This window comes from Rattus norvegicus, chromosome 4 (genome assembly GCF_021556685.1).
Source record: "Rattus norvegicus strain SHRSP/BbbUtx chromosome 4, alternate assembly SHRSP_T2T, whole genome shotgun sequence".
Classification (NCBI taxonomy): domain Eukaryota; kingdom Metazoa; phylum Chordata; class Mammalia; order Rodentia; family Muridae; genus Rattus; species Rattus norvegicus.
Window position 1 is genome coordinate 84,848,505 of NC_141537.1, and position 52,811 is coordinate 84,901,315.

Sequence of the window (52,811 nt, forward strand, 5' to 3'; positions counted from 1 at the left end):
ATCCTATGGCTAGCTGAGCAGCCAGCCTAGCCTCGGTGTCGAGTACCTAGACAGTGAGAGACTGTCTCAGATTAGAGGGTAGAGAGCATCTGAGGACGGATGCCCAAGGCTGTCCTTGGGCCTCTATGTGCTTGTGTATTCTTGTGGGTCTGCACATGCATACATATAGACACACACACACACACACACACACACACACACACACATACACACACACACACACACACATAGTGGTAAGAGGGGCCAGAGACAGCTCGCCAGTCGAGAGCGAGTGCTGCTCTTGCAGAGGACCCGGGTTCAGTTCCCAGCACTCAGGGTGAGGCCAGCTCCAACTCTGACTTCTGACCTCAGCGCACATACTCAGACACACTTTTACTCAGACACACTTTTACTCAGAGCACGTACTCAGACACACTTTTACAGGCACAGTTTAAATAAAAATCTTAAAATTGGTAACAGTAAGAGGTATGATTAGGGGCTGGAGAGATGGCTCAGTGGTTAAGAGCACTGACTGCTCTTCCAGAGGTCCTGAGTTCAAATCCCAGCAACCATGTGGTGGCTCACAACCATCTGAAATGAGACCTGATGCCCTCTTCTGGTGTGTCTGAAGACAGCTACAGTGTATATAATACATACATACATACATACATACATACATACATACATACATACATACAGCTTTTAAAAAAAGAGTATAATAAGAGAAAAAAAAGAAGGGAAGACACAAGGACAAAAGAGAGAAACAAGGAGAGCAAACTGTTGGAGCCACCGCCTTCTGAATCCTGCAGTTTTGGAGTCTGCCTGGTCGACAGTGCGATCCCTTGAAGTGGGGTTGGAGTGAGACTTCTGTTTAGTTTTGTTCAAATTAGTGCGGAGCTCAGAGTGGTCAAAGGTTACTTGCCCAACAGTGGTGTAATCTCTTTAGGGACTTGTTCTTTATGTACCAGAAGTCACTCTGAGGGCTGGACAGGTCTCTCTCCCTCCCAGTTTGTATACTAATGTCCAGACTAAAGGGTGTCCCCCAACTGTGGAGAAGGTAGGTGGAGCACCGTGATGTCTCACTGCTTTCTGATCCTGACGGGTAGTAAATGCTTTCGAGGGAAGAGGCCTTAGGGAAAACACACCTGTCCTCAGTTTAGAGTTCTCCCAGAGGCAAAGTGCAGGGCAGAGGAAGACATGGACTTTGAGCTGCCTCCTGGCCTCTGAGCTAGGGCTTTCTTACTCTGCCATTATCCCACTCCTTGCTGAAGTGTACAGAGGACCAACAGCCTTGTACAGCACAGCCGCAGCCTCCTACTACCAGTTTCATGACGTGTCCCTGCCAAGCCCATCACCAATCTATGACTGTCACCTTCCCCTCAGAGACTGGGGAAGGCAGTTGACCTGTGATGGCTTGTCGTCAGGTCCCCGGAGTACCTCAGTCTTGAATAATGGCCGCTCTAAGACACAGTGGATCTCTTTTCCAGGGATAACTCATCAGAATGCCTCACCACAACAATGCAAAAGCTGCCAGGCTTGTGGTACTAAGGTTGAGTTTTTTGGGTTTTTTTTTTTGTTTGTTTTTTGTTTTTTGTTTTTTTGTTTTGTTCTTTGTTCTTAGTTTGTTTGTTTGTTTGTTTGTTTGTTGTTGCTTGGTTTTTTTTAATCAGTACCACATGGATTATCTTTGGGATGCAGATCCTGTCTCTGCTAGCTGGTGGGCACACAGATGGAGTCTTTGCGGCTTGCTCATTTCTGCTGAGTCATCATTCCATTTACCCACACTCTTCAGCTGTCACCTTTCTTGTGACTTCAGTTACTTCCACTCTTTCTTCTGTGGGAATAGAGTCTGTTCTTTGTTATCTAGGCTCCTCACATTCACGTCACAGCCAATCCATCACCTGACCCCAGATTCTGATAATGGTCTTCAGAGCTCCCGTCTCCCCCTCCTTTAATGTCCTCACTCGGGTCCAAGTTCCCTGCTGCAGAGAAGCACTCTAGCTTGAGTAATCAATCACTGATCCTCACTCAAGCCCTCCCTACTCCTGCACAGGGACTGCTGGTATTCTGTCTAAGCTCTACCCCCACAGCTACCTGGCAGCAGCCAGGTATGCTCCGCCCCACAGTTGCCTGGCAACAGCCAGCTGTGCCTGACTGTAAAGGGGGCTGCTCGCCCCCTCCTCTCTCTCGCTCTTTGGTCCTCTCTTCTCTGCTCTTGCCCACTTCCCTGTCCCTTCTCTCCACTCCCCCTTCCCTCCAAGTGCCCATGGCCGGCCTCCTTTACTTCTATCCTCTTCTACTCTTCTCTGATTAAACCTCTCCACGTGGAACCATGTTGGCTTGGTGTGTTCTGTCCGGGTGCGAGCCAAGATTTAAACAACACCCACCCTCGCTTAAACCCTTCGTACTCCTGCACCGGCAGAGTCCAGTCCCCCTCCTGTTAGGTGACAACATCGCAGACATGTTGCTGTAGCATGTATTGCTCTTTTTATGACCTCTGGTTTCTCCAGAGATTAAGAAAGCAAGGAATGTCAAATGTGCCTCACCTTATATTCGATGCAGTGTAGCAAATCACCATGAACTCGACAACCTACAGCGCACACTTACGACCTCACAGCTCCTGGGCATCAGCGAACTGGGGGTGTCTTGATCCTCCGCATCAGGTTTTCCCTGAAGCTTCATGAGGGGATCAGCCAAGCCAGGGTCTGACGTGAGGTTCGTCTGGGCAAGGATCAGTTTCCAAATTACTCAGTGCTGTTGAGGAACTCGGTTTCCTATGGGCTCTTGGGCTGGAGTTCCATTATGCTCCGAGCTGTGTGGTTTCCTCCTGCTTCACCAGTGCCTGTGAGCAGAGCCAGCAGCTTAAAACCCACAAGTGAAATTGAGGCTAGACGCTCTTTTAACAAATCCAAGAGTGACTCCATCTCCCTCACCCTGTCACATCATCGGTGGGGTGGAAGCATGTTGCTACACCCACCACATTCAAGGGAATGTATGGGGCTTGAATACCTGGAAGAGAGGCCTCAGGCTATTGGAATTAGCCCACCGCAGGAAGTCTTGGACCCTTACTGATTGTGTCCTGCTCTGGTCTACCGGGAATGGTAACAATGGTATTGTTTACCTCACTTAACTCCATTTAGTAAAAAATGTTTTTATCCTGAGATGCTGACTAAAATCTTCCTTTGGGGAAGGGAAAAAAAAAATCAAGAAAAGATTGCAAGGGGAAAAAAACAAAACAAAACAAAAAACCCCAAAAAACAGCATGCTTTCGGAAACAGCTATCCAAAACCCAGTAGCAGAGGCGAGACATAAACATGTGGTGATGCTGCTTATAAAGGCAGCTGACGGCACCTTTGAACCCAACCCTATAACTCAGACACTGGGCACAGTCCTGCAGACTGCCACTCTGGGGAAGGTAAGGAGCAGGAGACAGCCAGCATCCGTCCACCTTCTTAGCTGGACACAACTGAGCCCAGACAAAAGGAAGTTCCCCTTCAGTGACAGCTCTTCTGTTAGTCATGGCTAATATTCCTCTAGTCTTGACCGATTCTGACAGGGATGGTTACCTGCCAGGTGGCTCCTAGTCAGCTCTAATACTTACATCCCAGGTTGCCCACCGTCCATTTCTCAGAAGGTCGCTTCTATGTCTCCAACCCTAGCTATCCCTTCATCTGGTGCATTCTGTCCTGAACTTGACTTGAGAGCTAATAAGTTATTTATGGAGCACTCATTAGAGAGCAGATACCTCTCCAAGCACTGACAGGAATCCACGTAGATATACAGTCATATAGATGCCAAGAATTTAGAGGAGCACAGCCCCAAAGTCAGAGAGATGCGTTTTGGAAGCGGCCTTTACTTTGGCACGATGCTGCCACTTTCTGAACTTTCTCCTCCTCTATAATGTGGAAATGGCTTCTCTACTTTGCAAGACAGTTGCAAAGATTAAATGATTTAATTCCAGGGGAGCTCTTAGCACCATGCCCATATTAGCAAATACCTAACACCTCACCACCCCCAGTGTACGGAGAGAGCTGTGAAGGCTGGCTATGTCTGTGGTGTTCACCTTTGCCTCCTCAGTACCCTATACAAGGCCTGGCAGGTGGTAGGTACTTAATAGACAATTGTCAGACGGGTTAATAAGTGAGGCAGTACTACTGTGGTTAATGACTGAAGTAGTTATCTGGTGTAACTTTCCCAGGAGGTCAAAGATCTCACAGTGCCACCTAACTCAGTTTCAAAGTCCCCCTTGTCTGATAAGTGACAAGTCTGACCATTTAGCTGGGCATTTGGCTGCATCTTGAAGGGTTAAATTTGATTTGCCTGAGACCATAGAATAAATCTGGTTGCAAGGTTGGCATGGTTACATGGCTCAAAGTCTTGGACTCGTAGCTCTTTATTCCTACGTGTTCAGCATATCAAGACTGCCCCATCTTGATTTAGCAAGCAAGGGAAAGTCCCGGTGGACTCCAGATTTGGGATAGGGAGGACCTTTTATCTTATATTATTTTTAACTTTTAGTCTTCTCTCTTACATTATATCCCTACAGTGTTTCCTGTCCCTCCATCCCTCCCAGTGGCTGTGTGTCCATCTGTCTCCCTCTAGTCCCCTTCCCTGTTCCCCCAGGTCCACCTCCTCTGTTTCCTTAAAAAAAAAAAAAAAAAAAAAGCAGGCTTCCGAGGGATGTCCACCAAACATGGCCTAATAAGACGCGATAAGACTGTGCACAAACCTTCATATCAAGGCTAAATGAGATGACCCAGTAGGAGGAAAAGGGTCCCAAGCACAGGCAGAAGAGTCAGAGATACCCCCACTCCCACTGCTAGGAGTCCCACACGAACACCAAACCACACAACCATAATGTATATGCAGAGAACCGAGCTCAGACCCATACAGGGTCCATGTTTGTCACTTCAAGTCTCCATGAGACCCTATGAGCCCTGCTTAGTCGACTCTGGGGGTTGTGTTTTCATGGTGTTCTCAATCCCTCTGGTTCCTGTAGTCCTGTAGGACGGTTGTTTAATTCCTCATGACCATGTTGGTGCTAACAGTAGGAAATAAGACATCTGCCTAATACTCGTTGTTCTCATATGATCAGACATCATTGCAGAGTTTGCAGAGTATTCCAGGAGTGATTTCCTCTATCAGCCACTTGGCATGGCCAGAGCCATTCCCAGGACAGAAGAACAAATCTCAATCAAAAAGTAATAAACTAACGCTTCGTAAGGACTTAATAATCATATCTGTATGACAAAGGGCACCTTGCACACCTAGCACATTTCCCAAAGGATATGGGGCGCTTCAAGGTCTCTCACTTTCTGCACACTGTCTAGTCGGGGGTCTCTATGTTAATTACTATTTATTATAAGACAGTGCATCCATTGCAGTGATGCACTCTGGCAGCATATAGCACTTTCCAGCACTAAGAATGCTAGTCAATAGAGGTAAAACTTCCAGCTGAATACATCTCGATTTTGCCATGTTCTATAGCATAAGTATGTGGTATCTATGGCAAAAGGGTCTTACCATCAAGTTCCGAAGGGGCAGCAATAGCATAGGCAATAATCTGTAATGTTTGGGAGGGGTTTGGTACCCCTTTGTTGAATAGCTCAAAAGATGTAACCCATTTCTGGTATTGGGGATTTTATTTGGTAGTATGTGATGTCCAATTCAGTTATTGTCTTCCCCATTTTATGGTAACTCCATTTAAGTACCTTTTATATAAGTATATATTTCAATGTCCTCATTCTTAATCATGCTGTAAAAACGATAAGAAGAAAGTGTCTGAAACAGGTACACATTTTTCAATCACTGAGACAATACAAATAAGTTTATGAAATGAACTGACTGAGTATAAATGTTCTGAGATAGTTGAGGATTGATGGGGTTAGGAGCTCCAAAGCAGGGTCACCCGAATAGCACAGAGTCTTCGTGGTGTCCCCAGCTGCCCTGAAGGTCCAGAGAACGTGTCCTGGGACAAAGGGCAGAAAAGTTCAAGTGGACAAACCTCACTTTACTCATTTACCCATTACTTTATTACTTAAAATACGTGCTAAAGGCCTGCTCTAAGCTGGGTGCTGTTTGATGTCAGAGATGTAAGTGGAGCACACACAGGCACTGTCTTTGCCCCTCGAAGCTCACAGTAGACTAAACACTATTACATCAAGTAATAATTTGAAAGTCACAAGCTCTTGAGCTCCAGCTCCAACCAGGATTATTTTCTGTGCCAACACCTTTGGCTCCAAATCTTAGTCTTATAATCTTGTGCTATTCACTCTGTCTGTTGACCTGATGAATTTCCACTCTGACTCATCTGGTTTAACCAGATTCTGATAGCATGATATCAAAAGCTGTCAACAAATGGTGTTTGGTGGGGTTTTTTGTTTGATTGGCTTGTTGGTTTTTTGTTTTTTGTTTTTTGTTTTTCTTCCTTAACACTGAACAGGATTTGGGCTGGATTTCATCATTGCTAACTTGTACGTGTGACTAACTGATGGAGGCTTTTTAATTGGTCTATTCCAGTATTCTTACTCATTATTGCTAGTTACCCAATGTGCCTGGGAGGCCAGGCAAATGCCTAATGGATGACCTAATGCCTAGGCTGAATCACATTCAGGTTCAAGAAAACCTGTCCTGGGAGGTGGGCAGATCCTGCATTCTCTATTCTGCTGTGCCGGACTTAGGCCTTTAGAGGACTGAGGAAACAGAATCAGGTCCTGACGGCTGTAGAGCTGTCTCTGGTTCTAAGGAATCTCTCAATCTCTGATGTTTGGTTTGGGCGCTGTGGCTGGGGGTTGAATGGGTAGCCTTGCGCCTACTGGGCAGAAGCTGGACAGCTGAGCCACAAAGCCTCAAACTCTCATTCGAACTTGTCTCTAGTTAGGCGCACTGATTCTGGCAAGCCATTTCAAGGAGCTATGACTCTCGTGAAAGAAAGGAGAAAGGAGAAGGGAAGGTAAACGGTAAGACCTTAGCAACAACCCTGGGACTGTCGGGAGACACGCAGTTTGCAGCATGCATGAAGGGAAAGCTAGTCGCGCTCTCCCCGGAATGCTCGTTCCTGTTCTGCTCTCGCGTGCGCACGTACACTGAAGTCCAAGCTGACTTTACACCCGAAAGCCCAGCATTTGGGAAGACACATGGACTGTTTGCTTTGAGCTAGTGGCAACAACTACTGTTCCCCCAGAGTTGGCTCAGAGAACATTTTTGAAACACAGACTGTCATGATTGCTGAAACACAGGATGTGTGGAATGAAAAAGTGCTTTCAGAAGAAGAAGAAGAAGAAGAAGAAGAAGAAGAAGAAGAAGAAGAAGAAGAAGAAGAAGAAGAAGAAGAAGAAGAAGAAGAAGAAGAAGAAGAAAAGAGTCTATCACACAACAATAAGGCCCACAGTTGGTTCTTTTGGTAAATGTCAAGTTTCACTCACCAACCTCACACAGCCAGCATCAATTCCTCTGGCTCAGGTATTCCCTGTGGAAAAGCATGCTATTTATAGAGTCTCAGCCATTTGTGAGGGAAGACACACATTAGGCGGGGCTGAATTACCCCATCAACATAGCCCATGCTGCCTCCTCAGGCCCAGCTTTGCCTTTCCTCTTGGCAGGGATCCTCCTGCACTGCGACATTCAGCTTTGGCCTCGTCCCCAGGTTGCCTGGCCTGGCTCACATTAGAATGGGAGGTGGTGGAGGAGGGGATTTGGAATACCTGAATGTGTGATGGCCTTGGATCTGGCCCCAGAAAGCCTTGACTTCAAATTTCAAATCTACTTTGTACTAGGGGAGGCTTGGCCTCCAGATCTATGGAAGTCTTGATAGGAATATGGACTTATGATTGCTGGTTGCTATTGTTTCTGTGCTTGGGGTTGAACTCGGGCTCTTACAATGACAAGTACTCTATCACTGAGAGCTACGCCCCCGGCCTCACATGAGCTATTAAAAATCATGATGAGGGGTTAAAGAGATGGCTCAGTGGTTAAGAGAACTGGCTGCTCTCCTAGAGCACCTGGGTTCCATTCCCAACACCCACAGGGCAGCTCACAGCCATCTGCAACTCTAGTCCCAGGGAAATTAACTTCTTCTGGCTTCCTTAGGTACTGCATGCCTGTGGTCTGCAAATATGCACTGCAACAACGCACATGCAAGAAAATATATATCTAAAGACAAACGTGCAGTGGATTAATACACACTGCGCATACCATGTAACCAGAAGACATTCTTGGTCATTGTTGACTGTGGTAGTCATAGGCTTCTTGCTAGTAAGAGTGGTTTAAAATAGCAACGCTTTCATGGATTTGTACCAGGTTATGACGTTTGTCAGAATCAGTTCCCCAGTGCATTATGCAATGACATCCAATGGAACCATTGAGCACTGATGGAACCTGTCACGATAAAGCTAAATACTGCATGTAACAATTGAGGACTTCTAATTTGGCTATAAGAAGTGACATTCAAGTTTAATTAATTTGAATAGCCATCCATGTATAATCTGTGGCTGTGCATGTTAGACTGCAAATTTTTATGATATTAAAACAGCTAAATCTGTGTGCAAGGGGGCCAACATAGTGATAGAATCAAATGCCTAGAGTAAGTCAGAAAGAGTCAAATTTTGAATGGCCCCTGTTCTTATTTCTTTTTCATATAAATAAGCAAAATACAAAATAACTAGCCTTAGAAGCCACACGGTCTGTTTTTAGGAGCTGTTTGATTGACTGTAAATTTTACTGACATGAAAAGAATTGAACTTTGATTTGAAACTTGCAAAATAAAACAAAAAAAAATTACCCAGCATCAAAAATGATCACTGGACCCCAACATGTACAGAAGAGCTTCTGGAATGTTCTCTCAGAAGGCACTGAACCTGCGTAGCTGAGAGAAGCCATATCAATGCCGTGAGCTCCCCCATCGAGAGACTGGTAGAAAAGCTCAGGTGAGGAAAAACTGATAAAGGTGTCGTCTGTTTTGTTCCTGTTGGCACCACCTAAGACGTTAGAACAAATGGTGCTTGTTCAGTAATAACTTAAATGAGCCACGCATGCTATGAGAGAGCGTCTGCTGCCTATGGTGTGTTGAAGTGATGTAAGGTGATGGTACAGATGGGCAAGTGTCAAACATTGCTCAACGTCGAGCACAGAGTTGAACATGGCTGAAGTTAAATCCGTCCTTCACTGGAATCCAAGACCTGGTTCTGAGCCTTGGTTCCACCAGCTACCAATTGACAACCCTTCAGCAAGCTACTACTCCCTTTGTCGTCCCCATTCCTGTGTATATAAATGGAGTGATAAGGCCCAGCTCACAGATTCTCTTAGGGGATGCAGGGAAAACTGTGATGCAACCTGCAAAGGACAGCTGTCATCATCATCATGTCCTTTGCTTTCTCAAAGATCATCTACGGGATGTGGCAGAGCAAGCCGTCTGGACTACAGATGAGGAGATCAAGGCTGTCAGGAAGAGCAGTAGGCTTATCACAGCCACGGAACACCAGATAACTCTGCTCCAGAGAACTCAATAGTTTCACTCATCTTCAGATACCTCGCTCTGGAAAGGTCTAAAACGATAAGGTTGTAAGGAAAGCAGCCTTAGCTACCTTCTACATGGGAAGGGGAAGCTCTACCTGGGACCTTAGTTATAATAACCAAGGGCCAATTGGGTCAGATCCAGTGCAGTTTGATTGCGCCACAGAGTACTCGCCGACTTGGGAAGTGCCTTGGTTGCTGCGCTACAACAACAAAGTTGAGCAATTGCAGTAGAGACCATGTGATGTGCAGAATCAGATATCAGCACTGTCTGCTACTTACCGAATACATTAAAGAATACGGTTCTTCCATATCTCAGGAACTGGCTATTAGAAGGGTGTGGCTCAAGATACTAGGCAGCTACTGTTGTGACCAGCACCCCTTAAGTCTTTGAGCCCTAGATTTCTACATATGCTGTATGTCCTAATGTGATAGCACTCTGTCCTCTGGACTGGCATGGCTGTTGCTGTCATGCCCACGAAACCCTTATAAGATTGGTTCCACAACATTCCCTCAGAGAAGGGGGCATCATCTGACCCTTGGCTGAGATTGTAGCTGTTCCTGCTTTCCAGCCTCCAGTTGCACATGATCCTGCTCCAGCTGCTAAGGCCCTTGGTGGGTGGGTGTTAAAAGGTTAACCGAGGGTGAGACTCCCGTAATGTAGCTCTATTGAACTGGCTCCCTTGCTCAGGTAGGGCTTTTGGTCCAGCTGCTTAGTGCCCCATGCTCCTGTAGGTTACCTCAGAAAGCTCACTGGTTCATCTAGCTGGACCTGGATAGGATCGTTTGTTTGGTTTGTTGGTGCTGTATCTGCAGAAAATAGAGGTTTCTGTGCATCTCCCCAGGGAAAGTCCTGTAATACCTAGAGGCAAAAGGGATGGCTTGGGGACACTAGGAAGGCTTGGGACTTCAGCCACTGCTCACTTAGGCAGGCACAGTTCTAGGGGTGGAAGGAAGATTTGAACAGCAAAAGTACTCAGAAAACAGGAAGTGACAAGCTTTGTCATATCTTTCTTAAGTAGCAGAGATGCAGATCCTCAAACAACAGTGTCTGTCCCTGTGGAGGGGGCGTCTTAACTTCTCCTTTGTGTTTCAGTTCCTGGTGTTGAGTCTGGGGTGGTCACAGATTGACACGGAATTTACATAGATGCAAGTGACAACCGGGAAACTTCTGCAATGCTAACGCAAAATATTTTTCTGCAACTCTACACAGCGAAGCCACATTTCTTGACTTGGCAACTCAATGGACACGAAATGGTAGAATAGTTTTGTTTTTAATTATTTATGTAGTTTTCACTTGAACATTCCACAGGCATGGATTGTAATTTGTATTTTTTCAAATTACAGATTGACTTTTTAGGACTGCCCAATCCAGTTTAGTGCTACACCCCAGGTAGGACCAGGCCTCTTTCAACAGCCCCATTACTAAGGAGGGTGCCTCTCCTGAGGTGGCCCTCAGGTTGCCAGTGCAGTTCCTGGAAGCCCACCTATGGCTCTTCTTCCCAGTAGGAGAAAGAAGAGCTGCTAGGCTGGCCTGGAAACAAGGCAGCCTTTGTCACCTTTGTCCCCTAGACTACTGCTTCTCCTGGGTTCCATTAACAAAGACATCACAGGCACTAACGACATTCGTAAACCCATCCAAGAAACCAATGGGAACTGGTACAAACCTTTACAGTTACCCACATGGATACCATAGCTCAGCTGGTGGGGAACACCTCCTGAGTTTGAAGGAAATGATGGATTTGTTTGCTCATTCATTCATGGGGCAAAATATATACTGCATGCCTATTGTGTGCCAAGCCTTGTACTGGGTATGTGCAGCTGTTACAGGGACCAATGTGCCCCATTTGTTCTGAAGTCCTCATGACGTCCTTAGGATTTCATGATAGATATGTTCATTATTCATAACAAGCTCCTTTGAGTCTCCATCAGGTTTACACTAATGAGATGACTTGGCGTGAGATCCCTAGATAGACTCAAGATGGGGTCTGGTGACTAAAGAGACCTTGGAACTTTCCATGCCACCCACCAAACCTTCTACCAGTCCCCATGGAGAAGGTCAGAGCTGAAGACTGAGAGCTTTAGAGATGTCAACAAGGACGTGTGGTGAGATTGTGGGCACCCTAACCACAGAGGCAAAGCTCTGGCACCTGAGACCTTGTAGACTATACTTATGTGACTCTTCACTTGCTATTCCTTTATGTCATTGACACTAAACCACACAATGGAAGTTAAATTTCTCTAAGCCCTGTGAGATGTTCCAGGAGGAGTGACTAGTGGGAATCTCTGATTTTATACCATCGGTCAGACGATGGGTGTTCTGGGCTTGTGATTGTCATCTCAAGAGAGGGTACACTTGTGGAACATCAACCTATCAAGGCTACACACTCTCTCTTTCTGGCTAGCATTAGAATTGAAGTGAATTGCATGATAATTTGGATGTCAGAGAACTGGGTGGTGTCATAAAACAAGACTTTCTCCATTCTTATTCCAATAATGGTACACGAGGGAGGGAGGATGGATAATGAGACATAATTGCATTAGGGTGACGTGTTCATTAAAGGGAAGGATGGAGCCCTCTGAGAGCCTGTAGCAGGAAGAACCTGTCCTAACTTTCGAGGAAGAAAAGGCTATATGGGAGTTATCCATGCAAAACAAAGAAGAGAAAGCATTCCAGGGAGAGAAAGAAGCAGGGCCTGGAGGGAGGGTTAGCAGGAACTAAGGCTGGACCTAAAGCAGGCATGAATGCGAAGGCTACTTGTGTTAGGTGAGGAAAGAAAAAAAAAAAAAAAAAAGCAAGAATTCTCACTTCAGCAAGCTTTGGGCTACCTTGCGAAGTTTCCTCTTCAGACACTACTGAGCCTCAGTAACTTAACTCAGTCTCAGGAAGCAGCATCTATGCAGGTCCAAGGAGCTGCAATGTCAGATATAAGCCCTGAGGGAGAGTGCCACTGGTCCATGAAGAGAAACACAGTGAATGCATGCTTCTTGCTCTTCGTCAACTCTTTGTGAGGACTACCTTGTAACAGTTGATTTCATTTAGTGATGGCATCTTGGCTCTAAGGATTGGCACATAAGCAGACATAGACACAGTGATTGGTTCAGAAATGGACATGGGACTTGAGCTGGGCCTTTAAGTCTTCCCTTGGGACTTCTGGTAGAACTAAAGAGGAAGGCAAACTACTGAGATAGTAAGTAAAGAAAATGGTCAAGATTGGACCAAATATCAACCTCCCAAAAGGAAGTTGTCCTCAGAGTGACAGCACCCCCCTCCCAACCACCACCCTCTACTCCCTACCCTCACTCCCTCATTCCTTCATGGAACAAACTTGAGATTTGCTTTCCTTAGCATTTCAGAAAATCCCTGGTTGTCCAGCTGGCCACAATTCAGTGGCTCTTATCCTTCCAATCCCTTCTTTCCTGACTCTGCACCAAATCCTCACCTTGAGGTTTCTTTATGAAGAAATCAAACTTACAAGGGCTCTCTGGTCACTTTTCTTTTTCCTGCTGATTATCTGTGTAAGGTCTCAGGGATGGAGGTGGAGTTACTCTTTCCCGAAGTTCAACATCTGGAGTTTATCCTCACCCCAAGAGATGGCTGACTATTTCCTCTCTGTTTGTCCCTGAGACTGTGACTATAAGACAAGTTTTTACCAGACCTTGCTCCAAAATGATGGCCTAATAGTAAAACCTTTATAGGAGATAGCAGATGGACTCTTAATAGAATGCAGACAATTCTAGAAATCAGGGAATAATACTGTTAGATTATAAGGAGAAGATAGCTGAACTAACAGACTTTCCTATTAGACCGTCCTAACACTATGTAATGGCTGTATCAACTCCCAATCTTAGTCACCACAGAAGGTCCCACATGGCTGCATATAAACTTATAGCTCCAGTTTCAAATCCCCTAGCTAATCAAATTCCTCACATATCCCTCCACAGAAGTACAAGGTAGAATAATTGGTATACTGTATTAGTAAGGCAGAATGGCACACAGAGCAATGGATTCATGGAGCTGATCAATGGAAACTCATCAAACACTTATACAAGCCCATCTGGCATGGGAAGTACATTCTGTGAGTTGTAGTAAGAGCTAGTCTTACTGGCAGGGATTTTACAAGGCAGTCAACAGGTTGGTCAAAGCTGTAAAGTTTACATAAATAATTCTCGGACCTATTCAATGACCCCCTTTTAGCCTTTTCAGTAATGGGGTGCCTGTCTAGGGGAGAGTGGCGATTAGACTTTACCTATATACCACCTAAATCTGGGCCTAAGTATCCGTTAGTGCTTTCAGATACTTTCATAGGATGAGTAGACGTGTTCCTACTAGAACAGAAAAGGTTATACAAACTATGTAAATAACTCTTCAATTATTCATCAACTTGGGTTCCTGACATCCTTCCAAAGTGACCATAGGTCTTTTGTTGCAAAGGTAACTCAAAACTTTCCACAGCTCTTGCAATTAATTATGTTACATTCAGCTTGGCATCACCAATTCTTAAGAAAAGTAGAAAACAACAATCAGACCCTTAAGCAAAGTAGCTATTTTGTGCCAAGGAGACCCCTATACCAAAGTCCTCCCAAGGCCCTCTCACTGCCTGTTGGATTTTATGAAGACACGAACACCTGCAGAGCACAGTGCATGCAGGTAACCCATAGCAGGCTCTCTTAGACAAGGGGAACCGACTCTCAGTCAGATCTAACTAGAGATCGTGCTATCTCTCCAAAGCAGGACAGCTAGGAGGTAGGGCTATGCTTAAAATACACAGGAAGAGATGGCTAAAAGAGCAGAGGCCCAGTCACTTTACCACCCTCCATTGCTGGGTCCGTTCAGCCTGCTCTCCCACAGTACTAGAGTCTCAGTCTCTTTGGTAGTGCTGAGGATCTATAGATCATGAACACTGAAACAGGAGCCCATGCTTAAGTTGTAGTCTTATTATGTCCTGGGCCAAGGCATTACCAAACAAAGGTGGTCTGTCCCTAAACCCATTAGCTTAAGCTAATGAGTGGCCTTTTGGCTGTTAGGGTCCCTCTACTCAAATGCAAAAGGATACTGTGAATCTGGATCAAACCCAATGCAGAATAACTATCTTTTCAGGGAAGGCCAACCTTTTGACATTGCAACATGATGCTGCCATCTACAAAGTTCATCCTCGAGAACCATATCACTGAGTTGGGGTGGGGGAGGTTTAAAAAAAAAAAGTCCTACTATGTTTTAAGTAAGCTTGTGATTTTGCTTACACATATCCTTGGCTACATGTAACCCGTGGGCCACAGGCTAGACGTACCTCCTAGATCGAGACAGTAAAATATTAAGCCTTTCCTAGCATTTGAATAAGCAGAATCTAGGGGTTAGGAACTATAGAATAGATGAAAGCAGTTGCTTCGTCTTCAGCCATGAGGTCCTGCAGGGGTGACATCCTCCAGACAATTTCTTTACATTATAGGTTGCAATGGTTTAAATGAGAGTGACTCCCATAGGCTCATATATTTGAATGGTTGCTCCTTAATCGGTGGAACTATTAGAAAGAATAGTTTTGTTGGAAGAGGTGTATCACTGGGAATAGGCTTTAAGGTTCAGCTTCTCCCTCTCTCTCTCTCTCTCTCTCTCTCTCTCTCTCTCTCTCTCTCTCTCTCTCCTGTCTACCTGACTGTCTACTCCCATGCTCCCCACCATCCATGATGGCTATGAAGTCACCCTCTGAAACTGAAAGTAAGCCCCAAATAAGTAAGCTTTATTATTGTCTTGGTTATGATGTCTCTTCACAGAAATAGAACGGTACCTAACAGTACCTAAGACAACAGGGAATTTTATCATGATAGACATGACTTGGGGAAGTGAATAGCTGGGAATTTGTTGTAATATTTCTTGAGTGGCCTCTGATCTTTAAGGCTTACTTGTCTTTTCCAAGTAACTTGATCCTGGGTTTGAGTCTTATCTGAGTTGGGCTGGCCTTAACAAGCACATCCTGGGCTTGTGGTTTCCCAAACTCTGTTTTACCAAGTCAAGTACTTCCTGAAGAATATTAGAAGGTAGACATAGCATTCAGTTAAAAGAACTAATAAATGAATACACTATTCTTGGGGCACCTCAACCTAAATATGGTTCCCAGCTAACAAGAAACTTATTCCTCATTTGGTCGTCAGGCTCCTTCCTAACAGATAAATATTACATTCTGGCATATAAAGAAATAGGAGATGAGTGTGATTTCACAAACCAGAGTCTGTGAGAAGCATTTTATCATGGGCCTATCATTTATTCTGTTATCAAACTATCTTGGCTTAAGGCTTAGAGTAGGAGTTGAGACATGGTCTTAGCTCAGCATCAAAAAAGAATTCTGTTTTCTTACCGGTGGCATCAAGAGTGACCTAGGGTAACTCTGACATGATATCAGTCACCGTTTCTATAGTTACGTTGGCTCTTGGGCATCACAGGCATAGCCATCATCCAGTGGACTGAGATGGGCCTTCAGCTGGGGTTGCCACTTAATTGTCCTGGGTGGGGAAGATCAACGTATTCCTACTATCAAAGAAGCCCCTGGGACAGAAAACTCACTAACCTCATTGGCCGCCAAAACGTATATGAGTGCCCTCTATTTCAGTTACCTGAGGGCAACTGGACCAAAACAGCTAGAAACTGGGTCCTAATAGCCAATCATTGATTCAGGTAATCTTTTCCATCCAATCTAGACTTTAAAGGCCACAGTGCCACAGGAGTCAGGCCTCCTTATTCCAGTTTTTGAGATTGCCTGAGATTGTCTCTGATGCCTGTAGCTGACATGAGAAGGAAATCCACAGTTACTGGAAACTTCTTTCCACTAAGCTGGTGTCTACATTTGAGCATTTTCTGAAAGCTTTTATTAACCTGTTTAGAAGTATAGCTGGATTTCCAACCGGCCCACAAGTGATCTTCTGGACCACACTATGACTTCCTGCCTTAACAGAATTCCTCACAGCTTCCTTAAGCTAGTGAGGTGCTTTGGCCATTCCCTATGGTCACAAAACTGAGACCCCTGGGAGATCTGTGTTCTGTCTGACTGCATGCCATATGCATTGTATTCTCAATGGCTTACTGTGTTCAATGCGCCAACTCCCCTTGCCTTAGCAATGGTTCTTTCTTTTTGATAGTGCAGAAATGGGCCGAGTTTACCATCACACCTTGCCAGGTTAACAAAAACGTCACATTGAGTTTCACAGGTCTATCCCAGTACGCATCAGGATTTTCTAAAAACTCTACCAAATTGTGTGTGTGTGTGTGTGTGTGTGTGTGTGTGTGTGTGTGTGTGTGTGTGTGTGTGTGATCTTAAGTCTGGTCTAGAAAGGTAGGCACGTCTTCTGCATCCTCCCCATCAGGCATCTCCTTTGACCGAAATATTCCAGTACTTGATTCAAACTTTGCCCCAATGCAGAGTTCCACGGAAAAGTCAAGGATGGCCTTAAGACAGGCAGTGGACTAAAGAGAAGAGCATCAGAGAAGCAGACGGGTACAGAGGGTCTGGTATAGTGGAATGTTCAGACCGTCTGTCTGTTTTGATGGAGGGGTTTGCAATAGAGGGAGGTCCCTAGGTTCTTAATAGTCATAAAAACCTATCCACAAGGAATGTCTTCCCATTTTTCCATGCCTGTTGCACAAGTTCTAGAGCCGGAGGCACTGAAATTAATAGAGACATTGGTAGGCTATTCCGAGGGCATACTGGGACCAAGCAGTGCTGCTGGCTGTTTGAATTTACTCCAATTAGAAGACACCCTGAGAGGAAATGTTTTGGAATGCCAACAGTGTTTCCCATGTCCAAGATCTTGGTAAATTTGATATCCCACAAAAAGTGCAGGGGTAGCATGATCCAAAATGAGCAGGGAAAAAAATAATGATTCCTTCAAACTGGCTTCCAGGCAAGTCTGTGGGGGCATTTTCTTGATTAATGATTGCCTACCCTGACATCCCTCAGGGATGGACTGTGATTGGGATAGCATATGCCAAATAAACCCTTTCTTCACCAGGGTGATTTTGGTCAATGTTTCATCACAGAAAAGAGAAGCCAAACTAGGACAGCACCAAAAATGAATCGAAAGGCACTGTTCTTTCCACACAGCCTTGGCAAGGAACTAACTGGCAGCCATGTCTAGCCTGAAGGATTTCAGGTGCTCCGGCTGCTGCAGCTGCAGAGCTTGAAGGTGGGACAGGAAAAACCACTCCAGGCTTTTTAAAGGCACTGAGTTCAAGACCTGAAAGCTTGCCTTCTGTCTTCTGGCGATACTCCCTAACTCTCCTAAGCTAGGGAAGACGTAGGGAAGAGGGTCACATCTAAGTGAGGGAGAGGGACTGCACTTGGAAACATCTCGTGTCTCTTTTGGAACTAATAATTGAGGATTAGATACTTTCCAACAAATCTGAAAATACCTTCTTCGGAGACAAGATAATTTAATGGGAGAATGTGTCTCTTCTCCAATGCTGAATGAAAAAAAGATAGCAAATTCTAGAATTAAATTGTTCAAATGTGTGTGTGTGTGTGTGTGTGTGTGTGTGTGTGTGTGTGTGTGTGTATCTCCAGAGACAAGAAAGAAGCCTGAAACCTGTGGTGCCAAGAAGGATGTGCTATGTTGGTGTTAAGTTCCTGGGACTGGCTGGAAGACCTCAGGGACGAAGGCATGACCTATCCAGAGGTGGAAGCCCAGACACCATCACTGTCCAAGGGTGGACATCTTGGGCTTGAGTAAAGAGCATGACCCTAAGTAGAGCAGGGCCTAATGCCCAGCCCTCCCCCGAGTATCTCTCTCCATTTGTTCAGGGTGGACTTGTTCCCTGTGTGTTTCCTAACCTCACCATAGATGGTCCTTTTCTGTGCTGTCTGGTTGAAAGATTCGTCCTGTCAGGGAAATTCTGCCTTTCTTTCCACCTGATATCTTAGGGGTATCACAAGCCTTGAGCAGCTTTTGTCCTCTTTGTCTTACCACCCAGTCTGAGCAGCAGAAGCTCAAAGCAGCCTGTGGTTAGAGGTAGTCAGGGAACAGACTTGCAATGCAGAACATGAAAGACAGACAAGTAGCCATGAGTCACGTTGCAGGTGAGCAGAAGCCCTCCTCTCTGTTTTGTTACATGTTCACAAGGCACAGACATGCAGGTCTGTAACTTCAGTTTTTCCTAACCCTGCTTTTAATGATGATTCTTTAACCTCCCTTTTATCCCACCACCCCACCATAAGTAGCAGGAAAGAAAGGATATGGGAAAGGGCATCTGTTTAGAAAGGTCCTTTGGAGCAACTCTCTGTGTTGTCTGGAAATCTGCAGTTCAGTTCATAGGTCAGCAGCGGCAGCTTGATCCACTAGCAAACACTTCACAGATACACCAGCAGTTCAGTTCGGTAGAGTCAGGACAGCAAACCCAAATCAGCAGACATAGCACTACCTAGCAGAGACAGCAAGGCCTCAGCCTCAGTAGGAGTCAGCAGGAGGGACCCAGAGGGATACCAGGAGAAGTTCTTGGCTATGTGACGATCTTCAGACACTTGAGACCAACAAGCATTGCATAGCTAGCTCTGTAAGCAAGCCTGGTTCAGCCTCCATCACTGTCTGTCTAGCCCTATTTCTACCCTCCAAGCATCACGTGCCCTCCATGGGTCTTACCTCAGCACATGCATCTGTCTCAGCTGACATCACTCTGCCAATCAGCTGGAGTCCATGGAAGCCGCAAGAAACCGCAGCACAACCACCAGAAGGTTTTGGTGTGTTTCTCTCTGTGGAGTTCTAACAAACGTAGCTCAATTAGGCAATGGAAGGCGGACCAACACATGTATGGAGTTAGTGAAGAAGCCTTCATTTTGCGTCCTTTCATGTGCTTGCTTTAGCAGAGCCTCCTTTTTCCTGTGTCTGCTTCAGTGAAACGTTCCTTCACGTGTTTGTCCCAGCAAAGCAGCATGCAACACAACTTCCTTTCCAAAGAACCCTTACGTTTCCACTACATGGGTCTACAGTTTAATGAGGGGTTTTGTTTTTAACTACTCTAGGTGTAACCCAGACATTCACAAAAGACACCATAATTGAGGTCCCTTGAGTAGTGTGTTGAGAAGCAGTATTAGGAGGCCTTTGCATCTTATTTTACTTTTTAAAATTGTATGTGTATGGGCATTTGCCTGATGCATGCCTGTGCACCATGTACATACTTGGTGCCACTGTGGCCAGAAGAGGGGACCAGATCCCTTGGAATTGGAGTGTGAGGTCAAGGAGGTGCTGAGACTCTAGTGGACGTCCTCTGGAAGAGCAGTCAGAGCTCTTCACCACGGAGGCATCTCTCCAGTCCCTCGCCAGCTCTTTTCACAGACTCTCAGTAGCTTAGATTTACTTTAGTATAGGGCTTATCTCTTTGCTCCTGTGAGAGTCCAGGCTGGTGCAGCCTCATTTTGTGGTGTTAGGGACCTTCATCATCATGCCTAGGATGCTGGCAAGACCCCAAAGAGATCTCAGCTGCAGCTATGTCATGTGTCAAGTTGTAAGTATGGAAGGACAGAGAGCTCGGTCTCTGCTGTAGTAATGGAGACTGCGCAAAGCCTCCACCCCTGAGCATGTACAGCCTGCTGAGACGATCAGAGACGATGACAAAGTTTCAGCTCCTGTGGTAAATGCTAATTAAAAGTAAGGAAATTATCAGACTGTAGGTAATGTAGACAAACAAGGTATATGTAAAGGAAAAGTGTGTGTGTGTGTGTGTGTGTGTGTGTGTGTGTGTGAGAGAGAGAGAGAGAGAGAGAGAGAGAGAGAGAGAGAGCACATGTGTGTCAAATGTGTTGTTTGATTATGTGTGTTATGTATCTGTATCATGGACATCTAAGTGTGAGATGCTAGGCCAATCTTCAAGCTTGGGTCTGCACATGTTTGTACAGACATGTAGGGAGTAAGTACATATCTGGGTTTGCCCACGTGTGTGCTTCATGTCATGTATATGTATCTTCCTTCAGCCTTGTCCAACATTCTCCAGAACAAACAGTAACTGCAGGGTTAAGTCACATTCGGCCTGTTTCAGTGCACTAAGTCTAAGTCTTAGCCACAAGTACAAGTGTGCATGAAATAAAACTTGGTTTTTAAGGGCTGTTTCTACCACAAGCCTCCATTTCTAGGGAGGGTGAGGTAGAGAGTGGAGCTCACTGAATCTTGTGTCCCTTGCTCTCCTGCTGACCCTTTCCCTGTCAGCTCTGCTGAATTCCAGATGACTTACATGGTGTCACCAGGGGAGAGTCACACCTGATGTTCATGAGCATCTCTCTGTGTTGGCCTGGGTTGGGAACCATGAGGGACAGGAAGCTGGTGAGAACCAACTTCTGAGGTCAGAGGTCTGGAAGGGTCTTTGATCCACTAGGCTGTGAATCATGAAGAGAGGCACCAAGACTCTCAGGGCCCCACTGGGTGTGTGTGCTGTCCCTTCTGCTGCTGTACTGTGGTAGACAGTTGCTTTGATTGTTGGTTTACTGCTTACTGACCCATGTCCGCCCCACCCCACCTCTTTGCACTGCTTTAGCACCACCCTTGGTGCAGCCGTTCCCACGGAGAAGTCAGTAAATCCGGCAGACATCTCGGCTATCCTGCTGCTTCCACAAACTTCCTCCATACCCTGATGTCTCTCGGCCTTCTAGGTTCTGTCGGCTTGGCTCATGAGCAGAGCACTTGTCCCTGCCTGTGGCCTCGGAGTATGTCCTGGCTCCTACCCTGTTCCCTGCTCCCCATCTGGGAAACGGTCAGTTGGGGTGAGGAGCTGTTACAGGTAAAGGATGTCCCTTAGGGTGTGCTCACCTTCGGTTGTCCCTGCCCCAGATAATTCCTTTTGTCTGAGGCTTGAGCTTTTTAAAAAAAATTTTTTTAAAGATTTATTTCATGTCTGGGCACACTGTCACTGTCTTCAGACGCACCAGAAGAGGGCATCAGATCCCATTACAAATGGTTGTGAGCCACCAGATGGCTGCTGGGAATTGAACTCAGGACCCTGTGGAAGAGCAGTCAGTGCTCTTAACTGCTAAGCCATCTCTCCAGCCTGAGGCTTGAGCTTTTAGGAATTAAAACATATTTACTTTTTTTTTCTTTCTCAGCTTTCTGCAGTGTCTCTTCATCCTGAGGTAAGGCTCCTATATCATCATCCTGACTGATGGAAAAGGACAGAGTAGAAGGATGGAGTGGCGAGGGGAGAAAACACATCCCCAAATATGCCATCAGCACCTGGCCACACAAGGACAGCCACAGTTGGCTGCCATCAAGGTTTGGGACCCTGTTTTGCACACTTGTACCTGGGTCATAGTTTTGCCCTAGGAATATTTGTAGGCTCCAAAATTATTGGGCTTTGTAGAAACTATGTACAGATGGTTGTACTTTTAACGTAATCATGGGCTGGAGAGATGACTCAGTGGGCAAGAGTCTACCTGTGACAACTCAAGGAACTTACTCTCAATCCCTAACAGAGAGGTGAGGTATGTCTGTAATCCGAGTGCTCCTGGGAGCACGGGAGGTGGGACGAGACAACCTCTGGAGGCTGGAGGCCAGCTAGCTGGTGTGTTCAGTAAAGGAATCCCATCTCAAAACAAGTTAGAAGGTAAGGATGACACCCAACGTTCCTCTGACTCCGTCCATGCTCTGTGGCTAGAGTTCGCACACACAGTAACAGCCAAACTCGCGTCAGACGCAGGCATGCATCGCAGACGAACACAAACACTCTAAACAGTGTAAAATAAGCTGAAAGTACTAGGAAATGTACAAATATCCCTCAGATCCACTGTTTGCAAGAAAAACGCCAGTCTCTGATTGGCTACTGATGTGTCAGTTGGCCCTCTAGGGCTAACATCCTCCTGGAGGGTCCTGGCAAACAGAATCCCTTGCACCTCTAGAAAGGAGTCCACAGTTAGTCCACACCGGGTATGATAGCTCCATTCCAGGGCCGTCAGCCTGTGTAAGGCTGTGTACCAACCAAGGCTTCTGGGTGTCTGTGGTCTGTTCCTTCTGGTCTGTCTGCCAGACCTCACTTGTAGAGTATGTGACTATCGGCTCTTAGGGAAGATGGTTGAAGGGCATCTCTCAGGAGCAGGAAAGATTTATTGGTGATAAGGATTGTTCATACATTTCTGGTAGATATGTTGCTACTCATCCCTGTTTCGCAAGCACAGAAGTGTACACATGCACAGATGCATATGGAGGTCAGAAGTGAACCTACAGTATCATTCATCAGGTGCCATCCATCTTCCCATTATTTATTTTGCCATAATCCCTCACTGGCCTGGAGCTTGCCAGTTAGGTAAGGCTGGGTGGCTAGTAACCCCCAGGATTCGCCTATCTCTGCTTCCCTAGTGCTTGGATTTTTATTTTATTTAGTTTTTACATGGATTCTAGGATTCAAACTCAAACCTTTGTGCTTACAAAGCACGAAGGCATTTTAACAACTGAGTTATCCCAGTCCCCAGTGATTCAGAGTCCATCCACTTGTCCACTTACTCATTCACTGAGACAGAGTTTTGCTGTGTATCCTTGGCTGCTCTGGAGCTCACTATGCAGATTTGGCTGCTTGTAAACTCATAGAGATCTACCTGCCTTGGGATGGAAGGTGTGCACCACGTGCCCAGCCATCTCAGAGCCTTTAACGTACAGTCACGCATTGTAACTGCTCGAGATTGTGGTGTGTATGATAATATACACTGTAAGCGAATTCTCATGGCTACCTGATGCTTCAACACTGTCTTGGGACTGTTGCCAGGCAGAACACATTTTGAGAAGTGCTGTGGTGGCACACACCTCTCTCGTTACAGTGTAGTGTTTTGTGGTTCTAACCACTATGATTTGGGGTTAGAGAAGATCTGAGCTTGGCAAAGCTAAATGGCCGAGAAGCAGCAATTTACAGTCGCGACCAAGACAGCGACTCATCATCCTGTAAATCTCCTGATTCTAGGAAATCAATGGCCTAGCCATTGGCATCGCTACCTCAGAGCTCACCTCAGAGCAGGGCTTCCCTGCTTCTGTTACTATTGGTTTAAGGCCCCAGATGTTTCCTTTCCTTTTGCTTTTCTTTCTGGAATATCAAAAACTTCAATATTCTAGAAGCTATGAGTCACCTCGCTGTCTTTCCCCATGTGAAACTCAACTCTCTATTCAGTCAACTTACCCAGGTTGAAAGACCCTTTCAAGTCTTCTGTGCCAGTCTTATCCAATGCTGTTAATCATTTATGTCACATCCACACAGTTATGGGTAAAGAGGCCGATTGGAGACAATGAAGTCTGTGTAACTCTCCTGGTTTTGGAGCTGTGGAGTGGGGAACAGCCCCAGGTAATAGGACAGAGACAAAAAGCATTGTGTGCCTGATGCTTAGTTTTGCTGAATTTCTTGGAATGGGCAGCATTTTGAAACATCTGAAATGAGAACTTTGAACTTATCCAAGAGAAACTGCCCCAGCTAGGTTGGTAAAGGATTCACCTCATAAACATGAGGACTTGGGTCTGGGTTCCCAGAGTGCATGTACAAAAAGCCAGATGTGGTGACACCAGCAATGCTGAGAGGGGAGGTGGAGACAGGTGGATTCTGAAAGCTTACTAGCAGCCAGCCTAGCCTGGGTGTCAAGGTTCCCAGACAGTGAGAGACCCTGTCTCAAATAGACTTTGGAAGGTGCCTGTGATGATTAATCTCTTTTGTCAACTTGATTGAATATAGAATCACCTGGAAATCACAACTGATTTCTGGGCATGTCTATAGAGGAGCTTCTAGATTGAGCTAATGAAGGTAGGAAAACCCATCCTTACAATAAATGATTTAGTAGGCAGGAGCCCAAAACTGAACAAAAAGGAGAAAGCTAAGTGAGCTCAAGCATCCATCGCTCTGTCGGCTCCCGGCTGATGAATAAATGGGATCGGATGCTTCACGCTCCTGGACATGCCTTTCCCACTGACCGTATTCCCTCAAACCGTGAGCCAAGATAAAGCCTTCCACTTTTGAGTTACTTCTTGTCTGGTGTTTAGTCACAGCAAAGAGATCAACTAATCCAGATCCCCCAAAATGACACCTGAGCTAATCTTCTTGTTTCTGCATGTATACACAAACCCTTGCATATATCTGCTCCCATATACAGATGAACGTGCACAGACAAAAAGAGGAGAGGGAAAGAAAGGAGGAAAGGGAGACCAGCTGCTTAATAAATGTGTATGGACCCAGGCACAAGAGCATGAGAAGAGAATGAAAGGAGGCGACCTTCTCAGAGACAACATTGCTGAAGGACTTGGACCTCCTTTCTCTACACAATGTGGCCTGTACTCGCCAATCCTCACTGCTGGGACCTGCCAGGCCAGTGTTTCATTATCATATTGGCCCTTAAACAGTATGTTTCTTCATACGATGATGACAGGATTTCATGAATAGGAATTAGGCCTTAGACCAAGTTTATAATAAACCACAAGCTTCGTTATGTAGGTAAGGAAAAGGGACCAGCTGCTGAGTGATATATTTGCCATGTAGCAAGAAGGCAGCTTTGAGACGTTGTTTAGAAAAGGTGCCATGGTGATGTCTGACAGGCTCCAGGCAGCTTTCTCTTGGGGGTGGATGTGTAGGAGGACAGTAAGAAACCAAGAATTAAAAAAAAAAAAAAAAAAAAAAAAAGACAATCGGGTAGAAATTCTTCCCACCCCTGTTGAGCCAAGTTATCTGGGCCCCTGGAGAAATGACACCACCCTATAATGTTTATTAAATGTGAAAGGAAAGCATAAATGTGATTTTTCTATTCAAGCCTAATTAAGATCTATGTCAAGAGCTGGGGATTTTTTTTTCCTCCTGCTGAACAACGAACAAAGGGGCCCATTAATGTTAGGAAGTGACCTCAGTGTGCTTAAAAATATTTGTGTTGCTTCTGTGTAGAATGGCAGGCAAGCACGCCCTTCCCAACCTGTGTGGGCAGCAAGAAGCAAACAGAAGAGAGAAGAGGAAGCGAGGGTCAGCGCAGATGACAGACTCGGATCAACACCTGTGCTCTCAAGAGAGCTTGTGAGGCTTCAGGTTCAATAACTGGGCCTCTGCCAAGGGCCGGGCCCGGCCTGTCCATCAGCAGGGTTAGTCCCTGAGAATAAGGCACGCTTCTGAGCTTTCTTTCCCTTGGTCCTTCACACCAGAGCCATCTCTGTCCTCAGCTCTAAATACTGCCCACTGTTGTACAGCCATAACCCTCTACCAGGGAGCTTCCTGTGTGAGACTGTGTCATAACCCACAGTATTAGATGTGCCATGCCCATGAGTCCATTCATATTTTTCTCCATCTGTAGCTGTATGTCACTAAAAGACCTTACGCGTAATTCATGACTCTTGCTGAACCTTAATCCAGGAATTTTAGACTTGTGATGGTTTACTTCGCGATCTGCTGAGACGGACAGAACCAGAAGTATCTATTTGGTTTCTTGGATAGGCCTGTAATATTTTCCTCAGCATAAGGAGAGAAGAAAGTGTCCAGAACTAGGGGGAAAGGGTTACCCTGAGAGTGGGATATGGTATGCCTCTCTCTGGTTCCATGGACAGTGCTTGAGCCATTCATTCTTTAAAGAGCAGAGTCTGTCATGTTTTTGTGACGCAAGGTATGATTGCAGGATGGAGGTTGGGCTTGAGATACTCAGATAATGTCATGTAGTCTGTCTGGTCCCCCATAGGAGTAGACTGCAAAACTAGAGAGACCACTTTTCCTACTACTGAAGAAAACAGCCAGACAACCTCATCCCAGCCCCAGAAAACCTGGCATCTTTGAGAACAGAAGCCTGAGATGTGGCAGCCTTCACTTGGCCGGGAACCTGGTAGAGAGTCACAAGTGGGCCACTAGACACTCCACTGAGGGCGGAAATACTAACTGCATTGAAAAGATGGAGCCGAGACAGAGCTTAAGACCCCTTAAGCTTCTGTGCTCCCTCTCCCACATCCATGTGCCCTGATCCTTGTGTTAGCTGGTATTCTCCAGTCACTGAGCATGTAAGCGAGACTGTCAGGCTAGTTTTAGCCAGTTAAGGGTATTGCCTGCCACTTCCAAACCTAACCAGCTCCTAAAATCTGGAGACTGAAGGGTCAACCGAAAGTGTTACTCCTCAGAAGCCTTCTTTGTTTTTGAAGACAGGATCTCTTACTGGAAGCTGGGGCTTGCTAATTAGGCCAGGCTGGTGAGCCAGTAACCAAACCAGGGGATCCCATCACTGCCTCCCAATGCTGGGATTACAAACACATGCCCTCACCTGGCATATTTTACTTGGGTGCTAAAGTAAACTCAGGCCCTCAAACGCTTTACCAACTGAGCCATCTCACAGACCTCACCTTATCTCTTTTATTCATTAGCTGGCTAGCGGAAGAGGACCCACAAGCCCTAGGTGACAACAGAGCCACAAGATGGAAAGAGCCTAGGTAATTGAGTGACTGCCTGGAGCAATTTCTCACAGTGTACCACCACGCTTCCTCTGGACTCAATGGGAGGGGAATAGAACCTGTGCTGTATTAGAGGTTAGACTTTGTGTGTTACAGGGTTGTGACATCAGCTGATCCAGACTGAAAGCTGACGAATCATTGTGCAGAGAGTAGAGCCAAGGGTGCCTACCACCTTCCCAAACATTTTCCTCTGGCCTTCTAGAAGTGCAAATCAGACTAAATTCATACCCTGTGCACTGAATTATGACCCAGTTGGTTTCCTTTGAGTTCAAATTTCCTCTTAGTCTTCTAAATGGAATTGAGTACCATTTGCCTTAATATAAAACAGACACATAAAGTCACAACCCTCAAATAAAACTGACGTTTAATCTAAGCCTTCGTATCCCCAAGTGAAATCTGTCTCTAAGCCAGGTGTGGCAGTGCATGTGGTAAACCCTGCACTCTGAAGCCTGACAAAGAAGGATTATTGGAAGTCTGAAATGGGTTTGTTCTACCTAGCAAGAATCAGGTCTTTGGCACCTTTAATAAATGCTTGGGACGCTTGCCAGCTCTTAGGTTTGTACAGATTTTACTTCGCATGCAATCTGTGGCTTCTGTTGCCTTCTCTCACCGTGAGGTACTTAAGAGGAGGTGGCAGGTGGCGTTAACGCTCTCTCCCCACTGACAGGGTAAGATAAATGTTCCTTTTCTTTCATCCCAGATGTTTATACCGAACGCAGTATATGGCTTTTCTATTGTACAAAAGCATAAGAAAAGTAAAATCTTTGTCTATGGTACAGCTCCCCAATCACAGTTAACATATAACTGTGTTTCCATCCAGTATGGCCCAGAGATCATCACTCTATACTAGACAGCTCAAGGTTTCAGGACCCAAGCCCTTGTGCTCTGGGGGACCCCAATGAAGCCTTCATGTTCTCGACACCATCTTTATAGCAGCAAGGTGAATTAGGGGTACACTGTGTGATGTGTCCAAGAGGGAAAGTCGGGCTGCCCATTAATACAAGTCCAGCAGCTTGCTTATCAAGCATCCTACCATTCACCCTAATGCCCACACATGCAGTCAGATGGTCTGGAGCTGATCGTAAAAGTGTTGGGGTGCTTAGCTGATATGTATCTGTAGAAACAAGATTGTAAAGATGTATCCTAGAGCTACTCAGCACAAACCATGCTGACCAACGATATGAGAACTGGCTCACGGGAGTTCCACAAACTGCTCCTAAACCCTCTAATCCAGTTCTCTTTGAGAGCCAACCCTTTGTTTGAGAGTCCTTCCCCCTTTCTTGGGTCCCTCTAAATTCTTAGAGTTTGAAAAGTCAGGCGGGAAAGGCATGAGCACTGCTACCACGAACTTAGCTGAAATCAATGAACCAGGAGCTGGTCTGAACCCAAGTTCAAATCCCAGATCTGTCTTTTGTTAGCTGTGTGTGTTTAAGTGGGCTGATTACTTATTTCCTTCAAGTCTCAGTTTTCTTATTTATAAAGGGAAACAGCAATGAAATTCCTAAGAGTTTGTGGAGAATTGAGGAGACAGGCAGTCATTTCTCAGACTGGAGACTGCTTACATATTACTGCTGCCCACCAGCAATTCAAAAGTTTATTATTGGACCACTGGTAAATATGTAAGATAATGCACGTTTATTAGCTTGATCTAGCCTTTTCACAATGCACAAACATTCCAAAGTATCGTTGCATTCTCATAGGATTATATATATTTTCCAATAAAAAGAGATTAGAGAACTGGGGAGTGTAGCTCAGTGGTTGGGAGGACTCACTGTTCTTGAAGAGGCCTGGGTTTCTATTCCCAGCACCCATACAGCAGCTCATGATTATCTATAGCTCCCATTCCAGAGAATCTGACATCCTTGTCTGACCTCCATGGGCAACAACAAAAACATATGTGGTACATACATGCGGGCAAAACATCCATACACAAAATAAAATAAAATAATGTATCCTAAAGAGTGACAAATTTACTTTGTGGGGAGGGAGCGTATTGGAGATTAAGTCCAGGGCTTTACGATGCTACCTACGTAAGTGTTCTGCCATGGAGCCATGGCCCAGCCTCCCCTGGCCTTTATTTTGTTTTTTATTTTTAAGATTTATTTAGTGTTACATGTGTTGGTGTTCTGCCTCATGTTTGTGAGATTCTCTGAAACTGGAGTTTCAGATAGTTTTTAACTGCCATATAGATGCTGGAAATTTAACTCAATTCCTCTGGAAAAGCAGCCAGTGCTCTTAACCACTGAGCCATCTCTCCTGCCCCTTCTTGTCCTTTTCAGGAAGCAGGTCAACAGAGACAGAGATCCCCTCCCCCCTCACAAACAGGACACAGAGTTTCAGGTTCTCAGAGTCCTTCTGCCATAGAAGGCAGAGCTTAATATGCAAACATGCATACGTCAGGCTCTGAAAACCAACTGGCTTGCTCATAGATTTTACAAAAGATGGCTGGAAGTTGTACATAGTTACCCACCAAAATGGAAGGACAGAAGTCAGGGGGAGTGGCACACTTCTGCATGACACTGCCCACTAACAGAGTCAGATTGACCCTATCAAATGACAAGCCCATAGCCTGGGCACTGCTGAGACTCTAATAGACAAAAACAAAGCTTCCAATAGGCTCATGCGAGCTACTTCAGAGACTGACCCAGGACAGGACACTAGGCAGGGCTCCTCATGGTCAAGCGGCCTGTTCCACGACCACAGCAGTCTTATCCCACCATCTTGTCCACACAAGGTACAAAGGAATCTTCTTTCCCAGCTCAGTCCTTCCTAGAGCTTCCATGCATCATCATCTGTAATATCCAAGCATAACTTACTTCCTATGATGGTTAGCTTTAATTGTCAATTTGGCACAATCTATAATCAATTGGAAAGAGAATCTCTTTGAGGGATTGTCTAATGAGTTGACCTGTGTACATGTCTGTGGGAGATTATCTTAGTTATATTAACTGATGTGGGGGATCCAGCCCACTGTAGGCAGCACATTCCCTAGGCAGTGGGTACTGAACTATACACACACACACACACACACACACACACACACACACATACACACACACATATACATGGAGAAACTGAGCTGAACACAAGCATATAAGCAATGGACCAGACATGCATTCATTTCTCCCTGGTCTTGGCTGTGGATGTGATGTGACCATCTGTCTCAAGCTCCTGCCACTGTGACATTATCTCAGTGACATACTGGAACCTGAAACTGTGAGCTAAAGTAACCCCTCTCTCCCTGAAGTTGCTTTTTGTCTGCATATTTATTTTATCACAGCAACAGAAATGACACTAAATCTGCTCCCTATCTAATATCCAGTAACTAAAATGCCATTCCATCAGAGGAACCATACTTCTCTTCCATGAAACAATAAACGTCTGACAAAATTAGGGCCTTGCCCTGAAGGCTTATGTGGAGACAGTTTCCCAGTCACCAAGCGACACCTCTGAGTTACTTTCCTGTATTCACTAATGATGGCTTAGCTTGAGTACAGACACAGGAAGGCGAGGTTGGTGTGGAGGAGGGAGGGAGAGAAGACCCATCTCAGTCAGGGAGAAGCTTGGGAAGGAACACAGGATGGTGCGGTTGTCCCATGGCTCCACCTGCCAGAACGTGGACCCCACCCCATCTCACCCCACCCTGTCTGAGTGGAGCAGGGAGAAGTGAACAGTTTTGTTTTCCTGTTTTGCAGATGAGTAAACTGAGGTTCAGAAAAGCATATTCTGGATTTTTTTAAAGAGGATGCCGATACTTTAAGGCTGTAGTTCATTGCTCTTGTTATAACAAGTCACCACAAGCTGGGTAGAGTTATAGAGAAGATAAACCTAATTCTCACAATTCTGGAAGCTGGAAATAGAGTTTCAGTGTCTTCGAAAATGACTCCTTGAATGTCATTTCACACATGGCAGAAGGGCAAAAAGGGTCGGCTAGTGGACCCCCAATCTCTGTAAAGGTCACTAATGCCACTTATGTGTATGCATGCATTTATGTATATGTATATATTATATGTTTGAATGTATTTTTATATATATGTATATATTATATGTGTGTATGTATTTATTTATATGTATATATTATTATATGTATGTATGTATATTTATATATTATTATATATACATGTGTGTATTTATATTTTGGCCACATGGGAATCAGACCCAGGACCCCATTGTTCAACCATTGAGCTGAGGCAGGTAAATATAAGGGTAGCTTAGCAACAACCTGAGGCTCTACATGGTTTGTGCTAGCCACACACCCAACAATACATCTGCCAGCCTGAGGTTCTCTACCTGCACAGAGCTGCAGGTTCACCTAAGACAATGCAACAGATTGCTCTTCTGTAACAACTTCTTGTTAACTCCCCTTTTGTGACCAAACACATCTTAAAACTAAGAGAAATGAATGGATCCACCCTGAACTGGTTTGTGTGCAGCAAGGCAAAAAGCTTCTTTGACTAAACTTCCGGGGGAAATTCCCTGTTTACCATCTCACGCATGTGCATATTCGACTGTGCATATGATTAAATCAGACGCATCAAGAAAAAGGCATGTACAGTAAATAAAGGCTTACATAACCCAAGCTTGCTAATCCAAACAGAAAACCACCCACATCCCCCTCCCAGAAACCAAGTGCTCTCCCTCCTAATCCCTGTAAGACCTGAGGCCCCAAAGCAGTAGCCCACTGCTCTGAACACTGCCCCTCAGTAGCTTGCTGCTCCCTGCAGGGCATCTGCTCTGTTCTTGCAATTTGTCTTTGAAGAAAACTTCTTGCTACTTTGTTATTTCTGTGCACCCTCTTCGACTTTTAAAACAAGATTACCAAGAACCAGGAAATAACCAGTCCAGACAGTGATCCTGACAATGGAGCTACAGCCTCCAATCATTCCCAAGTACTCCGTCCATGTGACTTACAGTGACGATCCTCAACTCTCGCACTATTACTTCAGTGATTATTCAACCAGAGACTTTTGTGAAAATACCGCCATTCAAAGCCATAGCAGCTATGAGGTTAGACTCTGTACCAGGTCTGTCTGAGTTTGTAGCCATACTTGTTTCATTTGTGTCTGCTCTCCTTAAGGGCAGAGAGGGATACTGGGATTCTCTGTGGCACACTTCTGTCATGGTGCCCATGGAAACAGAAATCAGAGAGGGATCTTCAAGCTGTGCCAGGCTGAATTCCAGAGTCATGGAGTCTGGAGAGAATGCTGCCCTCCATTCATGTAACCCACAGTTCCTCAATAAGCCAAGCATTTCCCCAGCCTCCCAGGTTTCCTCACAAGAACAACACCAACAAAGAGGCAGACCTCAAAGCAACTCCCCTCCTGCACCACAGCGGCTTTATCTACACCAAGAACTCAGCTTTCATCCGTTCCCGGGGCTGAGTTGTGTCCTTATGGAGATAGGCAAAAGTCTTAACTTCACTTGCAAGCAGTCATTTGGAAAATGAAGTCATTTGGAGCTAGGATGAGCCTCTGATACAGCACTAGTATTCCTATTTAAAAACAAAGACAAAACCCAACCAAACAAAACCATGACAAGACAGAAAAGGATGAAGGCTACCAATCCCAGACACACTTGGACCTGCTGGGCACATCAGAAGCGAGGGAACACAGTGCAAAGCTCAGAGTTTTCACCAAGAACTAGACTCGCTTCCTCCAATTTCCAGCCTCTAGAACTGTGAGGGAATAGGGTTTTGCTGCTCTAAGCCACTCTGCTCTTGTTAACTTCTTAGGACAGACTTTGACAACTACACTCACTTTGGACAGAGCTGGACCCTAGACAAGAACTGTTTGTGACTATGGCTAGAAGTAGTGACTGGGCTGACCAAGAATTGGTTCTGGTTCTGGTACTGCCTCTTCCCTGCAGATATGATGGATGGGTTGTGGTTCTCTTCCCACAGGGCCAGGCTTGCAGAACTTCTTGACATCTGGGTTTCAGGCTGTCACCAATGCCTGAGACTCCTGTCCTCTTCTATCCATAAGTTACAGTTACTCTCAGTGTTCAACAGCTACCAGGTAGAGTAAACCATTAGAAAATTTACATGACAAGAGAAAGAAGTATCCATGAGGAGTGGGAGACTGTTGCTAGGCAAGGGGAAGGTCAAAATGACCCAGGAAAATCCGGTGAGCGCATGGGAAGACAACATCATGAATAACTAGCTGCCTTTGCTCATGCTTGGCTCAGTTAAAAACAAAACTGGTTTTGCTTTTAAGGGAGAAAAAAAGAGAACTCTGATCTTCAAAGTGTCTGTAAAAACAAAGAGTTGGTGCCGTGTGCACGTTTCAGGTTGTGTTTTAATTTGCAGCAGGATCCTCTGGGCGTGCAAGCCTGTGTTTACTGCAGACCTGGCAGGCACCTGGTGGGGGTGACTGAGTCAGCGGTTCTTCTGGACCTGCCTTCCCTGTCACTGTTGCTCCACTGACACCAATCTCGAATGAACTTTAAACAAAGAGCGTCTCCGCACTACACCCACTTAGCTTGCTGGCGCGCAGCGTCTCTTTTGTCACGTTGTGGGCGCGTGGCGTCTCCACTGTCACTTACTGTCTGTCCTCGGGTCTTTGGAGTGAACTGACTCTGACTTTTATCAGCCCTTCTGTCTTCTTGTCTGTCATCTTTGTGCCCTTCACACTGACTCTTTGTGTTTGCTGCTTTGCCCCTCCCCCCACCTCCTGTCACTTCCTAGCCTCTGTTATTTACATTACATTAAATATGCTAATGAAACAGATGAAGCACTTCCTTATTCAGCTTCAACTTCGCAGTTCCTGAAGCTGAGATCTGGCTTTGTTTTCTACAGGTTCTTCTAACACCCAGTTTTGCTGCTGTGGCAGAAAGCAGGAGCCCTCCAGACGGAAGTCCCCTCCCTCCCCGCCCCCACCCCACCCCCTCTCCTCCTCTTTAATCTCTTAACCTCCTTTCCCCTTTCTTAAGTATTTGCATAGTGAAGATAAAAACACTAAATGACATTTACTATTTCAAACACCTTTATATGTATCATTCCGGGCCATTAGGCCTATTTACATTGTTACTATCAACTTTATCTGTTTCCAGGAATCTTTCATCATCCCAAGTAGAAACTCTTGGTTGGCTCCAACCCCAGTCCCTGACACCTCGTTCTGTAGAGTACTGTTATTGGAAGGAACCTGAATTCACTGAAAATGCATCACACGGGCGGCGGCGGGGCTTGGTGGTGCACTCCTTTAATTCCAGCATTTGGGATGTAATACACGAATATCTCTGAGTGTTCAAGGCCAGCCTGGTTCTGAGTTTCAGAACAATCAGGGGTCGCATAGTCAGACTGTCTCAAAAACAAACAAACATAAGCTCCAAAGCAGCCACCAAAATGCTTTTAAAAAAACATAATTGATGCGCTAAGAAAAGAAAATGGAGTCACATATAATGTTCAGTTAAAAACCATGAGGTTAGAGAGATGGCTCAGTGGTTAGGAGCTTGTGCTTCTCTTCCAGAGGACCACCTGAGTTCTGTTTCCAGCATCTACATCTGGTGTTTCACAACTACCTGTAATTCCAGTTCCAGAGACCTATTATGGCCTCCTGGATACCCAGGCACATCTGCCATACACTCACACAGACACATTCATAAATAAATCTAAAAAAATCCACATTGGAAACTGGTGACAAAGCTCAGTGGGGAAAGGTGCTTTCCTCAGGGTCTGAAGTTTAAAGTAGAGTTTAATCCCTGGGAACCATGTGGTGAGAGGAGAGAAAGGACTCCTGAAAGTTCTTCTCTGAGACACACACACACACACACACACACACACACACACACACGCCCAGAGACAGAAAGAGAGACAGAGATACAGAGACAGAGAAAGACTTTCTATAAATAAATAAATAAATACATAAATACATAAATGTAATTTTAAAACTTTTTAAACTGCAAGGCAGAAAAAGAGTGGAAGACACAAACAGAAGCAAAGAGAGCGATTGCCAGAAGACAGGAAACATACAGTGGATATCAGCCCAGCTGTGTCAATAATAATGTTATCTTTAAGTTACCATGCAAAGTAAGTGTTTAGTTTTGGACCCTGAAACAAGGGACCAAGGTGCATATTTTACATATGAAAACAGACATGGCCTCCAGGTTATCCCAGCATCCCTCAGTCCCTACCTGGCTTACCCTGTATCCAATCTTAAACTTCCCAGCCCAGGGACTGGGTTGCCCTTCTCTCAGAGGCTTCTCCTTATATGATCCAGACATTTTGGTTGTTCTCTCTTCTCCCTCTCCTCCTCTTCCTCCTCTTCTTCCTCCTCTTCCCTCTCTTCCTCTTCCTCCTCCTCCCTCTCCCTCTTCTCCTTCTCCCTCTCCCTCTCCTCCTTCTCCTCCTCTTCCTCCTCCCCCCTCTCCCTTTCCCCCTTCTCCTCCTCTTCCTCCTCCCCACCTCTCTCCCTATGGTGACTCCCCTAGCCTCCATCCTTGGGGCCAGTGAACTTGCCGGAGAGCAGCTTCCCAATAACCTTGCCTTATGCATAATCTAATCTGGCTTGAATCAACAGCTGCGGAGAAATTACCTAACAGAACTCCTTATGGCATTTTCACACATCTGTGTAACTACACTTTATCCCCCACCCAACCCCTGCTCCCTACCAAGCCTTACTGGGCCCCTCCCTTCTGCTTCTCTGTCACAGATGATGATCATTTTAAATGGCAATGACCTGAATAAGCAACTTAGACAGTGCTGCCAAAGACCCAACTATATGTTACACATAAGAGTGGAGAAAGATAAATCGTATTAACAATAATCAAACTTAGAGAATTCCCAGCAAGCTGCTCCTGATGACAGTGTGGTTAGTACACGTCTGTACTTAGAAGGCCTGGAGAGGACAATTGCAAATTAGAAGCTAGCCTGGGCTACACAACAAGTTCCAGGTGAGCCTGCCTCAAAGCAGTCTTCATCCAAGTAAAATGGAGATTAGAAGCTGCATCTGAGCAAGCAGAGTACAGAGATAAGCAAAAGGATTAGTTTGAAAATAACAAAATAAAACTTCTTCCTCTAAGAGGAAGACAGGAATAAGCAGAGGTGGGAATTTCTCTTCAGAGGAGGTGGGCTACTGGAGTCCCCAGTGGAGATGCAGCTCCAGGTGACCAACATCAACCGTAGGCACCAGCACAATGCTTCCACCCACAGGCAGTGCTTTGAAGAGAGATCTGGGTTGTGGAAAAGCAACCAGGGACTGGACAGGCGTGCACAGATTGCAAACCGGGGCAGGTTGGTGCCAGAGTGAAGTAGCAGAAATGTGGCCAGAAAACCAGAAGCTGAGACCTGGAGATATTTACCAGAAAGACCCCCAACACCACCAGCACCGTTGCCCATACCATTGCCAGAGGATGCTCTGGGGAACCCTGTGCAGGGGCCCGAGGGCCGCAGGGATGCTCAGGTGGGCAAGCCTTGCCGTCTCCCCAGAGTCTCCATCACAGTGAGGCTTGAGTGTACAAAGACTGACCGTTTGTCAGACAGCGGAGGCGAGATTGTAACTTGCAGGCAGGCAGTCCCAGATGAGGGAGTTTAGGCAGAAGTGGACATCAGCCAAAGGAATCCTCCTCTGGTAGGACATACTGACTGATCTAACTTGTGGGACTTACTAAGCCTAGCACCCCTCTCTGTCCACAGACACCCCAGGAGACCCATGCAAGGGCTAAGATGGTCCAAGGGCACAGAAACATCCTGGGGAGGAAGATGCACTGAGGCTCAGTGCGTTCCATCCCTACGGCGTGTTTGAGTTTATTCTCTAGGCCAAGGAAGCAACCTTCAGCTGTGAGGTTGTTGAATCTTAGCTTGCCCTGGCCTCGCCGTCTCCTCCTTCTCTGGGTTGCAGTTTTGCTTCTCCACCCTCGATCCTCTGACATTCCTTCCTGTTTGTACTTTACCCTGAGTCCCTATCTGTCCTCACTTCACTGTTTTGATACTGACACCTTTATCTCTAAAGAAACTGTGACGACTTTCTCCTCATCACGTACCCAGGTGCCAGTGTCTCGGAACCTTATCAGGGACACAAGTAAAGTCATCAACACCAGTGCCACTGGCGAATGGCTGTCACCCCCCCACACCCAACACACACACACACACACACACACACACACACACACACACACACACATTATCCCAAGTGAAGGCAACTCTCCAAAAGGACTCATAGATGAAACAGATAAAGAATAAAAACCAGGAAAGATAAAACGGCAGGACACAGCCATTCCATAGATGCATCGAACACAACGAAACCCAAAATCACGTGGTACGACCTCCGTGACACCTGCACAAGCTCAACACCCAACTATGGAAGCCAAAGATGTCAAGAACCTGAACTGCCAGGAAGATTCGGAATCACGTCTCTCAGAAGAACTACTGGCCATATAGGTGATTCAGATAAGACGGGTGGAGTAAAGGGACAAATCAGGACCCAGAGAAGAGTGTTACTGCTGTGGGTGAAACCATCCGTAACATGAAGGATAAGTTCAAAACGGGAAAAAAATTGAGCAAGGAAATCGAAATGCTGAGGAAACTGAGCAGAAGCTCTGGAAAGGAAAGACGCAGTCAGTCAAACAAGAAACAGGGCAGAGTTAACACACGGGCACAAGAGTGAATGTCAAGAGGGAGGCCAGGGAGAGACATACACAAAGGAAAATGCATTGACCAAAATTCAGAAACTTTGAGATTCACTCAACTGACCAGGACCATGAATTTATGGGTTAGAAGAAAGAGCTGAGCAAAGTCTAAAAGAACTGGCACTCTATTCAGTGAAAGTTATAGTGGAGAATTTTTCCTACACACACACACACACACACACACACACACACACACACACACACACAATTTAAAGGATAGGATATAGTTGTGGGGCTCCCTGCAGGCATCATGACAGTCAGGGAAATGAACTTGCAAAGAGGTGAGAATAGAAACTCAATTCAGCCTGACCTAGTCAACCAGGTTGGACGTGATGCCAGGAGATTTCTTGCCAGCATATTAAAACATAGTACAATATAGGAAAAAAAACCTTTCCTGGTGTAATACAGTCCCCGGTGTACAAGGTGGCATAATTACATTGAAACTCAAAGTACATGTCATTTTTCCAAGAAGATAGGTTCTAGAAATAGGATACATGTACTATCTGAAGCGCTTAGGGGAGGATCTGTCATGGTCTCTGTAATAGAGATATAAGTAGAGGTCATTTGGGCTCTTAGCTATCTACAGTCCTGGTGGTGAGAACTTGGGGGAGCCCCTGGCTATATAGATAAAGTACAGGTCATTTAGATTGCTACCACCTCCGGATTGGTTGCAGGAACTTGATATGGCCCAGCCCAACAGATAATGCAGATCACCAGGCTGATAATCACCTCCCATTCCCAGACTTCTGGATGGAAAAACAGGTTATATGTCTCTTCCTTTGAAAGGACAATCCTGAATGCTTAACATTCCTGGTTTCGTTGGTGACCTGTGGGCACAGGATCTTTGTGCTCCATATATGTATATATATGGTGTGAAACTGGGCTGAACTCAGTGGTAGGGCACTTGCCTCTTAGCACTAGATGTGCAAGGCCCTTAGTCCAGTCCTCAATACCAAACAAACAAAACAGAAGAGGGTTTTTTAAAATTTGATTTCAGGTACAAAAGACCTCATAGCAATAAATAGATAAATAAATACTTTTAAAAATGGACATAATTGAAACCCAGTGTGGTGGCCAGGAGAACAGGAATTTGAGAGTAGTCTGGGCAGTTCAAGGCCAGCCTGAGCTACATAGAAAGACCCCGTCTTAGAAAAACCAAAAGCCGGGGCTATAGCTCGGTGGCAGAGGACTGGCCTGGCATGCACTGAGGCTGTACTTTCGCCACCCAGCTCAACAAATGCAGCAAAAAGGAAGCCTTAGATAATAACCTCCCACACAGAGCAGCTGCACTTGTCATCTGCCCTTTACTCAGTTCCTTCTGAGGTGACCAGAGCCCTTCCATGACACTGTCGACCATATCAGGAGGAATGCAGAAAGCACAGGGAAGACCCACGCAGCAGGCACACGCAGGTTCTGACATCACCTCTGCGGGATGCTTGCGTTGGGCAAACAGTTCTATGAGGCTGAGCACCACCCTCCCCAGCACTGAAATACAGAAGATACCAACCTCCTTCCAACTTTGCTGTGTAGTTCGGTGAGGCAGGGGGATCTATTTTGGGAAGTGCTGGGTGGTATAGGATTTATGTTATTGACCATGCCTGTGGAATTCGATCCTTGTGGGCTTTCTTCTCACAGTCTGCTAAGGTCTGGTTTCTGTTACATGATCCATAACCTAAAGCAGCAAAGGAAATATTTTAACTCGTTTCTATTAAGTGTGGACTCCTCTCTTACCACACACACCTTACATCTATAGATGAAGAGTGGCTCATGCTGACAGGAACCTGGGTTTCCTTAGAAACATGACAAAGAGATTGGGCTGTGGGTAAAGAAGAGGATGCTGGGCAGGACGGCCACAGAGATGCACACATAGACAGAGAGCTAAAGTCCTGAGACTTCGGAATTGGAGTGCCAGAAAGATCAAAAGCAGCTCACAACTGAGAATGAGAAGATGCCTTCAGATGGCTGTCAGTCGAGCAGAGCTGACCAGTTGTTCCAAACCCACTCTTCCTTTCGTCCATGGTTGCATTATTTTTTAGCTGGAGAGATGGCTCAGTGGTGAAAAGCACAGACTGCTCTTCCAGAGGACCTAGGTTCAATTCCCAGCACCTGCGTGGTAGCTCACACCTGTCTGTAACTCACTTCCAAGGACCCAACACCTTCTTCACAAAGACATACACTTGACGATATGAACTTCAGCACAAGGCACTCCATTTTGATGCTTTTCTTTGTGTGTTGGGACTGAATGTAGGACTTAGTCTAGACCAATGGCCTCGTTGTTCCTTGAGAGGGTAAGAGGGCAGGAAGTTGCAGAAAGAGGCCTCCCACGTCTAACATAGTCCCTCACATGTGGGCAGGAAGCCGAAAAAGGAAGAACAAAATATTTTCATTTGTCTGTATAAGATCTGGAAGCAGACTGCCCTGGCCGCATTTGCTTAACTCGATCAGAAGTTAAGTGTTACAAGAAAAGATTCTAGGAAACAGAATACTGCTTGATCCTCCCCTTGCTGGGCCAGGAGCTGAAATCCTATGACTAAACTGGCTTGAAGCACTCACTGTTCGTGGTTATGGGCCTTCTCAAGGCCTGTCTCCAGCAGGAGCTGGAACACTTTGACCAGCTGCTGGAGGTGCCAACGTGACCAGCAGCTTGCAAATACCTCTTGTCTAGCTGTCTCGTTTCACCTCACCCTGAGTTTTTGCTACCTTATATTTAGAATTGCTTACAAAATAAATTTTTGGCATTCTTATCAACTAAACGTGAAATAAACTCTTCCTTTCCTCTCTCCTCTAAGGAGGGAAAGAAGAAATCCTGAAGAGCCTGAAGGGTGGGGTGGGGCGGGGCAGGGCAGGGCGAAGATCATTCTTGTCTCCAAGGAGATCTCAATCAGAAGCATTTGGTTCACTTGGCTATAGCAGGCGCTGAAGGAAGACAAGGAGAGGATGTCTGGATAACGCAAATGTTTAAACTCTGCAGTGTTTACTTGGGTGGATCCCATCTTCTTGTCTTTATATCTTTAGTGACCACAGCCAAGTCCTGAGGCTGAACTCAAGGTGGGCTGCTCGGAGTGAAGGGTATTGTTGTAAGAGCATCTACCTGAACAGAATCAGTCTTTCCCCTTCTTTCCTTCATCTGGCGAGACACTGTAGCAACATGAGCCTAGCATTGGGAGTTTCTAAGATCCTTTCCTGTTACTTTCAAGACTGTGACAGTGGCTGGTCTGGGTGATGCCATCATCCCAGCCATTGGTTGTCATTGCCACCGAGAGAAAGACCTCTCGTGTTGGAGCTGGGTGGGACCCCACAGGTTTCCTGATGAATTGTCCCTATCAACTCTTGCACCAGGCTTCAAGTCCGCTGAATCTCAGGGCTGTCCAGCTAAATGACATTCCTTGAGTTTCCCAGGCAGCCAGAGGAACTTGACTTCTAACTGGCCTTGGGGTAGACAGCAGCAGCAAGTGATGGAGGATGGGCGCTCTCTTATCCAACTGCCTGATCTGGGATTCACTGACCCCGAGGCTGCACTCCAAACCAGAAAATGCAGGAATCTTTTTTGGGGAAGGGCTCAGCGGCCCTGGAGGCAAACAGGCCAAAGGGTCAGATTACAGCACATCCCCAGCCATGACTGCTCCTTTCCTCGGGGAAATATAGTGTGACACTCGAAAACAATTCAGGGGGTCGGGGATTTAGCTCAGTGGTTAGAGCGCTGGCCTAGCAAGCGCAAGGCCCTGGGTTCGGTCCCCAGCTCCGGAAAAAAAAAAAATTAAAAAACAAAACAAAACAGAAAACAATTCGGACGTTCTTTATGTCGAGCCTGTGCATGTCATATCAAAGGGTGGAAGAACCAGGCTCTGTATTCGGAGGTTCAGGACGGAGGTAGGCTGTGTATGGAACGGGAGTCATCTCCTGATAATTTATAAGATGGAAACTGGCAACTTACTGCTAAATTCCAAACCCAGGACCAGCAGTAGAGATGCCTATTTAACATATCAAAGCAGACCTGGCCACCAGGTCCTCTCAGCACCCCTCAGTCCCTACCTGTTTCAGGGTACGGCTAGCAGACAATACCCTCTACCTGGAACTCCCCAGCCCAGGGCCTGGGCTGTCCTTCCCACAGAGACTCTTCCCTATACAATCCAGACATTTTGGTTACCTATCCTTTGTACCTTCGGCCTCCTGGCTGCTGTATTTGGTTCCCTTCTTTCTCTTTCCCTTCCTTCTCCCCACATGACTCAGGGTCAGGACCACTCTGGGCTCTCCCAGATGCCCCTGCTGTGCTTTCCCGCATACTGTAAAAAACTTTCTCTTCCACCATACCCAGGAGCAGTTGTGTCCTTCCTTTCCCTTTTTATTTTATTTTATTCTTTTTTTCATTCACCTGGGATTTTGAAACTTAAAACCTACCACCCCTGATTGTGGGGCACTTTACAGTATAACTGTGTTGTAAAAAAGAAAACCGAAACCAACCGATCTAAAGTTGGAGGTGAGATTGCTGGTGGACAGAAGGTTTAGCTAGCACACGTAAGACCCTGAGTTTGATCCTCAGAACTGCAAGAATATATATAATGTATATGTGCTCTGCTCTATACACATTTATGTATATACGTTCATACGCATACACATACACACATACACACACACCACACATACAGTTTTAAAAGACAAATAAGCAATCTCAGTGATTGAAATACTCACTATTTCTTATGGTTTGTAAAACAAAAGCTGTATTTACTTCTTATAGGGGAAACGTCAAACTGGCCTTTAAAGGGAGGGCATTATATTTTTCTGCTGTAAATTTTCATCATCTGTATCTTACATGTACATATACACATTTGCCTATGTGTATCTCTATTAGACACACGCCAGCTCCGACATAACTAAAAATGTGTGTGCCTGTGTGAAAATATATCATACAAATCATAAAGCAGTCATGCAAGGCTTTGAGTAAGCCACCCAGCGTACAACTGAGTTTCCAAGATTTTGTTTTATTTTCAACTGAATTAATATCATCCTTTGTAACAGAAAGTTTTTAGGGCTTCCTGGTATCGCACCAGAGAAAGGTGTGTGTGGGTTGGGGGAGATGGTGGTATGTGTGGCGTGTGTGTATGTGTGTGTGTGGTGTAGTATATGAGGTGTGTGGTGTGTGTGGAGGTGTTTGTGTGTGTGTGTGTGTGTGTGTGTGTGTGTATGCTGTGTGGTGTGTTGTGTGTGTATATGTATGTATGTGTGTGTGGTAGGGGTGTTTGTGTGTGTGTATGTGTGTGTATGTATGTATATGTGTGTGTGATGGTGTGTGTGTGTGTGGTGTGTGTGTGTATGTGTGTGTGTGTTGGGAGTGTTTGTGTGTGTGTAGGCTGTGGTGTGTGTGTGTATGTATATGTGTGTGTGATGGTGTGTGTGTGTGTGTGTGTGTGTGTGTGTGTGTGTGTGGTGAAAGATTTTGGCAGAGTAGATTTTAGAGAGTAGAGGTCTCTTGAAGGTGACTTGTCTCTCACAGGGAAGAAAGGAACAGAAACAGGAAAGGCCACCAACTGCCCCTCCCTATACTGAGCTGGAAGCCTCTCTCTTGAAGTAAGAATCTATCTACATCTCTTCTCCCTGGCTACTGGTGCTACACAGTTCCTCTTCTCAGAAGCTTGGCAGTGAGCTTCCCTGAGATTAGTAAGACTCCTTCATGTCTGACACCACAGGTCCTGTCCTCCAGTCAGAGGAGCTCAGTAGGTGTCATGTGAGGCTGTGAACGATGCGCCCTCTTCCTTTTCCTGGAACGGTGTTTACAGAGTTTTCCACCACTGCTAATAGAAAGCCCTAATGGTGTCCGGCATAGGGAGTGTCTTTATTGCCACTGCAGTAGGAAGCTATGTGGTTGGAGTGACATTTGTTACAAACAGACAACAGGACTGGCTTTAGAAACTTGGGTGTTGGGGAGATGGCTCCATGGGTCAAGGCTGGTAACATAAGCAGGAGGACCTGAGTTTGGGTCCCCAGTATCCATGTAAAAACGAGATGCAGAGATGCTTTGCAAACCATCACTGAAAGGGGTGGCAGGTCCCAGGGGCTTGCAGGCTAACCTGGCTAGCCAAATTGGCAGACTCTAGGTTCAAGGAGAGACACACTCTTGAATAATGTAGAAAGGAGAGAGGAAAGACATCTGACGTCCTGTGGGACACCCACACACACACACCACACACACACACCACACACACACACCACACACACACACATCACACACACACACCACACACACACACCACACACACACACACACACATAGACACACACACACATCACACACACCACACACACACACATCACACACACACACCACACACACACACATAGACACACACACATCACACACACCACACACACACACATCACACACACACATCACACACACACATCACACACACACACCACACACAAACATACACACACACCACACACACCACACACACACCACACACACCACACACACACACACACACACACACCACACACACCACACACACACACACACACACACACACACACACACACACACACACACACTGGTTGGGGGAGGTATGAATTACACCTATAACTCCCTGATGATAAAGGACTCTAGAGGCAGGCAGCCAGCCCAGGGTGGGAATGGAATCGCCCTGGGGCTTGGATTTCTTCTACATTTTCTACTCTGCCCTAAGTGGTTTCTGTTACCAAAGCCACTTAGGACCCCCAATGGCTCCTGGAGCTCTCTGATCATATCTGGTCCCATCACTAGGAAGGAAGAAGGGGTGAAGGAAGGCCAGAGTTGCACACACCACCTCTACTGACCCCATTGGCAACTTCCTGTGAAAGCCAGGCAAATGTAGGTTTTACTCTTGGGTACCTCATTTCAGCTAATGAGTAGGGTTCTGTTTCTGTAGGAGGAAGATGGGAGAGAGGGAGGGACATTCAGCAGCTTCCACTGAGATCAAACAGGTCCTGTGCTATGTATGGCTCTGGAAGGAACTACGGCCATCCTTGTAGCCACTAGGAAGGTGCTGATGGTGACAGCCCTGCCCAACAGAAGAGACACTTTAGTTGATCTTTGATCATTTCCAACACAGTCCCCACTGCTGCCACCAGAATAGGTTTGGTCACTACACCGTCTGTGGGAGCTGGGCCACAAACCGCAGGTCAGCAGCTCTCTTGTGACAGTGACTTTTCATGTCCTCCAGCCCCTGCTGAGCACAGCATGCCGCTCATCAGAGCTGAGGGGGCTCCCCAGGATCCATAGGCAGTCTGACAAAGAAAAGAGACAATTCAGACTGCACTCCCCTCACCCTAGGAGACCGTGTTGCTACTGTTTGGGGAGCAGGGGTGGTGCTTTTGTTTTTAAACATCACCATTGGATGGGCATGCCATGAGATCTGAGACTGGCAACTTTAGAACAAGGCTTTAGGGAGGGTCCCCCTCTTCATGAAGTGACAAGGACCAGGAGCGATGAGATCTATCAACAGCTGTCATTTAGCACGGTTGTAGGTGCCAGCCATTGTGTGATTCCCAGCAACTGAGACAGCTGGCAATGGGCCTGAATTCCAGGCCTTCCCCAAGAGCATGTCCCTCCTGTGCTCCAGCAGTGCTGGACTGTTGACAGCAGAAGACAGTGAACACGGTGTTGTGTAATGCCTGCAGCTGTATCAGGAAACGTGTTGCAACATCTGCCTAGGTCTTCAGACTGAACGTATGCTCGTTACCATGCTCTGGGAATATTGCACCAAATCCTTTTAGAGACCTACATGGTAAAACAAACAAACAAACAAACAAAACACTGAGGGCTTCAGTCCAAGACTGCCAGCAACATACCAGCCACACGATCATGTGACCTCAGAACCATACCCTGCAACTTAAGCTAGACTTCAAATGACCATATCCCCAGCTGATAACTGTGAGCTAAGACAGGAGCCAGACCCAGCTAAGTGTCCCCTAAGTTCCTGATTCCCAGACTTTGTGAGATAGGTCATGCCCATTGTTTTAAAGCCACTTTATTTGGGAATAACTATGTTGATAAAATTATCCCGTTTTATTGACAAGACAACTGAGGCTTAGAAAGTTAATATTTCCAGTAACAGAGTAGCTGGAAGAAGCCAAACTGGGACACTGATTTTGTTTGTTTACTTGTTTGTTTTTTGGTGTTTTGAAACAGGGTTTCTCGTGTGGCCCTGGCTATCCTGAAACTTGCTCTGTAGACCAGGCTGGCCTTAGAGATCCTCCTGCCTCAGCATTCCAAGTGCTGGGATTACAGGCATGTGTCATCATCCCCTGGCTTAGGATGCTGTGTTAGGGTTTCTTTTTAAAGATTTAGAATTATTTATTTATTATATATAAGTACACTGTAACTGTCTTCAGACACACCAGAAGAAGGCATCAGATCTCATTACAGATGGTTGTGAGTCACCATGTGGTTGCTGGGATTTGAACTCAGGACCTCTGGAAGAGCAGTCAGTGCTCTTAACCACTGAGCCATCTCTCCAGATCATGTCTTAGGGTTTCTATTGCTGCAACAAAGCACCATGACCAGAAAGCAAGTTGGGGAGGAAAGGGTTTACTTGGCTTACACTCCCACATCACTGTTCATCACTGAATGAAGTCAGGACAGGAACTCAAACAGGGCAGGAACCAGGAAGCAGGAGCTGATGCAGAGGTCATGGAGGAGTGCTGCTTACTGGTTGGCTCCCATGACTTGCTCAGTCTGTTTTCTTAAAGAACCCAGGACACCAGCCTGCCTTGAAACTCTTCAAAACAAAGTCATCATCAATCCTGTAAGGCACACAAAGCATCTGCTGAGGGGGTTGTGTGAGCCTGCCCTGGACTCAGGTGGGCGTGCCTGTCATCTGCAGAGAATTCTTAAACTTTTGATTTTAAGACAGAAAGTGGATCTGCTTTCCAAACTACGTCTCTGACAAAATAGTCCACCCCTAAAGGTAGTTGCTTCTTAAAATTCTCAATGATGGCTGTTTCGTGGAGTATCTCTTCCATTATACTGACAAATACCAGGAATGGGTTACGTCTTGTTGAGTCATTGGCCCCCAAACATCCCAGGCTGTTTCCAAGGCTACTGGCTGCTCTCCTCTAAAATGATGACAAGGCTGTCTGCTGAGGTAACACTTAGTATATCTCACCAAGCACATGGAAACCGAGCAGGTGCTTGCCTGGGGCTTCATCTCTACTGGCCAACATCCACATCACTAGCATGCTCTCTGCATGCAACAGAGGAGAAAGATATTCATCTATCTGGCTACAGACTCTACAGCCTACAGTGGTGACCTGCCTGCCAGATATGCAAAAGTGGCACATGCCTTACAGGAGTAACCAACTGCCTGCTGACTGGATCTATGGCTTACTTCATGAGATGGAATCTCTATACCTGACAACCCTTAGGCTGCCAAGAATCTGAAACTGAATAGGCCCTGAGCCTGGGGTGGGGGAGCAGTGGGGATGGGGGTAGGGAGACACACAAGTACTGTTCTGTTAAAGGAACATAGCAATAAAATGTCCCTAATGACATTCTGCTACACCCATAGCAGTAGCTGGAGCTAATGCAAAGACTCACCACTGGACAATGTGCATAGAATGAGAGACTTCGAAACACTCAGTCCTAAACGAGATGTCTTCATTAAACTGTCTCCTCAGGACTGTGTGGAAGAGGAGGCCAAGCCGATGGTAGGGGCCAGAGGTGATGGGTCATTCCTAGAAACAGTGTCTTCCAGACACAACAGGGCTTACACACATGTGAACTCACAGAGACTGTGGCAGCCTGCACAGGGTCTACGCAACTTGAAGCCAGACGGAGTCCTAGATTGAAGAGCAGGAAGAGGACATGGGCTCTTACCCCCAACCAAGAATTTATCTGCAATTAACGGCAGCCTACAAAAGAAAAATTAGTTTGCTTCAGCGCAGCGTCACTGGGTATATTAATCATACTTCAGAGAAGGCCCATGCCCAGGAGTAGTTGACAAAGCCAGAGTAACTCAATACATTTCTGTGTGCCTTTTGCCTCAGATTGCTTAGTTTGAGTATTTTTTTGTTTGTTTATCTTGTTTTTTTGTTTGTGTATTTTGTTTTCTGTATATGTGTGTTTTTGTGGAGTTTTTGGTAAGTGTGCGCACGCGTGTGTGTGTGTGTGTGTGTGTGAGTGTGTGTGTGAGTGTGTGTGAGAGTGTGTGTGTGAGAGTGTGTGTGTGAGAGTGTATGTGAGAGTGTGTGTGAGTGTGTGTGTATCTGTGTGTATGTGTATGTGTGTGTGTATGTGTATGTGTGTGAGTGTGTGTATGTGTATGTGTGTGAGTGTGTGTGTGTGAGTGTGTGTATTGTGTGAGTGTGTGTATTGTGTGTGTGTGTATGTGTTTGTATGTGTATGTGTGTGAGTGTGTGTATGTGTGTGAGTGTGTGTATGTGTATGTGTGTGAGTATGTGTGTGAGTGTGTGTATTGTGTGAGTGTGTGTGTATTGTGTGAGCGTGTGTGTATTGTGTGAGTGTGTGTGTATGTGTGTGAGTGTGTGTGTGTATTGTGTGAGTGTGTGTATGAGATTATGTGTGAGTGTGCATGTGTGTGAGTGTGTGTGTGAGTGTGTGTGTATGTGTGAGTGTGTGTGAGTGTATGTGTGTGTGTGTGTGTGTGTGTTTCTTATTGTTTTCTTGAGGGAGAACTTGCAGTCACAGTGAAGTGAGAAGTTCTGCTTTATCACACCCTCCCAGCCATGACAGAAAGTGATGGAGCCAAGTGCCCATAGACCAAAACCTAAGAACATGAACCAAAAGAAAGCCTCCCTCCTTCCCCCGGCTGTGAGCAGAATACCCCAGGCATTTTGTCACAGCAGCGAAAAGCTGGCTGACTCGTTATCACAGCACCCTGGAGACTCTGAGCTGCTTTATTAAACACCTCATTTGATTTTCGAGACAGAGTGTCAGCCCACAGTCCAAGCTGGTCTTGCGCTAACAACGTTACTCCAGCCTCCCAAGTGCTAGGATTACAGACAAGAGCCGTCACAGCTGGCTGTCTCAGCTCTAAACATATTCTGCCAGGTTAAGAGCATGGGTGAGACTCGGAGCGGGTGCCAGGTGGGTGTCTGTAGCAAGTGCCTGAGGGTTTTTAGTTCACACTTCTTCATCCACGGAATGAGAAAACCTGAAGGCAGCTCAAAGGGGAGGTAAGGGAAGAGCCACCTCAGGGGAGCTGGCCCTCAGAGCATTACCAATGCTCTCCTTCCCCACCATTTTGGTTGTGTGTGTGTTTGTGGCGATGGCAGTGCGTGGGTTATTGGCTGTGGGGATACAGCAACAAGAAGCAGCTCATGACCTGTGGTGGCTTGAATCAGAGTGGCCCTCACTGGATCATACATTTGAACGCTTACTCATCGGGAGTGGCGCTATTAGGAGGTGTAGCCTTGTTAGAATAGTTGTGGCCCTGTTGGAGGAAGTGGGCTTTGGGGTTTCAAATGCTCAAGGAAGTCCTAGCCTCAGTCTCTCTCTCTCTCTCTCTCTCTCTCTCTCTCTCTCTCTCTCTCTCTCTCTCTCTCTCTCTCTCTCTCTCTCTCTCCCTGCTACCTGTGGATTCAGATGTGGAACTCTCAGCCACCTCTCCAGCACCATGCCGGCCTGCGTACTGCCAGGCTCCCCTCCAGGCTGATAATAGATAAAATCTGCGAATGTAAGCCAGCCCTGATTAAATAAGAGTTGCTGTGGTTATGGTATCCCTGCTCAGCAATAGAACGTTGAACAAAAACAGGGCACAAAAATTACTGGGCCAGAGGCAGAGCTGTGGGCAGGGCTCTAGAGCTGACTTTTTGTAGCCTGAGCTGGCTTAGTTTGTTATAGAGACATTCAAAAGCAGTGACGGTATGACCTCCTGCTCCAGGGGGTGGTGGGCATTGCTGGAAAAGTGTTCTCTGCTCTCCAGGTTCCTAGAGGGGACCAGATAGAGGCATATGAGATAGCAGGTGGCTACAGTGTTCTGGGTCCCGTTAGAGAGTCTGTAGCCTATGCCCACAGAGCTTATGCACCACTCCACCTTGAGGCTCTGGGAGACAGGGACACCCTGCTCCTTGTTTCTCCTGAGGAGAGTTTCCCTTCTTGACAATATGAACTCTTCTGGCATTTCCCCCACTCCTGGTATGAGTTGTCCTTGTAACTAAAGAACAGAAGCATTGCTGTCTCTGCCTAGCCAAGATCTCAGGAAGCAGGAAGCAGACCTTTGATGTTTCTACCACTCTTGGCCTTGGGGGGAAGGAAGCTGGCCAAGTCCATACCACCCATGGAGTGAGAGGTTCCTCTCAGCAGCTCCACTCCACCCCAGTCATCACCAAGTAAAACCTCCTGTATCACCTTTATCACTAGTAAATGATATTTTTGGCACCATCTGCCTGATCTTCTAACTTACTTCTCCTTATGTTTGAAGCTTGTCTAGGACAGAAGAAATATATTTTTTTAGTTGCCCAGGGTCTTAGACATCTATCATTCATTAGATGAACTACAGTTCCTTGGGTAAGAGCTGGGGATGCCAACACCCTTCTCCTCCTGTGACATACTCAATCTTCAACACTGATTCAAGTGAATGAATTTGTAATTCTTCTGAGGGGTGGGGGTTGGGTGGGCCATCAGAAACCAGGAAATACGATAGATGATTTTATCCAGGCTTGGAAAACTGAGACAGAATCAGACTCAGCTTTCTTACCTGCAAAACATGAAGTTACCATTGCTTCCCTCAGAGGGCCCTTGGGAGCATCATATCATACATGCCAATGCAGACACACCTTAATAATTATAAACTGCTCTACAAATTATTATACGATGATGTTTCCATCACAGATATCCATCATTAGCAAATGAATGCATCTCTATGTGGATGAGTTATTTTAATCTTTTTTCAATATAAAGCTGAACTCCCCATCATTATCGTCCACTGTCCCCAATTCAGTCACCATGTCACTTGTCTGTCCTTAACACATGCACAACACAGAAACCCACTTGCATTTGGGGTCATCTTAAAAATTACACTTTTTTTTTTTTCAGAGAGAGTGATAGGAAAACAGACCTCATTACTTATGTGAGTTTTCTTGTTAGGGTTTTTCAGGCTGCCAATGTCTATATGCGAGCATCCTATTTAGGAAGCAAATAGATTCTGGGGCCTTGTAAATGTCGTTCTTCTCCCCTTTTGTATGGAGAGGGAGCCAATAGAAAACATAGCGGCAATCCGATTTCTCTTGTAACAAGGCAGTGAAGCACTTTTGATTGGTATGTGTGTTTAAATAATCATGAAGGCGCTGACTTCTTCCTCCGCTTGGTCCAATTAAGTGCTGTTTTCACTGCAAAGAATACTTAAATCATACCTCAATCTTCCCCATGTCAAAAGCCTGTCTGGAAGATGGGTTCTCTTTATCCAAGAAGAAACGGCACACTTGTTTTTCTGCCTATAGATGACACTGCTTCACAGAAAGGCTTCTGACTTTGAGTAGCAATCTTTTTTTATCCCTAGCATGTGGGTGAATGCCGTTTCTTCTAGGGACTGGAGAGGCCCGTGCCAGGTGAGGCAAGGATCAGTATGGGCAGATGCTGTCAGCAAACAAAGAGAGTCTGTGGGAAAGGAAAGCATGCATTAAGGCTACAAAGCTAATTAGCAGCTTGGGGAAGATAGGAGGGCCCTGGAAATAAGTCACCGGCAGACAGTTTAATGATTTCAAAACGGCAATTGCCCTGTGTGGAAGTCATCCCATGGCCACAGCCATATGCTTGTGTTTCCTCTGTGTCAGGTGAAAAGGGCTTTGGAGTAGAGCCACTGTCCAGTCTCCCAGGTGTCATGGGCAAGGACATTCAGCAAGCATTAAGTGCCTACACCGAGGAGAGCTCCAGACCCAGAAAAAGGATAACCAGTGAGCATGCCAGTATTTTCTGGGTGCTCCATTTACAGGAGTCCCTGAGGGCAAACCTACAGGCAATAAAGCTCCCTGCTTTCTGGAGCCTCTGCCCACCGGAGCAGGCAAGTGCTTTAAGTGGTTGTTATACAGCATGATCTGTTATAAAGTGACAATGAAGAGAAAACTTGGAGAACATTGGAGGGCATGCTGTGTGCTAAAACTTCCTGGGGAGATAGAGCAAATGCATCGACTTACCACAGACAGGGAACCCAAGATACTGCTCAGTTTAACTCGGTGAAACAAGAGTTTTATTGGGGTTACTTACTGGTATATGAGGGAGGGTTACTTACTGGTATATGGGGGAGGGTTACCTACAGGAGCAGAGTGATTCAAAAACAGCTACGTCACCAAGGCCTACACCAGCCCAGGTGACAACTCACAAACCTGGCAACCACAGTGCACAGCTTGCTGGCAGCTCAACAGGTTGGGGAATGTCTTTGTCAGGTGCTTTGGTTGTCTAAATCTTTTCCAGAAGCTCGGCTGGTTTCTGCTTCTTCCAGTCAATTGGTCTGGTCTGAGAGTCTTCTTTGACTCTCTGCTCTTCTGAGAGAGACTCCTAGCTTTTATTGCTTACCCTTGCAAGGAGGGGCATAAAGAATCTGGTCTGTTTCAGGAACTTCCTGAAGCTATTTTGAGTTGTTTACCTTCCTGCTTAAGGAGTTTCCCTACAGAATGGAGTGTTTCAGGTGTCAGCACATCCAGGCCATGCCATTTAGCTATGCCACCATGCAATGCCAGGGTTTGAACCTAGGGCTTTCTGCATGCCAGCAAGCTCTCTGTTACTACAATGCATACCCGAACTCCAATGTGAACCTTTAGATAGGGAGTTAGACAGGCAATATTGCTGATGCCAAGAAGTGCATGCTGGCAGGTGCCTGATATAGCTGTCTCCTGAGAGGCTGTGCCAGAGCATGTCAAATACAGAGGTGAATGCTAGCAGTAAACCATTGAACTGAGAATGGAGACCCCATTGGAGGAGTTAGAGAAAGGATTGGAGAAGCTGAAGGAGTTTGCAAACCCATAAGAACATCAATACCAACCAACCAGAGCTCCCAGGGACTAAACCACCATCCAAAGAGTACACACGGACAGACCCATGGCTCCAGCTGCATATGTAGCAGAGGATGGCCTTGTTGGGCACCAAAGGGAGGAGAAGCCTGTGGTCCTGCCAAGGTTAGAGCCCCTGTGTAGGGGAATTTCACGGTGGGAGGTGGGAGGTGGGAGGTGGGGAAGGGTGGGTGGAAAATTACATTTGAAATGTAATTAAAAAAATACAATTAAAAAAAGTAAGGTGGTAGTAGCAGTTTTGCTGAGAAGATAGCATCAAATACTAAAGAGCAAGGAAGGAAGTGATGGTGCCAACATACAAA

At 46.0% G+C, this 52,811-nt stretch overlaps 2 long non-coding RNA genes across 3 annotated transcripts; one reads left to right on the top strand and one right to left on the bottom strand.

Moving 5' to 3' along the window:
* Positions 1-18,538: 18,538 nt before the first annotated feature.
* LOC147994870 (uncharacterized) lies at positions 18,539-39,857 on the bottom strand. 2 transcript variants are annotated; one of them, XR_015686615.1, is made up of 4 exons: positions 39,442-39,755; positions 39,017-39,181; positions 19,114-19,233; positions 18,539-18,895 (listed from the first exon to the last, which is right to left on the bottom strand). It is a non-coding gene; the product is annotated as an uncharacterized LOC147994870 (long non-coding RNA). The 2 variants fall into 2 exon arrangements; XR_015686614.1 differs by lacking the exons at positions 18,539-18,895; positions 19,114-19,233 and adding an exon at positions 28,451-29,681 and having other exon boundaries at positions 39,442-39,857.
* Positions 21,048-25,425, top strand: LOC100909941 (uncharacterized). Its single transcript, NR_131080.1, is given in 5 exon segments — positions 21,048-21,241; positions 21,564-21,590; positions 21,930-22,060; positions 24,576-24,787; positions 25,355-25,425. It is a non-coding gene; the product is annotated as an uncharacterized LOC100909941 (long non-coding RNA).
* Positions 39,858-52,811: the final 12,954 nt, after the last annotated feature.